The 72,089-nt window shown below is 35.7% G+C and overlaps 1 protein-coding gene across 1 annotated transcript; it reads left to right on the top strand.

Moving 5' to 3' along the window:
- Positions 1-20,997: 20,997 nt before the first annotated feature.
- On the top strand, positions 20,998-58,459 carry LOC145692188 (methyl farnesoate epoxidase-like). The gene is made up of 7 exons (XM_081767486.1): positions 20,998-21,310; positions 29,647-30,065; positions 40,544-40,646; positions 43,998-44,181; positions 44,334-44,448; positions 50,018-50,156; positions 58,275-58,459. The coding sequence occupies exons 1-7, from the start codon at positions 20,998-21,000 to the stop codon at positions 58,457-58,459; spliced, it is 1,458 nt and encodes a 485-aa protein (XP_081623612.1).
- Positions 58,460-72,089: the final 13,630 nt, after the last annotated feature.

Genomic DNA, 72,089 nt, shown 5'->3' with positions numbered 1-72,089 from the left:
GAGGAACTCAATCAGCAGCTCCCCCACCCTGTTTCGACAATCACAGTCCGCCGCGAATTACATGACATGAACTTACGGGATCGTGTTGCACGGGTCAAACAGCTCATCAGGGACCATAACGCTTTCGCACGCTGCAAATGGTGCCGCGACCATTTAACTTGGAGCATTGAGGACTGGAAACGTATGATATGGTCAGATGAGTCATCCTTCATCCTATTCCCAACCACGGGCCGTGTTTATGTGTGGAGAACGCCCAAAGAAGCTTATAATTTGCAGTGTCTCCACCCAACTGTGAAACATGGCGGCGGCTCGGTGATACTGTGGGCCGCCATATCATGGTTTTCATTCGGTCCTGTTGTCATACTTAGTGGACGAATCACTGCCGCAATTTTAGGAGACCACTTACATCCTACGATCCGGATGTTGTTCCTGGACAATGACACCATCTTTCAGGATGATAATGCACCCATTCGCACAGCTGGTGTTGTTGCAACATGGTTTAAGGAACATCGGGATGAAGTTCAACACCTCCCCTGGCCCGCCCAATCCCCAGATCTCAACATAATTGAACATCTGTGGTCCGTCTTGGAAACACGACTCCGGCGACGATTTCCACCTCCATCCTCTGTCACAGAACTGGCCGATGCCCTGCACGAGGAATGATGTAAAATTCCACTTGCTACCATTCACGACCTCTATGCCTCCATCCCAGGTCGCATCAAGGCTGTTCTGAAGGCGAAAGGTGACCCGACACCATATTAATCTGGTAAGTTGCAATTTCGTTCAGATGTTTCCATTTTTCTGATCGCTATCTGTATCTTTCTTTGTATTCTCTTGACACCATGTGTGGAGATAAATGTTGTGATCCATCGGCTACAGTGGCGAAAGAAGATATACGCTGTCAATGATAAATATTATGTATATATAGGGAATAAAACGAGAAACTCTATAGTCTCCTCTCGCCCCGTTGGAAAAAATCCTGCGGGCGTTAGTGATTATGATGTTTCTTAGTTACTGTATTATATTATTCTATACACGAAATAAATACTTCTGTGTTTTATATAATAAGAAAAAGCTTATTACATTTATTACGACCCTTGCTTTACGACAGCGAAACATATTCACGTTCAGCGCAATCAGTTTCCATTCTCAAATAATTACAGTGAGGCGAATGAAATAATTCACCCACATATTTAGGACTTAGAAAAATGTCCTGCGAACATGTAATAAATTCATGAGCAGTTAAAAGTTTTAGTAGCAGTAATTAGCTCAGTCGGTCCCTATAGTCCCTTAGTGAATTACACAAATCTTACATATGCTGTATCTCTTTCTTTCTCTTCTCTCTATATCGTGTCTGGAGATTAATGTTTGAACAAATAGGCTACAGAGGCAATTTTAAGAAGTAAGATAATCTACGCTATCAGTGACAGATCATGTGGTGTTTCCTATGACACATATAAGATTTAACATATAAGACAATAAATTGAATATAACTTAACATATAAGACAATAAATTGAAAAACGAAGAATAGGAATCTTTCAGACATGACAGTGCACTGATGGTTCAAGTCTCTGCCTTTGCTCCTATACTTCCCTAGTCAATATAAAAGCTATACTTATTTCCCTAGTCAATATAAAAGCTCTTCAATATCAATCACAAATTGTTAGGAAACCATCCCTTCCTTAGAGTGCTGCGCGGTCAAATACACGTCACGTTAATGTAAATGTACTTTTGGCGACGAGGATACAATTGGTAATTTTGTGTCCCTAGCATTTATTTGAGAATCCTCGTTAGAATATTGTACAACACGTAACTATCATAGTTGTTGTGTATTTCAGCACGGAAATTTAAACTTTAATTGCTGGGAAACGGATCTTGAACTATTCTGACCTTTCTACCTTTTCTTTCTAAATAAATGTTGGTATTCCCCAGTAGATCAACAGAACATTTTTATGAACACCTGTGTTTACAATTACACTCTGGTAAGATCTTTTTTATTATATATTTACATTTCTATATTTTAAACTTTCTGGTATTATCTAAACGAAATACATTACCTTTAATTCGTAACCCCATCTAGCAATGCAGCATTAAGATCTAATTTATCTTCCTTTATGATGTTATTATTTGGGATTGAGATTTCTGAGCTTTGGATATCTATGAACATTTAGCCCGTCACGTATCAGAGGTGCCGTCCCTCACCGAACGAACTATCCGGGGAAAGGAAAAGAAAAAAACGATTGCGGAAGGTAGGACGCGGCCGGGGACTTACAAGTTAGGTACCGCCACGGCATTTGCCTGGTGTGAATAAGGAAAACTTCATTCAGGATGTCTGGCCTGAAAAAGCATTTTACACTTTTTCGAACGAGTGTCCCCACCGGAATCGAACCTGGGATTGCTCGCACCGAAGGCAAGACCATTAGGAAATTCGCCACCTGTTCTTCCACTAGAGCTACTTCCTATTCTATTAGTTTTACTGAGAAATTCTAAATATTGACTAAATGATGGAGTTTGTCTTAATATTCGGAAAGCTTTTACAGTGGTTTCACCATACTTGGGTAGTTTGGTACTTTGTTCAAGTAGTAACCACGTTTTCTTTTCGTCTTTGCTCCGCTGATATCCAATGTAGTAACTTATCTTATAAAACGATTGACCTTTTTCTTCTAGTGACAATAATTAGATACAACACAGTTAGCAATCTCCTTTCACATGTAAAGTATATATCGAAGTAAATCAACGCACAGAGGGGAATCGTTTTTGATCAGATTGGAGTGTAGTGTACCTTTTTGCACCGCGACTATATGTGATTTGGACATTTTAGTTTAAGATTGGTTTTGATCCACAGCATTGCGTTCAACGTTTTCACGACTCCGTCCTGGAAATTGAAACTGAAGCTCTGAACACCCAATAATGTGTATAATTAATATATAAGAATAGTTTTAATGGAAAATTGTTATGCTTTTTATAAACCTTACATTATTTATTGATTTATTTATCAACGGAAAGACAATACCTTCAAAAAAAAAAAAAAAAAAAAAAAAAGAACTACAATATTTTGAAGAATATGAAATTTCCTTTACAGTAAATAGTTCAGTGTAGTTATTAGCCACATGGTTTTCGTATTACTTTTTTTCACGTACAATAAAGGAATCTACAAGAGTTTGAATTTTACTTCCTGCAAAGGATTCTACAAGAAGTAGCACTTAGGGTTCCTTTTAAAATGTTCTTCTCTTGTTCCTCGATGCAGGACTCGTAGCAATTATGAAATGAAAATAAAATTAAATCTTTAAGTTTTACGTCAACGATTATGAAGCTTAAGCTAATGATGACAGTGATGATGAGAAATGAATGAAATGATGGAAACGGGAGAACAACTAGAAAATCCACGCATACGATGTCTGTTCACCACTAAGTTCACTTGGTGTGATCGTGGTTCAGTCAGCCCACACATCATAGGTGAACGCTCTACCACTGAGCCACCATGGCCCCCTAGCACAAATTAAAATTGATCTGATATTAAGAATTAATCGTTAGGTACTTCTCGGTTGACAAAAATTCTAGCTTTTTATGCCGAAATAGGAGGAAGTGTTATTTCAATGAATGACCTATGGTAAGTACGTATTATACTATAACAGTTGAATTTAGTATCAATGCTTTGAATATTATCTGTGTTTTGATACTATGAATACTATTGCACACAAAGCACTGCAATTTTGCTTACATATTCTGGAAATTGTTTCTGGTGAGATTTGTATTTACACATTATGGTTTTTGAGAATTACTTCACAAAGGAACACTAAGTTTATACTATTTTTTTTATTTCAACTGGAAGAAAGGATTTCCATAGATATCAATATAACTTAAAGGCTTTTTTTGGAGAAGAATCGACTATTCGGGAAGCAAAAGATAACTTTCTTTCCGTATCCCCCAATCTCACTTAAGATATCAGTTTACTCAGAATTTAAGAATAGAACAGTCTCGACTAAAGCATATTTGCTTAAATAAACTACGTTTACAATAACAACGTAAGAATTTTACATATTTTGCATATGATTAATTTTTTTTATTAGCAATTACGTCCGCCGAATTTTCCGCAAAACAAATTGGCACGGTCAATTACAATTTGACGATAGTTGGGTTAAAGTTTGTAGAAATGAAATGCTTTTATGCTAGGTAAATCAGTTAAAGTGATACAAAACTCCGAAAAACAATAGGATTAAAACCAAAATCATTCAAAAATGTTTGAGTTGTGCTTATTAGGATCTAGAAATACTCATTTACACCTCATGGTTATTTCCATGTTTTCATATCCATTTAGTCCTAAGACGGCCAAGTGGGGGATTTTTTATGTAAAGAATAGTTGTTTTCTCTTTTTTTTATTTTAACGTACGCGAGGAAAACCATTTTCTTAATTTCTCTGTTTTGTCTTCCTTTTACATAATTGCAAACTTAAGACCCCATGCCTATTGTTTACAGTGTTACAAGTTGGTAAGATTAAAAGTTCTTCGCGTGACAGGGAGAGTTTGTTTTTAGTTTAAAATGGGACTTATTTTTCTACGTAGGCCAATTTCAGGTGAATGTACTTTGTCAAAATTTTTCCAGTATGTAGACCTTCTACCCACTACTTTTATTGCTGTTTGTGTGTGTGTGTGTGTGTGTGTGTGTGTGTAGTAGTGGAGTTATGTCTCATACACAGTACGAAATGGGCACTAATATTTGTCGTATTCGTTCCAAGATAGTCCCAATATTGCTGAAAAATTAGTTTTCAGTTAGCAGTCAACAAATGCAACACATTTATATAAAAGTTTTTTTTTTTTGTATTTAACTTTTCATGTTAACTATAACGTACACTTTCTTTTGATACGCCTATACCATAAGCTATTTTATAGATCTTTGAACACCATATTCTGCACTTTCTGGAATTATTCTTCTGTAGCGCGATTTCGAAATTCTCCACGTTTATCAATTTGCAGTTATTGTTATAATGTGGACGTCATGATGTGGGATACGTCATTATTCTCTCTGTTTCCGATTCTAAATTAGGTTTCTACTTAACTGTTTCATTTTCGAGATATAGATGAAACGAACCTCAAATATACGTAGGGATCGGTAATGACACGAGCTAATTGATAATGGGCTAAACCACGTACAAAAATGTAACTTATATCAATTAGTTTGAATTTTCAAATACTTTTTTCTTGAGATACATTTCGTTTTAATACAAAATGAGAACGTCATCACATCGTATAAGAAGGTATTTTAAATAAATGATTACATTTTTTTTAATAGAGAAAGTGTTAGAAATGTAATCTCCAGGTGGATGTACAAAATCAGTATACCAAAATATATGCTAATCATTTAATTGGTTGATTATTCGGTTGAAGTTTAGCGCCCTGTATGTAATGAGGCCAAATAAGAAGTGGAAGTGGAAATTAACGTGAAATCTATTCCCCATTAGCTCCATCTGATGATCTCCCGCGCCAAAGAGTGTGCAGCTACAAGAGGCTCTAAATATTAATTTGTTTTATTTAATTTACTATTAATTAACATTTGACATACTTGCTTCTAGTAGGTAGCTGAAATGGCATTACTTGTTTATAAGGGCTAACGTCAAGTATAAACGTAACGATAACCCAAATAAGATAAAATTGGCTGTCATTTTATTATTCAGTACTTTATAAAAATAAAACATCAATTTACACCCTCATAAGACTGCAATATACGTATTACCATCCAATATACTGATATTCCGAAATACTTGGAACTCAAGGAGAAAGCGGGAATAGGATGCAGTATTTCATCAAAAATAAGAGTGAAAAATGAAATATTGTATATATATTCTTCGAAATACGTAGAAAAAAATATAAATATAGATTGAGTTGTAAACCAAGCAGAAATAGAGGGCAAAATAATACAACTGAAGAATCGTGAAAATACCAGTTGAATATAACAATAAAGTCGACGTTCCTTATTTACCGTTCGTTTTTCTCTTCAACGTTATAATAAGGCCTTAACAAAATACAAATAGAAACGATAAATACGAGTTTCAACAAATACTTTCGTACTGTAATATCTCACTTTGCCTTTTTATTCATGTTTTTTTCACTATCAGTGCTGTAATAAATATTTCTTTGGAATTGAATATAACACCAAAATTTATCTAAATAATGTAATGCTTTTCATTTCAGATTATACAGACAGAAAGAGAAATGTGGCTGTTGTCCATTGCTTTATTTCTCTTCATTATTTACATGTGTGTGGAAATGTCGAAAACGGAGCATCTACCACCAGGTGAGTATCAACATAACAACACGTATTGGTTTTTCTTGCTCAAAAATAGCAATACGTTAAGCAAGATTCAGAATATTTATTTAATATTTGTTTATTTTTTATCAGACTTCAAGTCTTATTAGGAGGCCCTGCACCATATGAACACTCCATTAATTAGAATTGGTTTCGGACAAGGAACATCAACTTAGAAATCTAAGCAATTTCGTTAAAATTTGAGAGGTCCTTAAATCCTTAAGTCATTTTACTATCCACGGTTATGTCGGCAAGGCTAAAGGAGACGGTGATGATGAGGAATTAATAAAATGGTGGAATGAAAAAGTGGGATGAAACCAGAAAATCCCGAGGAAACCAAATCTAAAACCCATGCACTAGACGTGAAAGGTAGTGGTTATCCAGGTAATTGGTAACGCAGGTAATAAATGAACCAAACAAAAACTCATATAAGAAAGCCATGGGGAAATCGAATGATGTCGTGGTGCCCCGAAGGGCCGCTTTTCATGGGGGCCCAGACCCATCTTAGAAATTTTAAACGAAATTATGGGTCAGGTGATACCTCGTTCGATAGATCTTCATACACTAAACAGCGCAGGAAAAAAGGTTGTTCATATGGGTCTTCGTTTTCAAAATGGCCGCCAAGACATGGTGCTTGTATCAGATAGAAAGTCAATGATCTCTAATATGAAAACGGTTGAAGTTAATAATAGATGAACAGAATGAAACTCCTATAGGAAATCAGAGATCGTATTTATCATTCCACGGCTCGAAAATGTTGAACAGAGATAAAGATAATTAGAGTAAAAGTGCCATAATGCAAAGAAGTGAATCTATTCCTAGAGAATTATCGTTGCAACGTAAGTGAGTGAAGCGGGACGGGAAGGAACGGTGACATTGCAAATGAGAACATTAGTTTTTGCAAATTGTATATACAAAACAAAATTACCTTAAATGTGTTTTTATGAGATAGATGTTGGTAATGGAAAGATGTAGAAAATATTCTTTTTAAATGGTACCTTCCATTTTGATTGCAGGCAGTGATTTGTGCAAAAATGAATCAACTGAAATGCAAAACAAATTTCTTGAACAATGCAATTTAAGAACAATGTGTACAAACATTGTTTTTTCTCAAAAGTCGTTTGCACAATATTGGTTCATTACAGTATCAATCACTTGCACAGTAGGCCACAGAAATTCTTGATGTACAAAATTCGCGAGATAGGCAACCCAACTAACGCCTGCGCCAAGATTAATTCATGTTAGTGTAGCTAGAACAGCAGTATTAAGTTGGCACACCTGTTAAAAGAACACATCGTAAAGTGTGATTTGTGCAGGAGTGAGGAGAAACGCTGGCTGACGAAATGACAGAAGGGAGTTTTTGGATACTTGTACTCGCAGTACTCGCAGTACAACACCAGAAAAAATATACGGACACCAGAGGCACCGATGTCAAGATAACAGTCGGGGAAATTAAATATTCTTATAATTCACTCAAATGAGGGATTATAAACTTATTTCAAATGACTATGCATATATACGTATTAATGAACAGATAGATTATGTGTTATGTAGTACCTTCTTTTTTAAGTAAACACAAAGCCTTGCGCTGAGTTTTGAAATTGTTAGCAATAGCCCTACCTGCAAATCAACTAAAATATGGGTCGACCATTCTGGGGAAGAGCCCAGCCTCCAATGAAAATTTTGGGTGTCTAACAGGGCATGAGTTCCTAGGTTCCGGCGCCACTGATTAATACGTAATATTACTTTGAAAGAAGAATTCGTCTGATTTCGTTATTCGTTAAATGATTTTTGAAACTGCTAAATTTTGGAATGCAGTAATTTATTTGTAAAAATTAAAAATGTAAAATGCGATAACACTTAAACGAGTTGCAGAACCTATCCGTACTATGCGTATTTCCCTTTAGGTTGTAAATAAAACTGAAAGTTCCTGATTTGAATAATACTTGTGAAAATTTACACATCGAGACACAAGGAGGAAAAGGATAATATAGTGTCAATAAACAACAATTTAAAAATGCACGAAATTAACGGTTAATTTCAAATATAGAACCATTAAGAGAAGTAACTCTGTAACTCGTTTTCTTCATTCATTTTTCTTTCTCTATTTTAAGGATTGCATCATCACTGAATTTCTCCACTGGAGATTATCTTTCATTTAGCAGCATCCAACTGGAGCTCAGCCCTGTAAATGAAACAGTTTATAAAGTTGCGAACGCTGAGGATGAAACTCGAACTTGGATCACCGGTTTAGGTAACCACTCACCTAAAGCGTTAGTTATTTCGGCGCGATTAAATAAAGACCCTTTTCTGGTCGCACAAAAGAGTAGCTTCTTAATAGTCAAATTCAAAAATCAAGTCTGGATGTATTATGTGATACAGGCACCATGTCTTGGGTCTTGGTGACCCATATGAACATTATTTTGCCACAATGCTGTTTAGTGTATGAAGATCAATCGAATGGGGTATCATTTGATCCATATTTTCGTTTACAATTTCCAAGTTGGGCCTGGGGCCCATGAAAGGCGGCCCTCGGGGGCACCGCGGCATCATTCGATTTGCCCCATGGCTTTAGTATTTGAGTTTTTGTTTGGTTCATTTATGTTCAATCGATTTCATATTAGTGATGCCAGACGTTTAAATAATACAGGCAAAATATCTTGACTGCCATGTTGAATACGGTGTCCCATATGAACAATCTTTTGTCACATAGCTTTTTAATTTTTAAGATCTATAGAACGAAGTATCACTCACCTCATGTTTCCATTTAAATTTTAAAGTTGGTCCCCGGGTCCCATTGAAAAGCGGCCATGGGGTGCAGCGCTACATCACTATTCAATTTACCCCATAGTATTTCCTATTTTAGCTTTTTGTTCAGTCAATTTATCTTTAACCGGGTTCGAGGTTTTTTCGTGGAAAGATTAAAATGTGCCACCCTGTATGTATGTATAAAGAGCCGAAATTCAGAATTCCAACTAGTTTTCCGACTCTTTATTTTCAAGATAAAAGATTGAAATTTTCCACACGTATTATGTAAATAGCAAGTATTTTTAGAAAAAAAATCAGATTTCTACGTCAACCCAGGCCTAGAACAGAGGGGCCTAATGTTTTGGTTGAATTTTCAAAAATACTCCTAGGTTTTTGCCTAATTTTCCGGTTCATCTTTATGAAACGGACATTTGAGTGATACCGTTGGAAAGGGTTTATTATAATGGAGAAATTGGAGTTTGAACCATGACTCTAGGTCAAATAGGAGTGACGCAGTATATTTGATTTATACTGTATATGTGTGTACGAATACATGTATGAAAAAATAAGTAACTTTCAGACTTTAAAAAAATTCTTCCGACCTCAATTTTCAAGATAGAAGAACGAAATTTGGCGCAAGTATTACGTACACAACAATGTATGTTTCTAAAAGAACCAGACCCCCACGTGGATCTATGCCCAGGCCAGAGGGCACAGAACTTTCGAAAAAACTCCTGTTTTTTTTCTTTCAATTTTCTTCTATCCGGTGTACAATACGGAGAAGAGAGTGATACCGTTGGATAACATTTTCTATCGTGAACAAATACAAGGAATGAAGGAATGAACCATGAAACTAATCTAAAGAGTAAGGAAGCAGTGGCTGTTTGAGCGAAAGTGTAAAATTTACCTCAAAAGTTGGAAATCCTAAAAGGGTTAAATTTGATATTTGACCATTGTAGTGTATTTGGTTCGGGACCTAATGAACCAACATTACTAATTTTGATCACTAGATCTAGAAGAAAACTTAAATAGAGAAGGAACAGGAGAATTGGTGACTCTAACCATGTGCTGTTTACATTTTAGAGTTCCTTTTTTTAAGGTATGCTCAAGTTTCTACCTTTTTGCATCAACCTGCCTGTTCAAAACGTAACATTAATTTTAAAGGATTTACTTTATTCAAGGTAGAATTCTGCAGAGGCTAGAAGTTTTAGCCAGGGCCTGGCCCGGCCCGGCCCGTGAGTTTATAATGTGACACCCGAGGCGAGTTCGAAATATGTTTTAGCACTTAGGTCCCAACTTGGGCCCAGCTCGTGTGAAAAGCAAATGAGCCTAAAACGAAAAATTATATTTATATTAACAGCACTTATCGCTTTAATTTTACAGTTGTGCTTTAGAAGTTCTCTTAAAGAAAGGCCCAGAAAGAACGCTTGTGTAACGTTGTTCAGCATATTTACAAAGATAAGTCCGAAAAGGCCCGAGAAATATGGTTCTATATTTAAAAATTTACGGCCCGAGCCCGGACTGCAGTAATATATGCTTTGTAGGCTCAATCCCGGCCAGCGGGCCGGGGAGGCTTAAGCATGCACGTTCGGCCCGGGCCCGTGGAGACCTCTAATTGAAGGTCTATTTATGGAAAACTAGAAGAGTTTATCAAGTGTACACTTTACGGAGCTGCCTTCCAAGTTAATTTCTCGATTTCTTCTTTCACTCTTTTAATAAATAAAATTATCCTTTCGGAACTATTTTCTGAGTTTTGCCTTGTTAAATGGTAAAATGTTAAATTAAAATTTATAGTAGACTAGCTGAGTTACCAAGTCTTGGAATAGGTGCTGTATTTGGATGTCAACGCCTGTGGGTATGTCACTATTCATCTCAACGACCTCCAAAACTATGGATTTGACTCTAATATCGGTCATTTTGGATTATTTTTTCATATCTCGGTACTCCCCCAAGGAGGTGAATCCCGACCCGCATATAATGGCCGCTGAATTTAAAGGTCGTCATTAATGGAAATATCACCATTGGTCTCAGCGACAGCAGAAACTATTGATTTGACACTAATATCAGTCATTTTGGATTAATTTTACATGTCTCGTTATCCCGCCCCGGTGACTCCAGCCCGCAGCGGAATGGGGTGAATTTGAAAGTTAGTGCGATAGGAGTTTCTCATTGATCTCACCAACCGCAAAAACTATAAATTCGACACTAATATCAGTAATTTTCTGCTACTCTTACATGTCGTGGTAAATGCCCCCGAGAACAAGTGGGTTAAAATTTGAAACAAAAATACTTCGTCTTGCCTGGGACCTGGAGCATGTTACCCGTGACACAAATTTTGTAACTCCCAGTCCATCCGTCTCGTCTCCAGGCTCCACACAGACAGACAGATGGACGGACAGACAGACACACAAACAAACTCTTTATGTTATATTAGATTAGACACACGGTTATTATATAGACTGTTATCATGATTGCTTTATAAAATAACGAAGTTAACAAATATGCTACTCAGAAATTATTATTATTGAATTTAATTTGTGGCTATTTTATGGCTTACGAAAGTCGAGAAAAGAGTCACTAATTCCAAGGAAAGAAAGAAGAATGCTGGTTGTGCGTATCGATGGCAATTCTCTTAGTTAAAGTTCCTGAGTTCATAACCAGATATTTATTTATTACCTTCTAACTTCTGGGCTTTTCTAAAATTCCGTTTCGTACTGTTTCTTTTGGGTACATTCTCTTGTCTGGCCAATATTTGTTACTTAAATGCCTACAAATTAATATGTCTTTAGCTAAACTAATTACAATACATTTCACTGGATAAGCATACGTATATATACGGTAACTTCGTGTATATACGCCAATGCAGCTACATACGCCAAGTATTCAGTGCCGGCAAGTTTCCGACGAAATCCTCTAGACGCCACCTCCAATATATACCACGGTCTTGAACAAGTTCGATTTGACGAATACTCCTGGAGGCAGCGCTGAGACCGCCACGCCGTGCAATATTGTTTGCTTCGAGAATGTTCCGTAGAAGGACGTTATTATTTTAACAGAGGTAAAAACCCGTTATTACTACCGTGCTAACTCAGAACATTGCCGAATGTTTACAGCCATGCACATCTTATTTCGTATTCGTCTAGGAACACTTTGTTTTGGGCGTGTAATTTCAGTATTTGTGATTCTATGGCTACTAAATCAATACCAAACATGGTCCAGCGAAATGCACCATGATTTGTGCAGAACTCTCGCAGAAGCCAAACTATGTTTTCGTTTCCACCACATGTTACATGTAATATCGGTGTATATTTTTTTAAGGTCCCAGTACAGTGACACTGTTTGCTTACTATCTTATAGACTAAACATTTTCAGTTTGGTACTATATTTCAACTTTGGGTATTAGCATTTCTACATTTTATCTTTTTATCTGCATCTTGCACCTTTGATATTCTATATTTTTTCTTACTTAAGCCATGTTGTTTAGTAATATTTGAATTCGTATAATACAGACGATGGAAGCAGTTGGAAGATTTATTACAGGTTACTAATAGTATCCTACGCTTGTCGTAATTACCTGTACGTGTTGGTAAATACGCCACATTGAACACTTTTTTCTTTCACCTTGGGTATAAAATAAAAGTGAGCGGAATCATTGTCATTTTTTTCTACACGCGGAAAAAGCTACTCTGCAACGCACATGTCTTGTTCTTTGTGTTTCATGAAAATTAAATCCATGAAAAAACCCTTAAGAGGGCGTATCCCTTAACAATATATATACAAGAATATAAAGTATTGCTTTATTTCTACTTATCTACTTTGGCAGTAGTAAAATTATGCAGGACAAGATTTATTGTATAAGGTCTTCATACACATAGGCATATACAGGGTGATTAAAGAAAGCGCGAAATTTTGAAATTAAACAATTGATGAAAACATCTTTTACAGAAAAATATCTAATTTAATAGTAAAAATAATTGAATTTTAGATTACACAAAAGGAAACCACAAACTGACAAATCAGGGGATCTGAGGGGTCATTGAATGTCGCCATTTTTCGAAATTACACGTTTCACAAACAATTGGCGTACAACAGACATCGTCATTTGTACTGTGTGGGACATTGATCTATCTTGCTGTAACCAGGCTGCATCAATAATGTGTGGAAATCTCTGTAGTTGTTGCACAACAAAGGTTTCAAGCTTGGCGATTTAACGATTCGATGTGACTGTAATCGCATAGCCATTCTCCCCCTAAAAATAATAAGGGCTGTCACACCGAATGATGACATAGCATTCCATATAGTAAATTTGTTGTTGTGCAGTGGATGCTGGTGTTGTTCCATAGGATGTCTTGCGCCCGTAGGATCCTAAATTAGAATAACGGCGGAATTCTCTACGTGCCCCCTCTACACAGTCATTGTTCTTGTAAAACGTTTGATCGCGGAAGCAGGTTTAGCATTCATGATAACTAAATGCAGGGTGTAGTTGACAGACTGGGCTACGTTATTCAGTGTTACCAAACTCTCACTGTTACCAATAATCTTTCAAACGTTTCTGTCTCTTTTAATCACCCTGTACTTTATCCACTAGGTTAGCAAACTGTCAAATATGCATCCAATGGTGGGAAACCAATTTTTGAAGTTTCTTTTTCTAATCCGTTATAGATTTCAGAGTTATTTATTTTATTTATCTTTGTATGTGAAATTATCTTCCTCGAATGCAAACTACTTAATTACGTGAAATTGTTTCAAATGTATAATAACAATATGTCTTTTTCTTTTTGGCCAAAAAGCACCAATGTCCATCCCGTTAATTGGGAATACCTGGTATCATGTTTACCTTTGGATGAAGTTTCGTTCCTGGGGTAAATTAACTACGTACATAAGTAGAAAATATGGACCAATTTATACTTTCAACCAATCTGGTTATATTCAAATTGTTGTTAGCAACAAAGAAGGAGCTGTTCAAGTACTTACAAAAAGAGAAACAGAAGGACGTGACATGTTTCCAGTTGCTGCTTATTTGTATGATAAGGAAGGAGGTGAGTTATTCTTGAAATATTACACATTGTTTTCTTTAAAAAAAAAGCTAAAATTTAAAAGACGATTCAGCGTTAAACTTACATTTGACGAAACTAGAAGACTGCCAAGCACGCAATTGAATCTTTGATACCAATGTATCAGTATGAAATAATACTGCAGTACCAATCCCTATCCAATTTTACTGAAGTGTCACGGCAAATCAATTAAAAGTGTGTCGCTTCATACAGTTGGGAAGTATGTTAAATTATGCGTTAAGTTAAAAATATAAGATATATACGTCGGAAACATAGCGTTTGTGAAATACGATATATCGGTATTCTATTAGTACAGCCTCAAGTTCACAGGTTGAAGAATTACCGAAATAGTTTTATGTTTCTCTTCCCGGGTCCAAACAAAAAGTATTATGTTTTACTAACTTCATTATTCTCTTTTCTTCTCTCCAAATTCGAGTCAACGACAGAACGTCCGATTATCAAAGCGCCCAACGTATAAATAGGATAAATCAGCTACAAAACGATCAAAACGGCCAATTATAAATGCTGAATGGGCAGGAATTACCACTTGCTCTAACGTTGAGAATACCCAACGGACAGATAGCTCACAATATCATCCAGAATGCCGATTTGCTAAAACGTTCAGAATACCCAACTGAGAACTCGCACACAAAATAAGTCCGAACGTCCATTTTCTAAAACATTCAGAATATCCAACATCAAACAATATCGTAAGAATGTCAATTTGTTAAAATGTTCGGATTGTCCAACATAAAGATTACCCGCAATATTGGTTCGAATACCAAACTGTAGAAATTATCAGTTGGGGTATTCAATAAGGCTGAGAATCTATCAAAATTCTAGTTTATCAATTGCAGTCGGTTTTTCTAAACCGTGCGAATATTTGAAATTATCGAAGATTCTGCTGTTATAGAATTTTCGAATTTTATCGAAGTTTCAAGTATTAGCGAAACTTTGAATATTATTTAAGTTTCGGGTATTATCGAAAGTTCCAATATTATCGAAGTTTCAAGTATTATCGAAGTTTCGAATAAAATCAAAATTATAGGTATTTTAAAATTCTAATTTATTAAAATTTCGGGTATACTCGAAACTATGCTATTAACAAAATTTCTGGTATTCTTGAAATTTCTGATGCTATTGAAATTCCGACCATTATCCAAACTTTGAATATTACTGATATTTCGGTAATTGTCGTACCATTACAAAACTCCGTTCGTCTCATTTTCAAATGTTTTTGAATGTATTCAAATTTTGTCAACCATAATTTCTATCAGAATATAAAAACAGCCTTTTAGATTAAAAGTTCTAATAACAGAATTATTTTTTATAACGAAGGTTAATTTATATATAGTTTTCTTTCGATTCCCTTCGTGTCTCCCTGAGCTTTGTATCGTCTGCTTGTTTGTAAGTGTTACAACTTGCCGTTCATAAACATGTGCTCATGTTGTGATGTGGGGACCCTTACACCCGCACACAGCAAACAAAAATAATTTGCAAGATTATTTTTTTAAAAAAACAAATTTGTCATGAATGGTAGTTAAGTTTCAAAAAGCACTGATACACCTGAAAACTCTTTATACTGTAAACTCTATTAAAGACATTGGAAAACACTATAAAATCACTAAAATCGCATCTTTTGAAAAGTATACGAAAAATGGTAGTAGCAATATATTTCTGTTTCGGTTAACCAGGATCAAATTGTCATTATCATTACCCTCAGAGCGGGGAAAAAATGCCATAACTGTATTTAATAAATGTTCATTAGTTCGCAAATTATGAGTATTAGTCGGGTTATTTTTTAACTCTTCTCGATATCAATGTTAATATCAGATTCTGTATTTCAGTCTGAACTGTATGTTTATTAATTTAAAGAGCAGGCGCCGATGATTTCATTCTCTTCAAAGGTAATGAAGTGTCTAGACGATTTGTTAAGGTTTTGTCTATATAACGGGACTTATTATAGTGCAGTCAAAATAAGGTTTGAGGTAGACATTTAGAATAAAAAGATGGAACGTTCTGCAATTTGTTCGTGATCTCTTCTTCATTAGTATCCAGAAAATAAAAAAGTCCAGATGCGTTTTCCCTCCATTTTGAATAAAGAGTCTGCCATATTCGTTTTCTCATATGCACTTAGTTTATGCCACATAACATTTAAACTAATTAACATAGAAGGATCATTCTTTCTTTATTATACTTCTAATGTCATAGGCAATACAACAAGTTATTATCAGTTTTCGTAGAGTAATGGCTTTTGCATAACATTAAGATAAATTTTTAAAAATGTGATCTGTATTTTTTTAGGGACAGATTCTTTTGATTGCCCATACAACTTAACAGATTAGAAATATTAAAAAAACTGCTCGAATAAAAGTTATTGGAAATTTCATAAGCTTTAAAACGGTGTATATATTGCCACTATATACAATATTAGAGATGCACAACGAAGCTTCAAACGTGATCGAACTGCGCAAAATTTCTGTTGAAACTATGAATGAATCATTTAACATGAAAAAAAGAAAGACCGATTAGTGATTTGAGACGGGTTTTCATTGCAATTTCCGGTAAGTATTAACGGGTCTGGAAGTCCGGCTAGCTTAATAAATAATACGTAAGCAGTAGCGTCGGGAAAGGATGCACAAGAACTCTGAAACTAGACTTTCTTACTATCTTTCTGTATGTAGGGAAATGTGTTCATTGAAATTAGTGTTTGAGTTAAACCTTTCAAAAAGAAAATGAACTCTACTGAAATATGCTTTACTGATGTTACCCGGCACACAAATCCAGTGCGCGTTTTCCGTCTTTTTGAATAAATAGCCCTAGTCTAGTGCAATTACGAAAAAAATCTATCAAACTTAAAAATTTTTTTAAAAAGGATTAAACCTGTTAGAATATGTTATATGTATTGATATTATACTACCACAGTCCCAAAACTCTACTTGGTGGTTTCCCGCCATTATAAATAAGCAGGACTCCATCTTGAAATTTTCCCAGTACTTAGTTTTTGTCTTCTTGCTTCTAAGGCAATAAACGTAAATGTATCATTCTTTCTTTATTATACTTCCAATATATAGGTTATATAATAGATGATCACTTTCTCCGCGTTGGCGTTACCAAACGTTCAGTGTACCTAAAAGTTTTATCTATTAATGCTTGAAAATATAAATTAGGAAAAATAAAAATGGTGATTTAAACAAGGGATTAATTATTAAAAATGAAGCAAAATATACCTACTGGAATTATTTGAGTCGCGTTTTGTATCCTATTTGCAGCAAATACCATCATATTCTGTTTCATGATTTTCACTATTTCACTATACGTACTAGCTTTTATAATTTTGCTGAGATATCTGTGTGCATCCAATTAACTGCTAAACTTAAAAGTATTGTAGTTATAAAAAGGAAGACAATATATACTGATCAGCAATTGAAATATAGACACCTATCTAATAGCGTGTAACATCACCTTTCGCTTTGATAACGGAGGCTACTTGCTGCGGTATGGAATCCACGAGGCATCTGAACGGTTGTTGTGGAATTTCAATCCATATCAGCTGCAAAGTCTCCCACATAGCTTGTAGGTTATTTGAAGAGGGTCCACAGCCGAAGGCGTCGTTCCATGGCATCCCAGATGTGTTAGATCTTATTGAGGTCCGATGACCATGTTGCCAGATCAGATGAGTGCTCATCAAATCAGTTTGATGCAGTCCTAGATGAGCCGGCGCATTGTCCTGCTGGAAGATGAGGTCACCACAAGGATGTAGCATCCGAGCAAATGATACGACATGGTCCTCTAGAATGTCGCGGTAGCGAGTACTTGTTAGGGACTGTATTACAGGTATTAGGGAACCCATTTCACATAAATAAAAGGTATTAGGGAACCCACATAAATATGCCCCAAATGAGAATACCACCACCCCCGGCCTACTGTCACGATTGATCCATTTCCTTTTCCGGTTTGTGACGCACCCTTACCGGTTCATCTGTATGTACCAATGTGAAACTGTCGAGGAAACCTGTTTCCACTTTCCGCCGTCCAGAGGCAGTGTTCCTTTACCCATCCTAGATGTAGTTTCCTGTGTTTTGCTGTCAGAAGGGATACTTGTGTAGGTTGATAGCTTCTGTACTCCATGGCGAGTAGGTGGTAGGTAATTATGTGGCTGCGGACACAGCTTTGTTGTCTTGCATTGAGCCTCTCGGCAATTTGATGCACTCTGGCCTGTCTATCGGCTGCTACGATGCAGGCCACTCAGCGTCTACTCCTGTCGTCGACACGCCAATGACCGCGTCGTTTGCCCGTGTGGGGGCTGTTTTACCGGAAACCAGGTACTCACGATATACTGTTGACACAGTTCCCTTTCCATATCCGAGTGCGCAGCCACTTTCGAAATCGAGCCACCCAGGTGACTGGCCCTTAAGATTTGACTACGGTGAAGCGCACTTAGGTCCTTTGTCTTGCCCATCGCACACTGCACTGACACGGTTGTAGAGAGAGGAAGTACAGCAGTACCCTCCCAAGGTATTCCATTCACATTCAAAGCAAAAAGCCTTGCGACGATAAATGAACTTAAACAAAAGTTCTAAGTATACTAGTGTACTTTGAGACTTAGTTTTCTCGATGGCGTTTTGCAATTGAATATTCACACTTTTCGTTAACTTCCTTCTCAAATAAGTTGGTTTTGGTGACAGCTTCATCATCATTCCTTCATCTGCATCTTCAATTAAAATAGTCCTATTACCACATCCGTGTCCACTACTCTAATCACAAACTGATGAACAATCTAGCTCTCTTCTTTTACACCTACAATTGGCTCCGTAGTTTGCCTGGCAGTACATAATATAAACTTTAACAAATTTGAAACTGGTTGTTCAAATGTTACAGAAAGAATTTCCAATTTAATTCTCCCGCCCAATTCAATTGGAATTATCTCTTGATTTTCCACTGCTGAACTTAACAGAATACATAGAGATGGTGCTGATTTGCAGCAGCTGTTGTTGCAGATAGTATTGCTAAGTTGAAAGTGTCATTAATACGTTGTTGGATAAAATCTTTGTGCACATGCAGAATCTTGTATAATCCAGAGTTTCGTTCTCTGCATATGTATATAACCCTAGGAATATTTTTTATCCAGCAGCTGCCACATTATAGCAGATGAAGTTGGGTTGTTGAAAACATCCATTTCTCGACGCAGTTCTACATTTTCCCCAGTATTTCGTACGCAATCTTTATTCCTTTACTGTGTGGAGTAGAAGTTGTATCACAACCAGTGAAGGCATGCAGAAATAAAATGCAGTTCACCATAAAGTCCAATGCTCTCTAAAGCTTGATATTGCTGTATATCTTATGTGGTGGCTTCGAGCCAGGAATAAACATGTAAGTTTCAGCTGTTGAGAGTGCTACCACCAGAACCACAACATCTGAATCTTCTTCAAATATTACTGACGAAAAAGATTTTGTAAGATTTGTTGCGATTAACACAACTAATATGTGTGTATCTCCAGGTGATTGATGCACAATTCAACCAGATTTCTCGAGATATTTCGTCAGAAGTGACATCAATTCGGATTTGTTCTTTGTATTAGAATGGAATTTCTGTTGAGATAAACGAACAACATGGATTCTATATTGAACAATTACGCGTATTCTTGGTTTCATTAATCATGTCCACTCTTTTATATCCTTTGCTCTAAGTCCATCATCATAACCATCAAATACAGTAATTATTTACCATTGTGTTTTGTGATAAATCAGACATATTGCTCATATAATTGGCCGCAAAAGAAATGAAAATCAAGAACTAGTGCTTTGGGACCGTCTTAGTATAGTATCAATACATACGACACATTCTAACAGGTTTAATCATTTAAAAAAACCATTTAAAAGAAGTTTGATCGATTTTTGTCGTAATTGCACTAGACTAAGGCTATTTATTCAAAAAGTCGGAAAACGCGCACTGGATATTTTTGCAGGATAACATCAGTAAAACATATTTCAATAGAGTTCATCTTCTTTTTGAAACGTTTATCTTAAACAGTAATTTCATTGAACACATAGACCTACATACAGAAAAATAGTAAGAAAGTCTACTTTCAGAGTTCTTGTGCATCCCCTCCCGATGCTACTGTTTACCTACTGTCTATTAAACTATCCGGATTCCCAGACCTATTGATACTTACCGGAAATTGCAATGAAAACCCGTCTCATATTACTAAATGATTTCTCTTTTTCTTCATGTTAAATGATTCATTCATAGTTTCAACAGAGATTGTGCGCAGTACGATGAAGTTTGAAGCTTCGTTGTGCATCTCTAATATTGTATATAGTAACAATATATATATCGTTTTAAAGCTTATGAAATTTCCAACAACCTTTATTCGAGCACTTTTTCACATTTCTAATCTGTTAAGTTGTATGGGGCAATGAAAAAATATGTCCCCTAATACAGATCACAATTTTTCACTTTATTCTAAAGTTATGCCAGAGTCGTTATTCGGAGAAACCTGACAATAACTTGTTGCATTGCCTATAATATTGCAAGTATAATAAAGAAAGAATGATCCTTCTATGTTAGTAAAGCTTAGAAGTAATGTGGCATAACCTAAGGGCATATGAAAAATCCAAAATGGCAGACTCTTTATTCAAAATGGCGGAAAACCCGCAACTGAATTTTTAAAGAATTTTCTGGAGACTAATGAGGAAGAGATCATGAACAAATTCCAGAAGGTCGCATATTTATATTCTAAATGTCTAGGTTTGGCCCGTTTTTTTTATGTAATTTGACTGGAAAGAAGAATAATTGGAATTAGAATTCTGAAAATTTTCTTTAATAAAGAAAGCAATAGTGAACATAATTTTTTCCACTCTGAATAATATTGCAAGACGCCTGAGTTCATGAATACTGTGTATGAGAAAAAGAAATATAACGTAATAGGAGATCCTTTAATTTCCATTGAAGAAGTGATGTTGGAAACTAGTAATTGTATTTTGACCTTGAATGGATTAATGACTTTTGGAACTAAAAAGGAAAGAAAAATGCTGAATTTGCAGATTGCTGATTTAACGGAAATATTGATGCAGCGCAGTTATATACAGAGTGAGATTAATTGGATATATGAAATGAAGAAATGCTTTTTTTTATCCGTGATAGTGCAGCTTTTCTGTTGTTGGCCTTTTTCTTCTGCTTCTGCTCTATCTCCTGCTGCAGGTAAGTACTTGTAATTTTATTCTATTCCTGTTCTACTTGTGCCCATGTAGAAGTCCGTGCTGATAATGATGTTCATTCTTAATAGGGATCTAGATCGGATTTAGATGATCTATAAAAATTTCCTGTACTCTCTTCCTGAATTTGGAAGGTAACTCGACTCTGTACAAATTTTGGTTAAGTTTCTGTTTTATTTCTGCCTGCCCCTCGTTGTGATTGCTGAAATGTTTGAGGTGACAATTAGAGTGCATCGAAATTCAACTTTTTTAAAACAATCAGGTTGCCCTTATTGATATTATTTGCGAAATGGGATCCATTTAACGTGCAAAAAATTGCAAGTCGATTGGTACATATCTTTAGGTGCCACAACGACCGAAAGTTTTAAAATTTTGTTAAAAAATAATTGTTATTTTTTAAAAATGTAAAATATGTACTTTTATGAAATATGGCTATCCTATGTGGTTTTGTGTTAAAGTTATATATTTTACTTGAAATAAATTCAGCTTGATGAGTCAAGTCATTCAGGTGCCACCAGTGACTTAAAATACGGACAAATGTGTCCCTACTTTTTTCATTTCTTAAAATTAAGTTGCATTGTTTGTGATTCATCAGGATCGTTAATTAGATAAGAAAGATGTTTTACATCTGCAATTCTTTCTTATTTCCAAACATAAATTATGGAAATAACCCAAAACTCACAATGAAGAAGTGGCTTCAGTTCGAGTTTCGCCCGCCCTTATGTATTAATTTTGCATATGGTAGTTCAAGTTCATATCGTTAGTCTTTTACCTCAAATTGTTTTTTGTATTAAATTCTGATATGTTTTCTGGATTGTAGTGTTGCTAGGACTAATCTATGTCATGCTTCTTGCCCACATACCGATGATGCCGCTTGTCACCAACTTCACGATTCTGTCTACAGCGTGAGTTTGACAGGGTAAGGATGTATTAGATTCATCATCCATTGAAGCCGTCTTTACATTTTCTCTTAGATTCTGCAGGCTCAAGTGTTTTGTCAGTGGTGGCTCCATCAGCGTGCATGTTGACTATTAACCATATTAACATAGTTTGTTGCTCCTAAGTTGATTTCAGGGACGACGAATTCTCGTAACGGTAGGCGATCACTAGGTTGGGTCATTTATCTTGCTTTTAGGAGTCGCTTCTAGGAAAGCTCTCGTACTTTAGCATCTTGGTGAGTCAACATTGATAGATGTAGGTTCTCAGGATGGTCGTACTACACATTTCGACGGATCACTGGATGAATTTTCCTGTATTTCGCTACCATGTGGCGAGAAATCGTAATAAGTGGCAACAAATGACGAGCTCCTTCTGCATACGACGGATTACGGATCACAGCAAACCAGAGTGGCGCGTAGACCATCATGATGTACTGGATTATGGTTGTTAGTTCAAGAGTGTTTTCTTTTGTTACTACGTACAGACGTAAGACTCTATTTGCTGCAGTTAGCCATCTGGCTTGATAAATTTTACCAGGCTTCATGTGAGCTAATTCAACTGGGAATTCTCCTGGAGAAACCGCTTGGAAGATATTCAGCAAATATTTTTGATCCGTGCTTAATGAATCCTCAGTGGAGTTGAGTTCCCAGTCTACTGGGACAGGCTGAAAACTTTGGATTGGCAACTCTTCGCAGGTTGGAAGTGCTGATCCTATTGGTTCTCTAAATGTATTTGGTCCAGTAGATTGCCGTCAATGAATTCAATCAAACGGGAGCTCCTTTGTGTGTATCATAGAGACGATTCTCTGAAAGAGTTTCTTCAGGAAGACTTCAATATGTGCCATCACACCATTCTTCCGTCCAGTGTTGGTAGCAGTATTGTGGCAATCCAAAACAACCAGATCTGAAATGGGGATATTTTGATGAACAAAGAACTTTGTAATGACTACCCTTATGCTCTCTCCTCTTCCACATGAAGGAGGACGGTGGCCAAGATAGTTCGATCCTGGCTTCTGTAGCAGTACGTAGTGACCTTTTTTCATTATTCAATGGTTGATGCCGTCTTTAGTCTCAAGGGTGGGAGTCTGATTCTTTTTTTTTTCCGTCGAAGTATAACGCTTTTACTTTGGTTGGTGCATTCGCCTCTTTAACGGATGGCGTTTCCTAAGGATTTCTTCTTTCTCCAAATCTTGCTTTCGTCAATCACCTTATCCTTGAGAACTGGGGTAACCAGTCCGTTATCTGCCAAAAGCGACGAAGCGATAATTGCGGCCTTGCGGTCTGATATATTACATCTATATACTGCATTGGAGAATGTCGGCAACCTAATTCTCATTTGTTTAGAAGGGCTAGTCCTCTTCCTTTCAAGCGCAGGAAGAAACTCGAAAGTGGAATTTGTTTCTTCTCCCGATTCATTTTGTAAACTGACACTATCGTTTTTCTTCCGGAACTATTAATTTCATTGGACTTTGGTTGATTTTTCTGGCCTGGTTTTTTTTCGCAATAAATGTTTGACACGTTTATGTGTCTCCTTTCTATCAAGTCCTGCCACACCCATATGTCGAGTGGTTCTCTGGTCAATTAAAAATTAAACCTCCAATTTAGGCACTTTCTTCTTTCTTGCACAAGTGCAAGCAACCGGATCGATGCATTTACAAGAAGCGATATCAAACAAAGTTTTGCTGGCGAACGCCTGGAATACTGCAAATTCGGAAACAAAGGAAAGGCTTGAACGTTTGCAGCTGACGGACCTTTCTGTGATGTGTAAAATCAACGCTAAAACCCGTTGCTCGCTCAAAATAGCTGCACCGCTGATTGATGCATTTTCCCAAATTTGAATTACCAGAAGGACTTGACCGATCAAGCTGAATTTTTTTCACGTAAAATATATACATTTCTCCCAAAAAATAAATACTGAGCGTAAAATGTTTTCGTAAAAGTAAATATGTATAATTTGCTTTTAAAAAATGTATTCTTTAACAAATTTTTGAAACCTTCGGCAGTTAGTGGCACCTAATGAAATTAACTAATAGTCGTGCGATATTCTATATGACATAAAGAGACCATTCGGGAAATAATTCGCTAAGGATAAGCTGATTAAAAAAGTGTTAATTCGATGCATCCTAGTGACCATGTTTTCTTGTAGGGAAATAATCTACAAGCAAGATCTCCTGGCTGGGAGGATGTTTGTCACGTTTATCATGAAAACTCTTTTGTTTAATATATGGCTGTTCCGAATTGGTTTGCAACTTGTTTCTAATTGCTGTTAATTCTTCTTTATCAATTTGTGTGTTTTGTTTAGACCGAAACGTGCATTCCGTTGAAATTCTAGGCTGATATCCAAATAATAAAAAACTAGATGGGTATATCGTCCTACATTGTATTAATGGGACTACGCTTTTCTTATCGTAGTTTGCACTTTACGGGCCTGCGAGGACCACGACTCTGTATGAACATGTGAACATAATTTAGTGGAGACCGTTCTGAACGTGTAACAAATTGACATTTTGTTCGTATAACATGTTCAGTTGTAGGTACAGCAATATAATTCGTAAATTATATAAAGAGCACAAAACAAACTATAAACTAAAATTGATATATCTAACATGAAAAGATGCAAATTTTTAAGTTACACGTACGCTTTAAAATTTATATACGACGTGCATATTTAACGTGATAAATTTTATTGTTCACAATACACATAATATTTTATGTGTCTCACTGGTACCTGGAAATACCTCACATTGCTCACACACAACAAACGTATGGTCACTACACACACTATTCTGACCTTTGCAGCATACCACTTTGGTTCTCCAGTCTCTAGAACTAGGGTACTAGTGTTTCCTTTCCTTCTGTTCAGGTCTTCCTGGCGTATCGCTTTCAACCTTGATACCACATCTTAACAAATTGTCTCTTATAGACTTTTCAAAATAGACGACTTAGCTTTTCTAAACATTAGGTTGTAATCAAATCACAAGCAAGCTCATTGATAAAACTCATTCGCTTATGATCCTTTTGGATATTTCAATTCGGATTATGATATTTGATAGCAAGACAAGAGTTTGATACAGCTACTTGTAACATATTCATGAAAAAAGCAAAAGGCCATCTTGAAATCTGTCTTTTGCAAGAATATTCTCGCAATTCTTGATCCATCAATTCGACGCCTCCTTTACTTTATTGTAGTAGTTGTAGATGTCCTGCTTCCTCTTTACGCGATTACCGCCGATTATCAAATCATGATGCCTGTTGCTGATGAGAATAATTTTTGTTGTATTAGGAACATAATTGACCATTGATACATCTTTACTAAAAACAAATTAGGAAGAGTAAATATTTCTCTTATTATTAGGTCTGCTGATGGGGAGATGCACCTGTTATTATTTCTAACTGTTCCAACCATTGATATGTTTCTTGCGAGAAGGTATTCTGCTAAAGGAATGCTTGTGAAATAATTGTCTGTTATGATACGTCCTGGGAGGGTATGGTGGCGGGAAAGAGAGGGAGGGGACGAAGGAGACTACGATTAATGGATGATATAAAAAGAGAAAGATCATATGCGAAGACGAAGAAGCTAGCGGAGAACCGTGGAGCATGGAAGCTTCTCAGCTGCGGCAAGTCACCTGCCAATAAAGGCAGAATACCTATGATGATGAAGATACGTCCTTGATATTGAATCAGGCTAGACACCAAAAGCTTGGCAACTTCTGCTGCAAGACCTCTTCGAACTGGTCTACCAATATTCTACCACAATAGAAATACACGTCAAAAGCGTAGCTAAATATAGCATCGAAAATCCAAAATACTTTCATTCAATATTTTGCGGGATTTTAGGCATGTATTGAATGAAAAGACATCCACCTCTAAATGGAATCAACTGTTCGTCAGTTGTTAACGATTTGAGGCTAGGCTGATTTAAATTGAATACATTTGAATCTGTTGTCAGACATTGTAGTGCTGTAATGCGTGTGTGAGTTGCAATTTTGAAACATACGACGGATACATTCCAACTGTTCTCGACGCCAGCCAAAAGTAGAAGTCTTAAAAACGCTAATATTTTTTGCTTGTCGACTTCTTTCCATTTCTTTGGAACCTCAGTTACTGCTCGTCTTCCTTGGAAATTAGAGATCAACACAATTTCTTCCAAAATGTCATGTGTAATGAACAGATCAAACGCAGCGCGAGGTGAATCAGTAAATGTTCTCTGCCGTGGTCCAGGAGCTGATCGTATAGGCTACTATTGTGAGATCTAGTCTGAGATTGTTTCCCCGGAGTATTTGACCAAGAACGTCCGTCCTTAGAACACAATTCTGCACTTGCAATATTCGATATTCGGCTACTTCCATATGCATCAATCATTTTCATTGGCACTTTCATTTGTATCATTTCCACTGGCTATTTTCTATATGACAATCCATATCATTACGAATATTCGAATCCTCACCATCACTAACTTCATCATTGCTCAACCAGAAGCACGTATCGTTTTCGTCCTCTTCTTCTAACATCTGGCACCTTCCGCTAGACTACTCATATTTACAAGTCGCAGTAATGAATAAGACGTGTTCAATAGACCTACACCAAACTTATGCAGTAAAATTAAATTTCGAAAGAGGGACAGAATGGAATCGAAGAATGTTTTAAAAATCTTTGCGGGACCTATTTTCAAACATGCTAAAGGTGTAATTAAAAATAATATATTTACTTCTCGAATATTAGAGTATTTTAATACAAAAAATAATTTTCAGTATATACAAATTATGAAAGAAATGTAACAGAATCTAGTTGTATCAAGCAAAATTATAATTTATAATACTTATTTCAATACTTTGAGGGAAATGAATGTCAAAGACAGAGTATGTATATGGCATAATGAATTATATAAATTTGGGCCTACATGTCCCGGATTGTGCATAATCAGGGTATAGAAAGAAAACACATTGAAGTTTCAAAAATTAAAATTGCAAAATGGAAATATAATCGTAACAATTTTGAATCTTCAACTAATGATGTCAAAAAGACTTAGCCTGAGACATATATTTATGAAGCTTTGAGTAGGAAATAATATCTTCCGGGCCTCCCAGGCCCGGATTGTACCAATAAGGGTTAATACCGAAAATAACATGCGGTGTGATGCTAGTCAGTGTGATGCTCTTGTATGAAAAATTTAAGACAATTTTGTATAATCTTATTCATTTGTTCTACCAATCTAATCGAACGTGATTGTATGCTGGTGAGTATTTCTAAGTGAAATAATATTTTTGTGTGGGCTACTGTAAACGAACAGCTCCGTGTACTGGATGATGGTCTATAAATAATGTCGTAAAGGCTCCAAATTTTAAAATGTTGTCATGTCCTAAAAAATGTCTATGTTTTCGGTAATTGTTGAGTACACTGTCTTTGCGACTAGGTAACGCGTTGCTAATTCCGTTGCTACTAATATATACTTATATCGCCTTTCATCACTTGGAAATAATCCAAGATACCCATAGACCCATGCTCTTGCAATGTTTCCTACACAATGGTGCGATAGCTCAGTCTCTATTTTCTCTCGTGACCTTTATAATTTTTTATAGTCTAGGCACGTGCGTATCTTATAAGCAAGATAACTCTTAAGATGTGGCGGATCGGTTTTCTTATAGCAGTTTTATAAGACTTTGTGAATCCGTAGTGTGGACCGGTAGCTTGCCTGTGAAAAGTTGTAAACCAAAAGTTGGCTAAACACTTTGGTATACATAAAATATATAATAGTCCGTAATCGAGAAGATTTTTTTTGCATAAAGTATGCCGTCTTTAAGACAAAAAAATCTTGTCGATGTAACTGCAGAAACTCTATTCGTTTCTTTTCCCTCTAAGACAGATAATATCTGCATAATTATCATCTTTACTCTGTTCCTTTACTACATTAGGTAAAAGATGTTTGTTCAAGTCGTCAGTTGCCGCGGTGTCTCAGTGGTAGAGCGTTTCCTTCTGGTGCTTGGGGTCCCGGGTGCAACCCCAGTCCCAACCAAGTGAACTTTGTGGTGGACAAACAACGTGTGCGTGGGTTTCCTCGGGGTTCTCCCGTTTCTTCATTCCACCATTTCATTCATTACTCATCATCACCGTCTCCTTTAACCTAACCGGCATAATCGTGGGACGTAACACTCAAAGATTTCATTATTATATTTTTTACTAATGATGTCGGGTGGGTGTTTAGAACCTAGCAAATAGTGTTTGTTGAAGTCATAGTCGCTTAAGGATAACATATCTCGTATATTTGCCAACCTTATCGGGTTGTCTATTTAGTGTAGCTAAGCACTCACCGTCCACACAAAGGTTAAATTTTCTTTTGAATAGAAAGTAACGAAATTACGTAAGGTATGTATAAGAGCATATTATTCTTTCTACAAATACTAGCCTTCTGTCCGGATTTCGTTAATCTTCTACTGTAGTAAGCGACTAATATTTCTGTGCCTGTTTCTGGGTTATCAGAAGCGAGTATGCCCTCCGCCTGTATAACAAGCGAGTATGCCAGCGTTTCCAAGCACTGCACAATATTTCGCTTCGTATTTAGATTAGTAATACCTTTGTAAAAGAAAAATCTTGGAGGATAAAAATGCTAACTTATTTTCCCAATTCAATTACTTCGTAATTATAGTATTCATAAAATTTTTCAAGTGAGTTTCGTTCCCTAGAATGTTATTATCGTAAGTATAGTCACACCAAATTAGTATCAAAGAAACAAGTACGATTTAGTGTATACGTTTATTTGTTAGTGTTTACAGAATCAATTCCCATAAACATTTAGGATTGGCAACCTTTCTATTTTGATTCTGGTACAGGTACATGTTTAGTGGCATAGGTTCAATTCATATTGTGACAATAATCATAAGTAATGAAATGAGAATTATAAAACACGAATGATATGTATGAGTTTATATATGAGGCAATATTAGGGTAAAGTAGTCATGTATATCTAGATATGTGTCGAAACCTTGAAGGGCTATCAACATAATTTAGATTTGATATGAATCCTTACATTGTGGTACAGAGAATAATAATTTAGTATTTTAGAAATTATTTTCGTAAATACCTACGCACAATCTTCTTGAAAATATGAAATTAATTTTATTGCAAATTTTAAAATTACATATCTGTTGTCAATTTTTTTTATTACAAATTTTTCCCTTGCCTTTCTAAAATGACTATATTCTATCTATGTATCTATATCAATCAATCAATCAACTTATCTCCCTATCTTTATATCTATCTATCTAGCTATTTATTTATCTATCTATGTGTGTGTGTGTGTGTGTGTGTGTGTGTGTGTTTGTGTGTGTCTGTGCAACAATTCTTTTCTGACTTTTTTACATAATTTATAAGTGTATATTAATTTCAGGAATAATATTTGGAAATATGTCCTCTGTCTTAGAAAGGAGAAGATTGTGTTTAAGATCACTAAGCTATTTGGGATTCGGAAGAAATATCATGCACTCAACGATTTCAGATGAGAGTTTACGTTTTATAACAATGTTACAGAAGAACATTCGTGAATGTGGATCCAAAATTGTGTCGATAGATCACATATTTCATGCTCCAGCTATCAATTGCCTTTGGAATATTGTTGCAGGACATACATTCAGTTACGATGATCCATTGTTGCTAGAGATGATAAATCTGATTGAAGAATTAGAAACAGCAATAACGAAGTCAGGACTGATTCTGAATGCATTTCCATCTCTTCGTTATGTTGCACCAGAATTTACATCATACAATCAACAAATAAAAGTAAAAGAGTGTATTAATGGGTATATCAAGGTAACTCATTCAATAATATCTAGTTATAATTTTTCGTTTAATTGTTTGATTTTCATTGCTGAAATTTTGAACATATTCCTTAATAGCTATATTCGCATTACATTTTCGGACAAAATACAACATTCAGTTATCAGTAATGCTACACTACCAGCGACTACTTCATATATCGGTAACTAATATGAAAATATCACAGTGTATGTAAGTAAAGAATAGTGAAGTTACTTTGATTTGAACAAAAGACAGGATACCAAAGTGAGTATGGTACCGCAATTTCATTTAAGTTAATTTTCTTTATACCAAGTACAAGAAATAATCAGAATAGATGTTAATCAATACCAGTAGCTAATATTCCATATAATAACAAATTTATTTTCTACTTCCATTGTGTTCCTCTATATTGAGACATGGAAGAGTATATCACGTTAGCTGCCAGGGGTGAATTTTGTTGTTTACCGGTAGGTTGCCAAACGTACGTACTTACATTATATTTGTTTTGTTCATATTTTTAAAAATAATGGTAATGCTGAAACATAACCTAATGCAATGTATTGAATTGCGTGAAACTTGGGGGCCCGATCGGACCTACTTGTGTATTTTTTATCAGCTAGGGCATAAATTACAGTTGAACTGGCAACTCTGTTTAATAGTCCTTTGTTCATTATTATATAAGAAGTTGTTAAGTTCCTGCTGCTTTTAGTGCTAATAAGTAGTTTCTTTGTGCAATGAAAAACGAAGAAATATGTGCAGAACTTAATGTCATTTGAAGTAAGAATATAGTGATCTAGACCTTTCTGAAAATTCAACAAATTGACGGGGACATCACAATACTGGCATCTTGTTAAAATAAATTAGAAGAAGTCATTCAAAAAGCAACAGGTAGGTCCGATCGGCCTTACAGAAACAGAAAATGCTGGTTAATTGATATTCAGCGCCTCTAGCGGCGTTAATCAGCAACATCTAACAAAACAATTACAGCATAAATATATCCTATATTGTATATATCTAACAAAACAATTAGAACATAAATATATCCTATATTGTATGTGATAGTAACACTACAGATCATTAACACTAGAGGCAGCACTTTAGAATACAAGTACTGTAAGGACAACTCGACAAATTAAAAATCGTGGTTCCGATCGGACCTACGAGGACATCTTTTTAGACCACTCCAGTAGGTCCGATCGGACCCACATGGCAGCTAACGTGATATAGAAGAGTAAAACCTGCCTGAATATGTATGTGTTACTTGACAGGAGCATACGCGACGCCTCTGAAAAAAAAAAGTATATTGCCAAGTGTATTCATAAATACTTCACTTATGTTATACTTTAAGAAATTACTTTTGACACAAAAGAATAAACCTTAAAACTGTATCTTCAATGTATTTTCAAGCTGTTTGAAACAGCACAGTTAATATTAACACACTTGTATCAGAAGCACACTTGAATCGATATTTGTTAGAATAGAATAGTGTTTATGTTTTAAAGAGGCCTGGCTTGTGAAATATATTATCTCTTGCTTTCTTACAGTGGAATATTCCAGTGTTTACTAGTTTAGTTTTACCTGTTGGGACATGCAGAAAACATTCTGAGATTAGTTCTGGAAAGTCATTTTTGCGGTTAAATAATTTACCTAAAATCAATGCATCAAATATTTATATTTCTTTCTCTCATCTTTCAAATTTAATGTTAGCAAAACTTCAAAAGGAAAGTGTAGAAACCAGTTTCCATATATGAAAGCAATTTCCAGAATTTCTACTAGATCTTTTCTTTTCTATTGCTTCATCGTACTTAGTGAAATTTGGTGTCCAAACAGTACAACAATATTCTAATTGTGATCTAACATATGACAAAAATAGTTTAATGAATGTTGCCCCTTTGTAGCAAAACTGTCCTGTCGTATAAATAAATCCTAGGTTTCTGTGTGCACTACTTGTTACTGATTCAATGAGATGAGTAAAATTAGCCTGCTGTCGAAGAAAACTTCTTTTTTCCTTTGTTTAGACAAACAACTTTCATTTATTGTGTAGACAACGTTAATTGGAGTGTCTTGCATAAGTTCTAAGTCTAAAGTAAGACCAGTTATAGTTTTAATAGTATTATCAGACATTAAATCATGTAAAGACATAACTTTATTTAAGTTTTTACACTTAATTTTTGTAAGTAAAAGATCAGAATTAGAACACATTATTTGGTTAATATTAAGATCCCCTATGCAAAGAACGGTACTTTCTAGTGGAACATTACTCTCTATAAATTGATAAAGTAGTTCATATACCAATAAATACGTCGCAATGTTTGTATGTTGTTAGGCCTTGCAATTACACATAATACGTACTGTCAAAGAGTACCTTCACTTATATCACTATCGACGAGTTTGAATACTTTATTCGCACATGTAAAATTAAGTTTTAAGTCAATATGTGATTTCCACACGTAAGAAGGCTAGCCTAGAAACAACTGGAGGATTCGAACCAAATATCAAGATCTATAACTTTTTGAAATACGATTACATATCCTTTATTCCATTTACATATGAAAGAGAAAACAAGGAGGGCATACCCTTGAAAGTTGCCCAAGTAGAAAAACACAAGTAAAATTCAATTTCGTTTGTAACCTGAGAAGAATATATGCATTTTTGTCTTATCCTTTAAATATTTGTATGAGTAAATATAACATTTTCATTCTAATGTTTCTTTTCTTTCTTTCTTCTTTGGTTTTTGCTTTTAGTCGTAAGCGAAAACGTTGTGACCCTTCAATACCTCTTATTACATTCTAGGGTAAATTAAAGAGCGGAACAATACATTTAAGGGGGATATGATCTCTCTCCTTCTTTCAAATACTTCATTTGGGGATGATGGGAAAAAAGTAAAAATTACTTCATTTTGCAAGGTGTCAGGGAGAGTTTATTTTGCAATCTTTGATACATTCAGATAACGATTATGAAGTGTGTAACAATGTAGGAATTGACAACATAAAACAGGAGATTAGAGCATGGTAATAATGCACTGTGGTTTGTCCTGGCATAGCATTGAATTAAATGGATAGTTGGTTTCTGCGGCAGTGAACCCTCGATGAATATAAAAAATAGCATTTTTTCTTGCACTTTCCAGTTCTTGTCTTTATGTTTGTTTCAACTTTACAGATGTAGCATACTTAACATTTACTGTTGAGTTGAGTTGATCTTGAGTTTTACGTCGCGTTCAGGAGCGAAGCTATCTGAAACATGGACCTCTTGATTAACGTGGAATCCTTGCCACATGAGCTCCGGTCGGGAATCGGAAACGGGTCTCCATGCCACAGGTAACATTAACCTTTGTTTAGCATTCCTATGAACTTATCATTGACTTTCTAATACTTAGTTAATTTTCGTTTTAGAGTCCCTTGCACCAATCACATCACCAGCACAACGACGTCCTCTTAACATTCCGTCTTCACTACGTAATCTCTCATTTGTTGTTTCTAGAAATGGAATAAGTTAAAGAAGATCAACTCGCTTGTCAAACTTTCATTACAATTGTATTGTATTTTTTTCTATTCCCTTATCCCGTTCCGTACCCAATTTTCTTTAGCGAATCATATAAATATCGAATTACATTCTAAACGTTGTTCCTATCCAATATGAAAAGTTAATCCGTTTCTAAGAATCAGGTGCATTCCCGGTTGTCCAGTGTTTCGGGAATTGCAACGATTCTTCCCATCATCGTGTTACAATAGCAAAAGATCAACAACGACAACAGGAAAGTTTCAGTTCTGTATGCTGTTTCTATCTTACGCAAATATTTTGCTGCTGTTTGCTAGTAAAAGTGCTATCTTAATTGTAGAACTTCCTTACAATGCTTGACTATGTAACGTTTAAATCGGCAGCATTTTAAATACAAGACTATACGTAATTATATTAGCATAATTAATTGAAAGTCGTCCTACCTAGTAAACAATTTATCAACGTTTATTGGGTTGGAAATTCCGAGTTCAGATCTAGAGGCAAGCAGTGATTATTAAAATATATAAAGCATTTTCCTTATTATATTAGACAAGTTACATTGACCAAATACCACAATATATAAAACGTCTTCTTCACTCCAAGTGCGTATTCCAATCTAGCAAAGTATCTCCAATATAACATTTGTTGTTTGTTGCGTGGAGATTGATAAAACTAACTTTAGCAACAATACATTTTTGTTACTAAAACGTAGAATGTATTAGCGCACTGGAATCTATTGAAAATGAATCATATGATTATTAATATCGGAAATTGATATGTCCTAACTAAAAAATACAATAAGTATGCACCAGCTATCACGAAACGTTTATTTGTTGACAAAACCCTTTCTCATGTTTTCCTAAGTGTTATCCCGTTTCCTCGCAATTCATTGACTCTACTATCCCATTTCTCTAATCATGACCGTCTTCTTTAGCTTCAGTTCATAACTGTGGCATATAAACTTAAAGTTATGTAGCAGCATTTCAGTAGCAAACAACAAAGTCAGATGAAAAAATGTGGAAATGAACAATTTGATCTCTATGAAACTGTAAGATAGAATATAGTAGGCAGCATAATTACAACTCACAGCAAAGAAATTTTAAAATAAGCACATTTTTGTAGCAGGATTATGCAAACAGTTAATATTTCGCTTTGTTTACTGGAAGATAGATAAATTACAAAGGAAATGAGCTAGTCACGGCTAAAGTATCCTCTATACGAAACTTACCAACTTTGGGCACAAATTTCAGGAATGAATCATTCATGTTAAAACTGATTTAATGCAAAACCCTTTGCTCGAGATTGAGAACAATTAAACCTCCATTGGAATTCACAGGCAAAATATGTTTTTAAAAAATAGAAAAGACAATGTTTAATTAAGTTCTTTTTTATATTAATTTTTGACAAATGTATCTGGTTGTGCACTTAATTTTACCCCTTCTAAGTTGGATATCAGTAAGCACGATCAAAAAATAAAGTGTAAAATACAATAGCGTACTTTTTTCATTAAGAAGTGTTAGATTCATCATCCTATAAATGCGTTACCATTTTCGTAATATATAATGTCGTATATCAACCCTCATACCTTTCATAAGATCAATTATTTGAAATATATATACGACGAACTTTAACATTTATATTAGGTATAACCAGATGATATCTTTGGTATTTGCAGAGTCTTCCGAATTGTGTTGATACATGGAAACAAACTAGATAATTAATATGTATGTTACATGCTGCTACAATTAAGCATTACATATTACTCAAAACTTACACGGCGCGTTATCTATTTTAAAGCTCTGAAATCTTGTTAACCATGTTAAGTTTCAGTGCTACAATAAATGTCGTGCATATGCACAGAGAAATAGTCAACATCTTATAGGTATATTGAAGAATTCACACTTTGATTTATTGTTAAATATTATCTTGGTATAATCACACTACATAAATCAACTTACTTACTAGTATCCTTTATGATTTATCTAAGGATACAAAAGTCATATACTGATTGCAAACTATAGTAAATGGAGTTTTCCGAACGAACCCCAGAAAACCAAATAACGGTATCTCTCAGAGATTAAGAAAACTAGGTACATCTTGAATATTGCTTTCAGTGTATGTCAGTCATGTTCCGTACATTAATTGATTCCACTGGCAAGACAGCACACTCCTAAATGTGCCATACATCTGCTGAAATACATTGGAATACTTCAGTTTCTGAACAAATGTTTAAGCAGTAACCAAAGTAAAAAAAAAACTTGATTCTATATAGTTGTTACATAATGTACATCCCATATTAATTTCCATTTTCCGATCAACGTCATGTAAGCCCCAGAAAAATGTTTCCAATGTATTTTATGTTGCTTCTGTTGCTTTGTTTTCTTGCTCGATTAACAGCTTCTTTTATTGATTTCGTTAAATCTTTGGAACATTTTCAAAGAAAACTCCAATGTATGTATCTAATAACGTTAAATTTATGAAGTATTTTATAAGAAGAAAAACAAACTTTTATTAACATTGTTTTAAGTATAGGAAAAAACATTTTAAGTTTTAAACTTGATTAATGTATTAGTTTAGTTTATTGAAATAATATTTACGCATTTATGAAAAGTTATTAACATGCTACATAAAGTTAATTACACTATTTGTATCACTTTGGAATAGACTTTGATTGTAACTTTATCATAACGAATATCTACGTTTCGTATTTTTTAGGTACACCTTATTGAGAAACTTAGTTGGCATTCCAATGTAATACTCCAGCATAAATAATGGTTCGATTCGTATTCAATTAGGATGTGCATTACAAATTAAATATTATGGCTTTTATTAGCTGAATAGGGCTTCTGGCTAATATAGCGATATACATCTTTTGTGGGTTGAGGGCAAATATTTAGTCAATCTTTCATCCTAATTATATATTCCTACTTCTGTCAAAGTTAGACTGGTAATAATAATTATTATTCTCCAAATCTAAGATTTTCTTTGCTTTTTGGAAATTTCTATATGGATGTTATATGCGTCAAGTAAGTTTCTCAGAAATGAAATTCAAATTAGGAGCTGAGCCAGTGACTTTTAAATAGAGTCACATTGAGTAGCGTCCAGTCAGGCACGTAGCCAGGATTTCGCAATAGAGGGGTCCGGACGAAATACTGTGGTTATCACACCAGGGGCTCGATCATTTTAAACTATTTTACTGGCAACATATATTCGTTCGTTTAGCAGGATTTCGTAATGGGGGGCGGGGCTGACATGAAATATTGTGGTTACACACCAGGAGATCAATCAATCTAAACTATTTTACTGGCAACATATCCATATTGGTTTGTTAGGATAATAAAAGGAGGATATGTTAGTAATTATTTTAATAAATAAACTATGAAGAAATCTTGAGTAGGATAATACAAGAAAATATTGAAAAAGATATAATTACAGAGGACATTCGAACTCGGTTCTACCTGTCTTCTTTCTTCTTCTTTTTCTTAACTTTCTTTATCCTCTCAAGGATAGGAACGAAATCTCCTTCGGGATTAAAGACATCCTATAAAGTGGATTAGTGTTGCCGAGAAATTCAAAATGGCTCATATTATTGGTGATTCTGGGCATTTCTTAAGTTCTACCTGAGAGTTTATCTTATCCAACCGGTTTGTCGATCGTCATTTGTAGCTCATAGGATTAGCATGGAGATGAAGGAATTTGGAATGTTCCATTACAATAATATTCATTTTTAACTTGACTCCTCCGTTTTTTCCACACAAAGCTCCTCATACGAAAGAGTAACCAAACGCTTGGTGTAGCTTTATATTTTTGACGATGATTCATCTTTTACTCGTTTCTTTTTGTATCATTCTTTCTTAAAATTTTTAATTTCTGGATCCGAAGGGGGGGGGGTCCGGACCGCCCTCTTGGCTACGTGCCTGGTCCAGTAAGTGACGATTACACACCGTCAGGCTGCTCAATGCCCGTGACACTATAACTATACATGTCCCGACATGAGGTAATATGATTTGTCTTTAGTTGTCCACCCACAAGAAATCCACACCTGAAATTCTGCTGTATCTTTTTCTCAGACCATATATATATATATATATATATATTGATAGATATAGACAGATACAGGTAGATATGTTTGACGTAGATATGGTTCTGACCTGGGAGTATCATTAGCTAATCACTTTGACGATAGAACTTAGGGGAGGTGAAGGAGGGGGAATTATAAATAATAAATAAAAGTTAGTAACTCCTGAACCAAACTTCCGATCAAACTTTCAAAATAGATAAGGTTCGGGTCTAGTATGTTTTTATCATTTCACTCCGACGGAGTAACGTAGGGGAGGGGGAGATATAATAACTTCAATATTTATAAAAATAGAAGTGACTATGACTATAAAAATAAAAGTGAGTTAAAAACTCCTGAACTACCCAATCGATCACAATCAAATTTTCAACAAAGATAGGGTTCAAATCGGCGAAATTTTTATCATTTCACTTTGACGATAGGTCTTAGGGCAGAAGAGAGGAGGAAAATAGATGAAGATGAATAAAACTTAATAACTCTTGATCAACCCAGCCGATCAGGATCAAATTTTCAACATAAATAAGGTTCGGGGCTTTGATGTTTTCGTCATTTCACTTTTACGTGCAAAGTAGGGCAGTGAGAGGGGGAGATGTGTTAAAAAATAAAAATAAAAAAATCTCTGCCTTTGTGACTTCATTACGCTTAAACCATTCGACAAACGATCTAACCACATTTTCAAAATAGATGAGGTTCGGACCTGGGATGATTTTTATCATTTCAATTTTACAAGAGAACTTCGGGAAGGAGGAAAGGATTTACAAAAAATTAAATAAAGTTACTCTTGAACCATCCGACCGAATTCAATCAAACTCTCAACATAGATAAAGTTTGGTCCTGGGATATTTTTTATCATTTCACTCTCACGGTGTAGCGTAGGGGAGGAGAAGGAGAAAGATATACTAAAATTAATCAATCAATGAATGTATATATATATATATATATATATATATATATATATATATATATATATATATATATATATATATATATATATATATATATATATATATATATATAACGTGAATATGCTATTGAGTTAACAACTTGAACTAGCGGACTGATCCCGATCAAATTTTCAACACAGTTGAGGCTCGGTCTTGGGATTGTATTTGTCTATTAAAGTTAACGATAGGGTAGGGAGAGGGAGGGAGGGGAGAGAGAGGGAGGAATAAAAATATGTAAAACCAAACCATCAATCTCGATTATTTTTTTTACATAGATGAGATTCGAGCCTGGGGTGCTTTTTATCATTTCATTTTGACGGTAGAGCTTAGGGGAGGGAATAGGATTTAGAGATATATAAAACTTAATAACTCTTGAACCACCGACCGATCTCGATCATATTTACAACCTAAGTGAAGTTTAACCTGAGATGGTTTTTGTCATATCACTTTGATGGTGTAACTCAAAGTTGGGAGAGGGGAGAGGTTTTTAAAAATTATCGAAACTGACCGATATTACCCAGACAGCATGTTTGCTTACCGCAAGCTTGCCTGTCGCTTTTATTTGATTTTATTTCGCTTTGGCTTATACACAAAAGCTTATTTCTGCTTAGCGCAAGCTGTAGTGGGGGCAACCCATGCTTCACTTGCGAGACGCTTTTCTTTAGATTGAAGTAAAAAGCCAGCGCGCGTTCGATTTTCAGTTGTTCTCAAAAACCACGTGACGCTGACCTCTTAACTTTCGGCGACAAGGTAGTGTTAGTGTTCGCGTTGTTAGCGTCTTGTTAGCATTCAGCTTGAATAAAGGACAAACTTAATTATTTTTTTAATTGTGCCGTCTAGTACTCTAGTCCCACGTACCTATAATATGGCTCTTTATTTCCTCATATTTCGGTAACCATGAGGCATAACGAATTATAGTATTTATGTATAAAGCATAAATGTGAACATAGATGGCAGCTGATTTGAGCCTACTTATTTCGCGAAAGAATACAGAACTGTTGCAGATATTTTAATACAAACTTCAAGTTTAACTTACACTATAAACTTTATCTGAACGCTGTGTTTAAAGTGTAAACATTTTTCTGTGTTTTTATATAAAAAGGTAGAAATTTCAAATACTCGCGGCTAATATAGCAACGTATTAGATATTTGCTTGTCAGAACTAAAACGTAACAATTATGCTTATTTTGATGTTTTGCAGAAGCGGATCTGAGACTTGGGTGTTTTCATGGTTGTGCATTTGCTTCAATAATTGGAAAGGCGAGGAGAAAACATATTGTAGCATAGATTTAGTCAGACAGTTAAATTATACTGATATCATACTGTTTTATCTAAATTCGCTTACTGCAAGTTTCCATATAACTTGTTTGGCATGTTTTCGCTTGCAATAAACTTAATAAAGCTTGCCATTGATGAGAATACGCTTATACTTGGTTTGCGTTTGAGATAATTTGACTTGTGTTTAACTTGTGAAGACAAGCTTGTGCAAGCCTTGCCCAGATGTAACTAACTAGCTTGCCACAAGCTTGCAGCAAGCTAATTGGCTTGCATAGTATAGCTTGCGGCAAGCTAATTGACCTTGCCACAGCAAGTTTGTGGCAACTTGCAGCAAGCTTAAATTGCTGTCTGGGTATTGTCAAATTCATAGTTATCGTGGTCACTAAGATGGACAGTGACACATCTGATGCCGTCTAAATCCAAATTCAGCCCGAAATGATCGAAATGACCATTATCAGTGTCAAATTCAAAGTTTTCATGATCGCTAAGATGCACAATTAAACTTCCGATGCAATGCCCCGCACCATGGGGAGGGAAGAGGGATATATAAATATCATTGAAAATGGTCAATACTGAAGAGCGCTTTAGTAATAGTAAAAAGTGAGTGACTGACGGAACATATAGTACCTTTTCTTAATTTAACCCAGCGACGCTATTATATATATAAGCCAATGTGTTGTTTCTCATTACAGACTTTATTGGAAAGGAATGGCAAGGATTACAGTAGCAATAACTTACGACATCTAATTGACTTTCTGCTACAGGAAGTGCATAAAGAAGATTCAAGTATAACTTGTGAGTCTCTGAAATTATTATTTTTGTGAATACTAATATGTTTGTCGGAATCTTTAATTAAAATAATAGATGGTCTTGCTTAGTAAATTCTTGGCGAATGTGAGCTTCTGATTATAGTCTGTTGAATTTGTGCATTTGTACGGCAGTGCAGTGTTGCCACACTTGGTACAATTGTACCAAATTCAGCCCTTTTTGTCATTCATCGGCCCGTTGGCACCATGCAGGCATTTTCAGCCCCTTTTGTGAAAAAGTTAGTACAATTCTACTCAATTCAACACCATTTAACAAATACTTGTCACATCAAAAATGTCAGTTAGACTTCCTACATCTCACGTTACTCATACTGTGTGTTGATCTCTTAGAAAATGAAGTTGAACATTCATTTTTGTGACGTTGCAACGCTTAACGCTACGAACTTTGTGTAGAAAAGTCGTAATTCGAACTATAGCGGAAAACAAATGACAGTAGATGAGCTCATCCGCGCCGCGCATGAAGGAGACGAGAAAGAAGTAGTGTGATAGAAATTTTAGTCGTCTTATTTAAATGTTTTTTAAAAAATTAATTAAAAAATCACTTTCTTGATTTAAACTCTTGGAAGAGGAGGGGAGTGTTATAGAACTTTACCTATGTTACTTTCACGTTATAGAGCCATGTATTACACTCAGGTTTAAAAGTGGATCTGAAAAAGTAGGGGGATGTATGACGACACGCCGTCCCCCGTGCCTACCTTTGCCGATTGTAATTTTTTAGAAGTGGAGGACCCCACAGATATTTTCTGAAAATGGGTAGACGGCGTTCATTCGCGTTCCCCGACATTTTACGCCTCATGGTATAAAATAATGAATTCAGCCCTTTTAGTTTCAATTTGGTACTATTTTTCAGCCCACTCCAGAGCTAGGACTGTGGCAACACAGCGCCAGTGTCTCTTGACATTGCTTACAGCATAGTATCCACTGCCTAACCAGATTCCAAGATCAATTCTCTTGTGGTGCTTGTGTTTATTCTAAATCCAGAGATTTATGAGAGCTTTTGTCATTATTATTGTTGGTTTGATTCCTGGCAATTTACAACATTGGCTTCTGTTAGCATTTATTATAAATTTAAACCAATATAAAGCCTAAGAACAGAGCAGAGTTTGTGTCTTAGAAGTTTGTATATGGCTACTAGATTCCTCTTAATTTCTTTTGTCCAATTCGAACGTCCTTATGTAGTTTGTCAAATAGTCTCGCAAAAGACGTACAATATTGATATTGCATTCAGTATGCCGTATTCTTATCTTTACATTATTGTTTAGATTCCAAGATTTCGAGATATATCTTAAGATTTCGAGGGAGTATATGTATTAAAATACCATAATCAAACAAATTATATTTTTTTATTGGAGAGGAATGTTGATTGTCATTTGACTGTAAAATTAACGGAAATGCAAACTGGAATAAATGTTGTTGTTGTTGCTTGTTAGGAGCAGAGTAACTTTTGATTTACGTCTTTTATATATAATTTTTTAAATATTTTAAAGTCAGTTTGCACAATTTTAATTATTTTGTTCTCAAGGTATAAGATAGCAACAACTACATTTCGTGTAGTTCTTACAACAGCATACAGTAACTATGCACTCATAAAAATGCTAAAACTGTATATTTGTATCTCATTGTTTAAATGCGATTCAATTTCAGTCAAAAGAATAGTTGATTATTAAATTTCATTCAATGTTAATGTTAATTATGACATTTACACATCTACTAGAGAAAGCATTAGTTCATAGTAACGTAAGTATTACATTCTATATTAAGTCCTAAATACTGTCCAGAATCGAGTCTTGTGGTCTTATATGATGTTGTCTTGGAAAATTCTGGTCCAAAGTGTTGTGGTAAGAAAAAAAGAACACTTTTTTAGGTATAATACCAAAATATGCATATCATTAGAAACAACTTTAAGACTATGCTATTAAAATCAGTGAGCGGCTGGAATATCATCGTTTTGTGCGGTGAATTGTTGTTTTCTAATTAGTTCTTTGTATACAGGAACAGCCGGAAGACTCGAGAAAGAGGTGTGTTAGTATCTGTCGCCCCAAATAAACAAGAAATAGCTGCAGCAGTAGCAACAGGTATAGGGTGCGAGGAAAAGACGCTTTTCTTTAAAGAATCTTGCATTGGCAATAGAGATCTTCACAACAATCATTAGTTCTCCGATACGTTTCTCACGTTAAAGAGCTGAATAGTCCCGGTACCAAGCTGAATGGTTATCTTGAAGTTGAGCCGAAAGGGCTTAGTCGCTGTACAAGGTTCCACACCATTACAAACCTGGGCACTGCTGCAATATTAGTGAAATTGAGTAGTTTTGGTGTTCTATTATCATTTTATCGTTCGCCGTTTCTGTCAAAGAAGTGCCGTTCTGTATTTTTTAAATATCTTTAACCTATCGGGTGTTATATATGTTGACTAGGCAATCGCTTGATAGCAGTCAAGCGAGTTGCTTCAGCATTGACACTATCAGCATATTTATCTTTAATTAAAATATCGGAGGAGTGGCAGATAAAATTACAATATCTATTTACAATTTGAGAGTTTGTCTAGCTCTCGCTTGTTTTGGGGTGAGTTTGGATGTGATTTCAAAGTGTTGTTAGTACGCATAATAAATAGTTATGAATATATATTTATAACATCAATATGTGTGTTAACAATAGAACTGCAGACAGGGGCGCTAGCAAGGGTAATTTATATTTCTCCCCTGGCTAACACATAATTACGCTTTCACTGTAGGATCAGCATGGGATCAACGCGTTCAAGAGAAATGATTGCGAGAAAATTCATTCCCGTAGACAGAAATGCATGGCTTGGAAAAAGAAGAATTGAATTACAAGAAAACCTGCACAACGCACAAGAAAAACTGAAATATAAAAATGATAAAAGACCTAAACTAAACCCCACTGTCCCATAAGAGAACAAACTGTGCTGGTTTTCTTTTGTGATTTTAATTTTTATTACTCATTTATGCTTATTTTGTATTTTGCTTTCCATTTTCAAACATAGATTCCAAATTATAAACACGGGATATACACACAGAACGTCAGGAGAACATTTACCACTCAGCTTTAATAGTTTTTAATCTTCTCTGGTTGAGCGTGTTTGTGGATTGTTTAGACACAGATAACTTGTCGAATAGAGATAAATAAATGTGAAGCATTTGGACTCTTTAGTTCATTATTATCGTGTAAAATGTTTATGTGTGTTTAAAAATTAAATACATGCAAGGAGTGTATCTGTATCAACACAAGGAAAGTAGGTATAACGGTTTGTCACTTTAATACTATAATCATATCCTACTGTGCTTAAATTACCTTCTTTTCAGTTGAAGTGTGCATTGACATACTTAAAGATATGGTGTTTGGTGGATTGGATACTATTACTAATACCTTAAGTTTCATTGTGTTATACCTTGTGCTGTATCCTGACGTTCAGAGGAAGGTCCAGAAAGAAATAACGGATATCGTAGGAATGAACGATACACCTTGCTTTTCTCTTCATGCCAAGAGGTAAGTTATATATTTCTTGTTTTAGTTGCCTCTCAAACTACTGCAGTAAATGAGTATATTTTGTATTATGTTTTATATAGATAGAAACACGTGATATATAATATCATATATATGTGTTATACTTATATCAAACTGTATTCTATTCGAATTAGGATGACTTATACAGCCGCAACTATCCTCGAAGTACAGAGAATAATGCCTGTAATACCATTAATTCCAAGAAAAGCACTGAAGGACATCAATCTACTGGGCTATAAAATAACTAAGGTAAATAAACTAAAATTATTTAAATTACATTTTTTCAGAAAGATATGAATTAATTAATCCGCGAGTGTTAAAAAATTAAAAACAATACTAGTAGTAATAAAAGTATCGTAAAGACGGGCTACTTGACCCCAGCAGGTTAACTTGAGCCCAAAACCGAAAAATATTGTTTAGTTATCTGTGGACTGTCAACATCAATAGAAATATGTAGTTCAGTGCTTGGCTGGTAGATAACAGTACTAGGCAGACCCGTGTGGGGGTCTAGCAAGGTTTAACAGTCACAGCTAGTGGCAGGACTGGTTATTCAATGTACACCAATGTTTGTTGTGGATTTCACGCTGCATACTTCCGTCTTGATATATATTAGGAATAGCCTAAGACCGTAGATAAGTGCATAAATTTCATATTTTGTTTAGTATCAAAACGAATTGAGAACTATTCATGTCCTAAATAGCTCATTAGGCGAATAATGTGTGGTTAAGTACAACTGATGCACATTATCCGGAAACGTGGGATACTTGAGCCCAACAGTAATCACCAGAAAGAAGTCCAAGAAAGGAAAGCGTCTTCCAAAACAACCAAGATCGCCATTCGAAAAAGAAGCAAACGTTGAAAGACATCACATCAGAAGAAGATGACACATTCAGTTTGAAATCAGGAGGTGACAGCGACATCAGCATCAACAATTCTGATGAGGAACCTACCCCGGCATCTATATGGAAAATGACGTCGTAATAGGCAATTTTGTTCTGATAAAATGGAACGGGAGGAAATATCGAGGTGTCGTCCTCGCTATAAAAGCAGAAGGTGTTCGAGTCGACTGTATAGAGCCTACACGAAAGGCTTGGAGGTGGCCCAAAGAGAAGGATGTCTTGGTGTATAAATGTGAAGATGTGGTAATAAAAATAGGAGCCCAAAATTAATCAAGACAGGTTTGTTTACTTTAAGTGGACTGCAAACTCTGTTATATACCTACTAATGTTTCTACAATGTCTCACAAATTGTGATCAACATTACTTTTTAAAATTCATATTTGTAATTGAAATTAATGTTTTGATATATGTGGGTGTGCTGAAATTATGTTAATCTAATAACCATCAACCTATTTCCTCCCAAACTGCCTTCAAATGGTAGCATAAATTGGACTTATAGTTTGCGTTCAAGAACCCAATCGTAAGATTAACATGAGCCCAGATAAAAGACACAAATATAAAATATTTACTACATCACAAATATTGCGAATTGTACGCTTACCTATCCATAATAAACTGTAGTTCCTCAATATAAGGTCATTATGTCAAAGAAAAAATTGTTGTACACAATTTACACAAATTTATGTTAGAAGTTTCAAAATCTAGGCTCAATTACTCCGCGTTTACGTTAGATTATAGAATTTACACATAACGTTAGTTTTTTCCACATTGTCACAGTTAAACTAACTCATTTTTCGTTTCTAGTACAGACATTTGTAGGTCTTGGTAGTAAAACTACTTCACTTGTATATTTTAATTCATTGACTCTAATGTTTCCAACACTATACTTTAGTTATACAAACCTAGAAATTCTACAAACCTTCTTTTTACGTTAACTACACACACACTGGAATTATACTCCAATACTGCAAGAAGACAAATGACTCTAATGTTTCCAACACTATACTTTAGTTATACAAGACTAGAAATTCTACAAACCTTGTTTTTGCGCTAACTACACACACACTGGAATTACACTCCAATAACCTACAAGAAAACCAAAGTTCGTAAGCTCCTGTTACGCCTAGTTTGTACTTCTGTTCTAAAACGTGTGCAGAAGAAATGATCGTTAAGCATGAGAAAGTTGGACCTATATTACAATGTCTGAAGCTTAACACGTCACTGATGACGTAAGAATCTGTGGATAAAAATATAAGTGTCTAATTCTCATATCACACGGAAACTAACATGTGTTACTAATAAGTCATTTATTTACTTTAGAAAAAAATGTGATGTTTTGAAATCATTCAACCTACAATTGAAGACTATGGGGCAAAAACCAGTTATGTCCAAAAAGTGAAAATGTAAAGGAGATAGATTCACAAGGGTTTCTCTTCATCCGAATTTCTTCAAACTTGGCACTTATATACTAGACCAAAAAGAAATCGACGTGTATTTTTTGTTTCTTCCGGAAAATAAGTTAAGGGGAGCAAAGGGACTCTTTTCAAAAAAATTGTCCCCTTGTTTAAAGGCCCACTTTAAAGAAACAAAACTCTGGCAATGCAAAAATGATTTCAAAGTAGGAAATAGGGGTTTTGTCGTTTTTGCAAGAAAGGCTTGCAGGAGCAATGTTCCCTTCGAAATGACAAATGATCCGGTACAATCCTTACGGAAATTGGATTTCGGTGGGATTGCTTAAAACCGTGATATGTTGTAGATATGGTGTTCCTAAGAACATGTTTCAATGGGCACAACGACACATCACTAACCGTTTGACTACTACTGTGACACTTTTTTGAAAACAGTTGAAGATAGTGATATTTTGAATTTCGGTAAAAAAAATGACTGAAACCGAGATATGTTATAGATATTGTGATCCTGGGAAAATTCTTAATGGGCATAACCACCAGTCACTGACCGTATGGCCACTACAGTCCACTTTAAAAAGTGCTGAATGTAACGGTATTCTGGATTTCGGTAGAATTACTTGAAACCGTGATATGTTGCTGATATTGTAATACTGAAAAAAGCTTCAATATACGCAGCCGCCAATCAATGATCATTTGGCAAACTACTGGGCCACATATCTTGAAACAACACACGGTAAGAATACTCTGGAATTTTATTAGAATTGTATGAAACCCTGAAAAGTCCTATCCCACAACCCGAAAAAGTAGTGGGGAGAGTAGCGGCCAACGTCATTTAAGCATTGGCAACATTCAGATGTTCATCTTGAGGAACCAGTGAAAACCCTGGAAAGCCTTAGACAATATTTCTCAAGTTCAGGACATCTACAATATATATATATATATATATATATATATATATATATATATATATATATATATATATATATATATAAAACACTTTCTTTCATCTACACCGAAATCCAGAATACCGTTAACTTCAGCTCTTATTTTTAAATGGTCCTGCAGTTGCCAAAACATCAGTGATGCTATGGTCGTGAAAATTGAGACTTTTTCTCAGGATCACAATATCTACAACAAATCACGGTTTCAAACAATTGCACCGAAATTCAATACAACGTTAGCTTCTTTTATTTTTACAAAAAATGTGGCCCTGTTATGGCCAAACAGCTATTAATTGCTGGCTGCGCCTGTTGTGAATTTTGAAGGATTGCAATTTCTCCAACATATAACGGTTTCAAGCAATACAGAAAACCGTTACATTCAGTTTTTTTTAAGTGGCGGTAGTTGCAAAACTGTAACTGATGGATGGTTGTGTAAATTCAGACTTTCTTCAGGATCAAAATATCTACAATATATCACGGTTTCAGACATCTTTTATTTCTTTTCTTTTACCGAAATTCAGAATAGTACTATTTTCGGCTCTGGCCAAACGGTCAGAGGTTGGTGGTTACATACAGTAAGACTTTTTCTCAGGATCACAATATCAACAACATATCACAGTTTCAGTCCTTTTTACCGAAATTCAGAATATCACTATCTTCGGCTGTTTTCAGAAATTTAGCCCTGTGGTAGCCAAACGATAACTGATCGGTGGTTATGCCCATTGAGACTTTTTCTCAGGATCATAATATGTACAAATTATCACAATCTCAGTCATTTGTTTTTTTTTTTTTTTTTTTTACCGAAATTTAGAATATCACTATCTTCGCTTGTTTTCAAGAAAGCGGATCTGTATTGGCCAAACGGTCACGGATTTGTAGTTGTACCCATCGAGACCTTTTCCCAGGAACAACATATCACGGTTTTAAGCATTTCCACCAAAATCCAATTTCCGTAAGAATTGTGTGCGGTTCTTTTTCATTTCGAAGGGGGCATTGCCCCTGCAGCCCTTTTCTCGCAAAAACTACAGATCCCTTGTTTCCTACTTTAAGTCATCTTTGCATTACCAGAGTTTCCTTTCTTTAAAGTGGTCCTTTAAACAAGGGGTCCATCTTTTAAAAAGAGGCCCTTTTTCCCCTTAACTGATATTCCGGAAGAAATAAAAAAACGCGTCGATTTATATTTGGTCTAGTATATGGGTGCCAAGTTTGAAGAAAATTTGACGAAGAGAAATCATTGTGAAGCTACCTCCTTTACACTTTCCCTTTTTAAACTTAACGGGTTTTTACCCCAAAGTCTTCAAATGCATATAGACACAAAACACTGGCTAAGATATACTGGAAAAGGAGATCTAACTATGACTAGGAAGGCCATCGTAATACCACTGTTCTTGTTAAAATTGAACAGGATGACATTCCACCAAACATATTCTATATATAGCACGATCAAATACGCCATCAAACACAACAACAAGCTTCCTGACTTTCGGTTTTCTTCATATCTTTATTCATAACTAAGTTCGAGTATGTCTAGACTTTTCAATTCTAGAAATAAGATTGGTTTACTTATATCATTTAGGATGTGAGAGACAATTGTAACTTTATAAATTGTTTTTATTCATATTTAGGTTTGAGCTTTTCCTAATTTTTCAATATATTTAATAATATAATCGTGACAAAGTAGCTGCTACTAAGGCTAAACAACGATTTTATGGCCGTATAGATCGTTGGCTCTGGAATCCAGTTGAGTTGAAGTAAAAAAAAAAATTGTTTCTTTTGTAACATGAACATCTTTTAATAACTTTAGTGTTTAAAATCTCCTGAATGCCTGTATGTTTTGATAGTATAATGTGATTATATGCAGTTATATAAAAAAAACGGTATCTGATACTCCTATTGTTATCGTTCAATTGTTCTGCTTAAGTCCATCACTATGGATCAACATCATACTTGTACGCTACTGACCCTGTTGGATACAAAATATTTTAATAAAATATTTAAGAAACTGCAATATTAAATAACATTAGCCATGCTTAATACATTTATCTACATGTATGTGTGTGGATATACTAAAAGTATCTCGATAGCATTTTAAGAGATGTGGCAAAGTCATATCTATCTTGGTCTCTAAATCGCCTAAATTCTATGTAGGCCATTGCTATTTCAAAATAATACATACAGGTCTGTTTTCGAGGTCCATTGTTTATGGTCGCTTCTCATTTTACGTCACTACACTAAGTTCTTCCTCAATAATTAGTTCTACTCTGAAAGTTTTTGAACAGTTGTGGTATACTTAATTTTATAAGGTGTTCTGTGATATTAACGACTAATGTTGTGTTGTAGTGAAACATAATAAATCATTATAAAATTCAAGATACATCGTTCGAAATTTTGGTTCCGACTTTTCTTCTATTGTTGTGGGTACTTCATATGTCAACTCGACACACTCTATGTGATAGTATCAGTAACTAATGATGCACAATGTCTAAACTCATTTTCAAATAAGCTAGGGATGTTAATTATAACGTTGTATTATACCATTCTTTACATGAATAATCGCCGAAAATTTCAGGGTACAATTATATGGGTGAATACATTTGCAGTAAACAACTCCCAAAAGGAATGGATCAATCCAGATGAGTTTAGACCAGAACGATTTCTACAAAATGGAGAACTTGTACATTCTGAAGATGTTTTGACGTTTGGTGGAGGTAAGAGCTTCATTTTGAATATACGAACAAAATATTTTACAAAATTGTATACTAACTTCGCAATTCTATTATTTTCATAAAAAATAAAATAAATTAACAGTATAAAATTAATAGGGAATTCTTTGAATGCCGTTCATCTAGCTTTGGAACTCCCTTTTCTTAATTAGAAGTAAAATCTGACCAAAACAAGAAACTTTAATCTATAATAGTATAACAGCTTTCACAAGGTATCATGAGGACTTATTTGAAGTCTTGTTTACATTATTGTTCAGAAAGTCATCAGAACATCTGTTTGTCGGTGATTGTTGAAGTAAGTTTTCTGATTGTTGAAGTAAGTTTGTGATATAGTACACATGATGTCAGTTCATTCACTGATTCGATTACAGAGGTTGGTTTCTCACCTGAATCTTAGTGGAGTCATATTGTTTTGTTTCTAATCGATTTTGTTTAAAAGTACCTTCAGAAATATTAAAAGCAGAACTGTTCTATTAATTATAATGAGCTGAAAGAGAATTCTATGAGCTCCTGAGTTTGGACCTTCAATTTCGATTATCAAAGCGTTACCATTTGACTGACATCACTTGCTACTAATTTGATTTCTCGTTTCGGACAGTAATTAACATAATAATCTCACCTTAAACCAATATATCATAACGCTTAAAATCTCTTCCATTTTCCAGTGTTGTAGATGATTATATACATCTTATATTCGTGGATTTACATATTATATTCAACACCTGCAATATTTTTACCTTTTCCAAATAGATTCAGATTATACCTCCAATGATCTTTAGACTCACTTAGGAAGTTTTATCTTTAATACAGTAGGTTTTTAATTATATGTATATGTACACAAGGTGACCGCTGAAAAAGTGCAGGTATTTAGGAAAGTGCTAAAGAAGACCACAATGACACAATTGAAAATATATGAACATATAATCTGTTCTTTCTGGTTTCCGAGATAGAAATCGTACCTTTTTTGAGGTCCTCAAACCTGCTAGGTTTCAGTTAATTTTCTATGGTCGAACTTGTGGTTGGTGTAAAGGCAAAAATGATACAGCTTTCCTGTACTATACAGGTTATTGCAAGTATATTTGAAGGAGAGAAGTAACAGAGGGAATTTTAAAAAATCATACCAAAATTATCGTTTTTACAATTGAAGACTTTTGGGAAAAAACAGGTAAAGTTCAAAACAGAAAATGCGAAGGAGGTGTAGCTTCACAATGGTTTCCACTCATCCGATTTTCTTCAAACTTGGCACATAGATAATAAACCGAGAATAAATCAGAAATAGGTTAAGGGGGTTTTTGCCCTCTTTTTAAGAATGAGCCCTCTTGATTAAAAGGGCCACATTAAAGCAACGAAACTCTGCAGATGTAAAGATGGCTTCAAAATATGAAATACGGGTTTTGTCGTTTATGCGAGAAAATAGTTTAAGGGGCAATGGCTTTCTTCGAAATGCCAAAGGACCCGTACAATCTTTACGGAAATTAGATTTCGGTGGAATTGCTTAAAATTGTGATATGTTGTAGATATTGTGTATCTGAGAAAAAGTCTCAACGGGAACAACTACACCTCACTGACTGTTTGGCTACTATAGGGCCACTTTTTTGTAAACAGCAGAGGATGTCGATATTCTGAATTTCCGATGACTGAAAACGTGATATATTGTAGATATTTTGATCCTCTGCTGTAGAAAAAATTCTTAACGAACACAACTACTAATCACTGACCGTTTGTCAACTACAGGGTCAATTTTTGAAAGCAGCGGAAGGTAACGGTATCCTGGATTTCGGTAAAAATGAATGAAACCGTGATGTGTTTGTAGATATTGTGATCCTGAGGAAACGTCTCAATTTGTACAACCATCCATCACTAACCGTTTGGCCAATATAGTGCCACTTTCTTACAGGACGGATAGGGATTTGAGGAAAATTGTAGACCTTTACGTTGACGGCCCTTGTACCGCTTCTAGTTTTCTCGAGGATATTTACTATACCTCGTTTTAAAGGCTATGGAAGCATCTTCCAACTTGTTAACCTTTGTGCCCCTCATGCCAAACTTGTAGCAGAAGAAGAAGATGAAAGTTTTGAAGAAAATGAGATATTTTGTTTTATGAAATTTGTATAAAGCTGGCAACACTGTTACTTATCGTACGCAGGAAAAATATGTTCATGGGTACGCCAGTCATCGGGTACAATCATGCAAAAGTGAAGGGCGAAAGTTCAATACGAAGTGAGAAAAAAATCCGTATATGTTTTCTACGAGAATCACCCTGTTCATATTTTTCGAAATATTTTAGTCTACCCTGACGTCCCTAATTGGCAGAGAGATACAAGCCATACCTCATTTTAAAGCTTGTGAGGCACAGATTTCAACGAGGTAACTTTCTTGCCCCTCGTGCCTAACCCGTAAAAGATGTTGAAAAAGGAATTCAAAGAATGAAATAAAAAATACATTTTCTCGAAGTTGGCAACAGTGTTTTGTCGTCGCAAGAATGGTCAAACAGAGGGTATCATTAGTTATTATGTTTAGTTTTCTTTCTTGATATTATCTTTATGATAGTGGCTCCTTTGGAGGGAGAATCTCCCTCCCCCAATGCTGACACGGAGGGAAAACTTGTACATCCAACTACTCTCCCTACCCTTCCGCTGCTCGACTCCCGATGTAGACGAAATGCACACTGTTGGGAAATACTATCCTTCCTAAAGAGATAGATACCTAAATCATCTCTTTAGGTTAATTAGGAGCGAAATGATGGAGGATTAAACTGCTGGCTCAAATCTTGAGTCGATCGTTCTGTAAAGGTTAAATGAGCAGAAGGTAACGGTATTCTGCATTTCGGTGTAATTGATTGAAACTCTTATATGTTGCTGACCGTTTGGCCACGACGAGACCACTTTTTTTTGGAAACAGTAGAACGTAACTGTATTCTGAATTTCGGTGGAATTGCTTCAAGCCATAAAATGTTGTTAATATACGATCCTGAGAAAAGTTTCAACGGGCACAACCACCCCTCCCTGACCGTTTGACCACTTAAGGACCACGTTTTTTGACAACAGCAGAAGGTAGGTCTCGATTTCGGTGGAATTGGTTGAAACCGTGATATCTTGTAGATATTGTTATCCTGAGAAAACATCTCAATGGACACAATCACAAATCAATGACCATTTGGCAACTACAGGACAACATTTCTCAAAACAGCAGAAATTAAGGATATTCTGGAATTTTGGTGGAATTGTATGAAGCCACGAAAAGTCCTATCCAAAAACCCATAAAAGGGATGGGGAGAGTAGCGTGTAACATCATTTAAGCATAGACAACATTCCGATGTTCATCTTGAGGGACAAAGGAAAACCCTCGAAAGCACTAGACAATATTTCTCACGATCATGACATCTACAGCGTATCACACTTTCATTTATTTTCCCAGTAATCAAAGATATCGCTATACCCGGCTGTTTTAAAAAATCTGGACCTGTAGTGGCCATACGGACAACAACTGATGGTTGTGTCCAATACGACTTCCTCTTACGATGAGAAGATCTACAACATATCACAAATGTACTCATTCTTAGAGAAATAAAAAACATCGTTACACTTGGCTGTTTTCAAGAAACCAACCCTGTTGTGACCAAACGATTAGTGTCTTCTGATTGTACTCACTAAGTCTTTTTCTCAGGATGTCAATATCTACAAAATATCACTGTTTCTGTCATTTTGACCGAAATCCAGCATATCACTATCTTTGGCTCGGCTGCATTCAAAAAAGTGGCGTCGTACTGGCCAAACGGTCAGTAATTGGTGGTTTTGCCCATTCATACATTTTCTCAGGATCACAACATCTCCAACACATATCGGTTTCACTCATTTTTACCGAAATCCAGAATACAGTTACTTTCTGTATTTTAAAAACTGTGGCCAAACGGTCAGTGATTGATAGCTGTGTCTATTGAGACTTTTTCTCAGGATTATAATGTCTACAACATATCACAGTTTCAGTCATTTTCATCGGAATCCAGAAATCTGAATCTTCGGGTTCTTTCAAAAAAGTATCCCTGTAGTGACCAAACGGTCAGTGATGCGTGGTTATGTCCGTTAAGATTTTTTTCAAGATCAAATATCTACAATATATATCATGGTTTCGGTCATTTATACTGAAATCCAGAATATCGTTATGCCCGGCTGTTTTCAAAAAGGTGGCACTGTAGTGACTAAACGGTCAGTGTTTTTTGGTTGTGCCCATTAAGACTTTCTCTCAGATATACAATATCTACAACATATCACGATTTTAAGCAATTCCACCGAATCTAATTTCCATGAAGATTGTTTGGGCCCTTTGTCATTTCAAAGGGAGCCATTGCTTCCTAAAACTCTTTTCTCGTAAAAACTACAAAACCCGTATTTCCTACTTTGAAGTCATCTTTACATCGGCATAGTTTCATTTCTATAATGTGTCCCTTTTAACCAAGAAGGTCCATTTTTAAAAAAAGGGGTCTTTGACCCCTTAACTTATTCTCCGAAAGAAATAAAAAATATGTGTCGATTTATTTTCGGTTTGCTATATATTTGCCAAGTTTTAAGAAAATCTTATGAGTGGAAACCGTTGTGAAACTAACTCCTTTACATTTTCATTTTTTGAACTTCGCCTGTTTTTGCTCCAAAGTCTTCAATTATTTCCTGTTATTGAGTAAAAACACTCTCCCAGGGCGACAGAAAATAATGGCATTTCGGTATAAGGTAGAATGATTAGATGCATAAGATTTGCAGACGATATGGCGCTTCTTGCAGAATCTGAAAAGAAAATCAAAAAATGTTAGAAAAAATTAGAAAGGGCTTTGAGGAATATGGGATGAAAATAAATGTTAGAAAGACAAAAGCCATGGTGATTAGAACGAAGGGGTCTGTGTCAAATATAAAAGTAGGAGGGGAGAAAATAGAACAAGTGAATAGTTTTCGATACGTGGGTAGTATTCTTAGTAATGATATGAAGTGCGAACGTGAAATAAAAGCAAGGATAGGAATGGCGAAAGAAGCCTTTAGGAGGAAGAAAAGTCTGTTTTGTGGGACCTTGACTAAAGAGTTGAGAAAAAGACTCATAAAATGCTTCGTGTGGAGTGTTGTACAGTATGGGGCGGAAACGTGGACATTACGTAAAGGTGACGAAAATCGACTGGAAGCCTTCGAAATGTGGGTGTGGAGAAGAATGAAAAGGATTAGTTGGGTAGAGCGGAAAACGAATGAGAGAGTGTTAGAAATGGTGGGTGAGAAAAGAACACTTTTAGATATTATTAGGAAGAGGAAGGTAAGCTGGTTGGGACATTGCCTAAGAAGAGATTGTATCATGAGGGACGTCCTAGAGGGTCTTAGAGGCGGGAAAGAGAGGGAGGGGGCGAAGGAGACTACAATTAATGGATGATATTAAAACAGAAACATCATACGCGAAGACGAAAAGGTTAGCGGAGGACCGTGGAGCATGGAAGCTTCTCAGCTGCGCCAAGTGACCTGCCAATAAAAGCAGAATACCTATGATGATGATGATACTTTATGCCGAAGATGTTAATAAAGATTCATATCGCTGAGATGAACAATAGCCGAGAAAAAATATAATGTAGCTCTACGTCGGTAAAAGCAATGCTGCCTGAAGTGTTCGACTATCAAGAATAGGGAACAATTTATACTGGTAAGAGGAATGTTATCTTCCATATTAAATAAATGTATTCGGCCGTAACTTTCGTAAAAAAATATATTTTAGGAAATATTTCATTAAAATAACATGCATCTCTCATTGTATTTCCGTATAGAAAAGAGCCTGCTACAGCCACTACATTTCCTACACAGATAGTTCTTAACCAATTTTATTGCATACGAAGCCTTTCTGGTTTTCGGTTTTGGCTGATTGACAAGGAACCAAAAGGAGAGCATAGAAAGATATAATAATACAAAGTATTACATATATTACAGATGACTACTTTAAACCCCGATAGTGTTCATGTTGAATGATATCTTTGAGCTTTACATCCCATGATTATGACTGTTAGGCTAAGGGAGACGAATCTAAGTGAATGATAGTAGAAGACTAGATGGAATGGGAAAGTGGGCGGAAACAGGAGTACACCGATAAAAACCTACTTGAAAGATGTTGTCTACATACTTGGCCGGAGATCGAACCAGAGAGAACGCATCAGTGATAAGTGCTCTACATCTGACCCAACGTGCCTCTGTTCAAATTCAAGTTGAGCCAAAATCATCATTCGGGGTGAGAAATAAAATGTCCAAAATGACTGAGTAGTCAGATAAGATCTATACGCATGTAAAAGTAATCGCTGTTGTTGTGGAATGTTAATGTCGAATCCTTAGATTTCGGGATCAGTAAGGTGATTATTGTCAATCAGAATGGTATAGGTTTGAGCATGAAGAAACATGTCGGCTGGCCTGGGAAGTGATAGAGTCAACGTACGCGTTGTTCTTCCTTATTTATTTATGTACTCATGTACTAATTTCATTTCTAAAAAGATATATTCTTTAAATGTATACTTCCTGTGTGAAGAAAGGGAATTTCAGCTAGCATAATTTACTAATTCTAAAAGTTGGAAATCATCATTGATGTTGTGTTGCAAGTCAATCAAGAGTAAAGAAGTTAAAAATTCATCCCCTTCTTAAATTTAAATTAAAATATAGCAAGTGGTGCCTTTTGAGGGAACTTACATCAGCATATATTTACATTTTATCAAAACCAGCTAACATAACCTTTCTTATCTTAATTTTTTGTTATAAAGTATAAACTTAACCGAAGTGACTTCCACCAAGTCAATATCACTGATTACCATGTTGGTATCGTAAACATAATTTTATTTTGATACACAATTATGTATTAGTTTTTCAAGTATTCACCACAACCCTTACTCCTTGCAGTGAAAGACAATCAAAAAGAGAGTACAATGAACTCGACTAGAAAATAAAAGACACTAGGGTTCGTAAACCAAAGAAAAAATTCGATTCTAGTGGAATAATGTAGTTTTATCAGTTCCGTTAATCATCTTCTTTGTTTAGTTGAAATGATTAATAACGTTTTAGTGAATTTACCACTCCCTTCCGTTTTGAGACTAGTTTTGGGATTTTAAGAAAAAATCTGATCTGTACAAACATAAGTATGTTTCTTGAAATTACAGTTAATTACCATTATTTGCGGTTAAAACTAATACTTCTACTACTACTACTACTACTAAAACTAATATTCCTACTCTACTCCTACTACGAGTACTAATAATAATAACTTTAATTATTATTAACTTTAATAAAAACTACCTGAGTCAGTATTGCCAGATCCAAAGTTCAAAAAGTAGCAAGGTTATGCTATAAACATAGCAGATTTGTATTATTTGCATCACAAACATAAAAGTGAATTATTTTGCAGCTGTATAGTTTTACTAATTATATATAATCACGCCCTCTCGATTTAATAGAACACCTGGAGTGGGAAATATATGAGATGCCTGAGTGGCAACAGTCAGGCGGCGGCCACAATTTCGGATTGTTGGCAGTAATATATTAGGGCAAACTACGTACTACATCAAGAGCAATAGAACTACAGAGTGGAATGAACTGAGTAGACGGTGATATAATGGACGACCTTTCTAATTTTCAAGGTTCTTAAGTACACTTTAAAACGTTTGCAGTATGATTTTGTACTGATATTTCTCACTTATTTTATTCATTTAATAACATCTTAATCTGCCGGAATTTTTTATGAAATTTGGAAGTTTTTATTGTAACTTCAATTACCCAATATGTTGATGTGGATAAGTCAGTAACAGAATAAATGTTTGATGTTCATGTTTATATAGTTCTCTACAACTATTAGACCTAGGCATTAACCTAGGTAACACGGTCAGTGATACTGCAACATCCCAAAGTCAACAAGACTAGCGTCGTCAGATCAGGTGATTAGAAAGAATTTCTAAACTTGTCTGCTAAAGTAGTTAAACATAACTCAGTTTGCTAAAAAAAAAAGTTAGGTTTTGAAGAAATGTATACCAATTAAAGAAATGGAAATTGGTGTAAAGGAATCTAGGGATGAATGCAAGTTTCTGAATAACGTTTTATATCTCATTTTCAGGACGAAGGCGATGTTTGGGTGAAGGTGTTGCAAAAATGATCCTCTTCCAATTTACAACAGCGATGTTACAGAAATTTACATTCTCTATCCCACCGAATGAAGCTCCACCATCTACAGACACCATGGATGGACTTGTAGTAAAACCAAAGCCTTTTTCTGTGGTTATTGAAGAAAATAATAAATAAAATGTTTCACTAAATTTTAAGTAATAATTATAAAGAATGTCTTAGTTAGCATAGTTACAAAAATATATAATATAAATCCATATTGTAGGCATAATGCCATTTCATGTGTCTATATGTTACTCATTGAGATAATCATAATTCATCACATCAAGTGCAATCTCCTAACTAAAGTAAGTTACGCGAAAAATTTTGTTGAGGAGTGTGTTATACGTACGTTATTGCAAATGACAACACTCGTCTATTTTTATTTCACATAGTTAAAGTATAATGTTAAAATATAAAAATCAGATGCAAACTTCCCTTCAAGTTCTCACAACACAACATGTAAGATCTTACCATTGTACCAATGTTACAAAGTACCGTGCAATGTTATAGTTTATTTGTTTTTCTTACAAGTATTCAGTTTATTTAGTCAGGAAAACCGTACCCAAAAGAAAAATAAAGATTGCATGTATTAAATAAAAGGATTTCATATTGTAGTCATATCATTTCACGTATATATATTTTAATCACGATGTTCACATATTCTCTTTAAAATTCTAGTTTTGTTTAATGTCTTACTTAGAAATGAAGAAACCAATGAGATTTGTGAAACGAAAACGACTACAAGGCATCCCTCAAATTGTTCCTGAGGCCAACTTGAAAATCACGAATGGCAACATGGGTGGAGTAATATATTTTTGATATATCTTGCACAGAAAAACATCGTAGGTAGGAAGTAAGTTTCGATATGGAAAACGGTTTTCAAAATGGCTGCAAAAAATGTCATATTTCAGATAAAATTGCATTATCCCGAGTACAAATAAGGTAGAAGTTAAATCAATAGATCAAAGATTTCAAAAAACAAATAACGTGTTAATGACAGAAAACAAAACGCTACGTTATGTAAGACAAAGTAAGACCATGGCGTACTCTGTCATACAAGATGCGCAGTATGCCTTCTTTTATCTCCGAAACCTCTCCCTAAGCGACGGCATAGGATTCCGAGCACATCATGTGTGGAGTTTAATGGAAGTGCCGTCACGTATGTTCTTCAAATGAGATTAAGCTATTTCCCTGAACTTGAAAACATAACCTATTGGATGGCAAAGTTGGGTATCTGAGAGTGAAAGGTATGCAAAGAGATGGGAGCATTTACGAACGTCATAAATTCGAATTTACGATGATACTACGCGGCAAAGTGGCTTAAAACTCAGTATCTGAAAATACGTCTATTACGTGTCTTTGTATCATCAACAGCAGTCGATACTATGGACATTACTCGCCTTTAGCCAAACCATATAGGAAATAAGTGAAGTAGAATTAAGCCAGATAGTCTTGCAGACCAGTGAAAGCTATCTCTACGCCGAATAATGTATCAAAATCATGTATGCAGCGTGAGTTATATGTGGGAGCACCGTCAGATGGAACCACATACACATATGTTCGCCGAGATTAATGTTTTTGATAACGGTGGAAACATATGAGTGACAAATGTTCCATATATATTATCAGCAATATTTCCACCAAAGAAAAGTGGCCTAATAGCATGATGGCTCAGGATAGTGGACCACATATTGAGAGAAAATAATTGCTCACGTAATAGTGTTCGCTGTTTAGAGGATCATATCTACCCCAATTATGAATATTATGACTTCCGATCGAGTGTTGAATCAATCGATCATTAACAGCTGTGACGTACCAGACGTCAGAACAGCTGCTTTTTGGAATTCCTTCCTGTTCCTCATCCTGGGTGCTTCTCCACGCCATTTCTTCGAGCACTGCAGTCCAGACTGATCTAGCCAAGGGTCTTCAGTGCTACGGATCTGGTAGGAGTCTTACTCTACCTTGAGTACTATCCAAACGGGTACTCTCACCTGCATCATTCATATATTCATTTCTCATTAAAACATCTGACACAGCTTCTTTCTTTATCCCGCGCTCTTGCCCATCGGCTGGTATAACACTATGGCGGACTCTGGCAAGGCAATCGTATCAAAGACTAACGGCAAGCATTCTAATCTCCCGCACGTCCTAGCCGGACCATCTGTTCGTGTCACCAACGCACAACCACGGACGGACTCTAGCGCTACAAATAGACGACAGCGGAAAAGCTCACAAGCATCCACATACTCTGTTATCTCGACCAGCTCAGTTAGATCTAGGTCTCCTCAGGAGAAACAGAGCTATGCCGCCCGCCTCACTACTTCACCTCCACCAAAAAAGCAGCACTTGCATTCTGATTCAGACTCCGATACAGATGAAATGATCATCGCAGATCCAGTAAATGAAGAATCTCACACTGTTCCAACATCGATTTATAGTATGCTCCTAACTAATTTCGATACTAAGTTTTCTAACTCTAAATTTGTTGCGCTTCAATTACGAAAATACCTACCACGTGCAGCTATCTCGGAAATAGTTCATACTCGCAATGGCATTATTCTAAAACTACAGATTCATCTCTATTTTCAACTATCAGAAATAAGGTCCCTATAGACACATTCGGAAAGAATGCTCAATTAACTTCATTACAGGACACCCGTCGTAAACAGGCACCTCCTCCTAGGCGTACGCCCTTGCTCTCAGTGGTCATCCGGGGAGTAGATCCTTCATACACTGATGATGGGGTCCAAGAGGAATTGAAATACGAAGGGCATATGATCACAAAGACCATTAGAATCAAGAACGATCGAGGCCCTACCTATATGGTTCGGGTATTGACTTCACACCAAGAGACGATTGATGACCTGCTTGCTAACGGAGCTGTTATATATCAGCACAAGCACAGGGTGGAACCATCACGTTCCTCACCACCATTGCCAGTACGTTGCGAGAAATGTCAAGAGTATAATACGCATCCTACTGCTGAATGTCGAAACAAACAAAAATGTGGTTATTGCTCTGGCCCGCACTCCACACGTGCTTGTACGAATCTCAGCTCCCCTCCGAAATGCCCCACTTGTCAAGAGCAACATCCTGCATATAGTTGTAAAGGCAAACCTGAACCACAAAAGGATCACCCTGAGCTTGTAGTTCCACTACGTACTCCTGAGCAACCTATCACTAATCACCATCCATCAGACGCACCAATCACTCTCAATCAACTACTGACGTTCTTTACTTTGGCAGTGCAAAACATTCAACCCTTTCAACGACGGCACATACTTCAACAGATCATTCAAGCTGCCAAATCTACATTCAATATCAATTTTACTGCCATCTATTCTGGAAACACAGTCCATTTTCAAACTTCCATACCTGACTTCCAATCATGGCTCTGGTGTTCTTATATCTTAACATCCGTTCTCTTCGAAAAAACAAAGTGCTCTTCGAAACGTTGCTCAGGGAAGAACATGCCAATGCTTTTCTGCTAAACGAAACATTTCTACTACCCGCTATAAAATGTCACATACCAGGATATTCCTTGTTTCGCGATGACTCCAATTTACCAGCTCAATGTGCCCATGGTGGTACTGCCATAGGTTTCCTTCATATGATTCCTCACCGACGCCACATCTACAATGCTCCTCAACTTCCAGAGTACGTTATCATATCACTGTATTTTCGAAACATCACAATCACTGTAGCAACAATATACATCCGACCTGGTCACCCATTACCCACTGCATTTGTTCAATTCATTTCCCACAACTTCAACTATTATATCATTATGGCACACTTTAATATGCATAGTCGAACCGAGCAGGACAGAACTAACTTCAGAAATTTCCTCACTACTCATACCACAGGTATTATTCACGATCATCCCAAACCGACTCGCCCCATATCAAATACAACGCCAGACATAGTCATCACGGCAGCAAATCTTACCACACGCAGCCTCATAGAAGTTTTAGATCCACTTGGCAGGGACCATGTTCCAATTAAACTCTCTATCAACACTCACAGCTCAAATCCAACTCAAACAAAACCTAATCTTTCCACAAGCCTTCGCTTCGATAAAGCTAACTGGGACAGATACAGGAGTCATCTTACCACCTCCATCGCTCATACTACAGCGCCCTCAACAGAAGACGATATGTACGCTGCCATACACACGATCACATCTTCCATCCAGAAAGCCAGTTCTTTGTCTATACCTACCAGTACAACTCGACCATATCAACCTAATTTACCACCTCATTACCTCACAATATATGGGCGAATGTTCGTTGAGTGAAGACGCACGTGCAAGCAGCTCCCGTGTGCACCGAAGCGTGAAATGGGTGTCTCGCTAAGTTTCTGGCGGGCCTCAATTGGTCTGTTCAATAATAGATACTGCGGAAAAGATCCTTCTTATGCAGAACGTACAGATCAAATCAAAACGACCAAAACTTACTATGTCTATGGTGTGGTGATTCTTCTAGTGCTTGTGATTGGTGGTGTTGAAAGAAATCCAGGTCCTGACTCCAGGTCTCAGAAAAACGATATTGCGGAAATTAAAGAAATTTTGCGTGGCTTGCATGATTCTCATAAATCGCTTGAGAAAGAAATACGTGAAGTGAAAGAATCTGTTTCTAAAGTGATTGAAAGGCTTGAAAGGTTCGAGAACAACATTGACAAATTATCGAGTGAAATAAATCAATTGCAGGCCTATTCAAGTCATTTGGAAGAAAGAATCGAAGATTTGGAAAATAGATCTCGAAGAGTGAACTTAGTGTTCTATGGCGTCGAGGAAAGTGCAAGTGAATCGTGGGACGAAACAGAAAACAAAGTGCGGAATGTGATTAAAGATATATTAAAAATCGATTTGGCGGATGATGATATTCAAAGAAGTCACCGTGTAGGAAGAAAAGTCAGTGGTCAAAGTCGTCCTATAGTGTGCAAGTTCTTGCGAGATAAAACGAAGGAAGCAATTCTTAAATCTAGGAATAAATTAAGGGGCACCAAAATTTATATTAGTGAGGATTTCTCTTTTAAAGTTAGACAAGAACGCAAAGCCCTTCAAACGTATGTTAAGGAAGCTAGACAACGAGGGTGTTATGCTTATTTGCAATTCCGGTATGCGTGCATCGATGGGAAGAAGTTTTCACTACAGGAAATGACAAATAGCGATAAAAATCTTTCCAACGTGCCAAACAATCCTTCTGCCGCCGAAGAGCCTGAGGCAGGTCTGGACGAAGATGTCAGTGTACAGAGAAGTTCTCCCCCCTTCACTACCCCAGGGAGTAGCCGTACCAAGCTAATCCCATTGAAGCGGAACTCGAATTTCAATCGGTGAGAAACAGGTTTACAGGAACTGCAACTAGTAAGTACAACACAGTTTTCTGCTAATGAAAATAAAAATAGATTTCTCGTGTCAAACAATGTGAACTTGTCAAGCGCCGTGAAAAGTTCAAGGTCAGACTCAACTATGAAAACTGATGTATTAAATAGTGATATAACAGTACCATATAACCAGCATCGCACTATTAAACTTTCAGTGTATTACCAGAATGTTTGTGGTCTCAGAGGTTCAAAAACTCAAGAGTTCTTTACAAGTATTGTATCGAATACATACGATATAGTAATCATTAGTGAAAGTTCCCTAACTGCTAGTTACTCAGACTCTGAAATATTTGATGATCGATATTGTGCTTTCCGTCAGGACAGAAATTTTGAGCTAGTTAATAAGAGTAAAGGGGGTGGAGTAATAATAGCTATTCTTAAAAAATATAATGTGTACTATGTAAGTTCCTGCGATTCAAATCTAGAGTGTGTTCTAGTTAAATTAGTATTACATTCTTTAGATGTATTTGTCTGTGCCATTTATATTCCACCGGATTCAAATTTAAAAATTTACGAAGAGTTTTATCAATTTATCGAGAGTAACTGTCCACCAGGAAGCACAATTCTCTGCATCGGAGATTTTAATATTGCAGAAATTACAAATTCTTGTTTTGATCTTATGTCCTCAACAACCAAATGTAAAGATGTGTATAACTTTATGTCCTTATACAATTTATCATCATTCAACGACATACAAAACACAAATGGCCGCACATTAGACCTAGTACTTTCTAATATCAAAGATGTAGTTGTTTCCAAAGAGTATCCACTTGTTCGAGAGGATACACATCACCCAGCAATTCTAGTGTCTTTAACGCTTAATCATATTACTAAATTAAAGCAAGTTCCTAAAGTAACTGGTTTCAACTTTAAAAGGGCTGATTTCACAAAATGATATATAGAATTATCAAACTTATCTTGGGATTGCCTTTCTCAAAACGATGATGTTAATTGTGCTGTTTCAAAATTCTACGAAATGATTTATAACGTATTCAGCCGATGCGTCCCTGCTAAAAAGCACGTCAATGCCAGTTATCCGTGCTGGTTTACCTATGATATAATCAAAAAAAATAATATCGCATACCATCGGGAACAGTTCCTGGAACTACGAAAAGAAATTAAATCAGAAATTTCGAGAGCGTACAAGGCATTTATTTCACATTCTGAATTTACTGTAGAAAAAGACCCACGGCAGTTCTGGTATTTTATTAAAAGTAAAACCAAGCATCTTTCGTCAGATTCTCTAACATATAATGGTAACGAGTTAAAACATAACAAAGAAATTTCTCAGGCATTCGCGCATTATTTTCAGTCAGTATATAGTAGTGTACCCGCTAAATACGACACATATTATCTAATAACAAATAATTCTGAATGTAGTATATTAGACACCTTTCATATAAAGGAAATAGAATTAGAAGAAACTGAGCAGGCTATTAAAGCGCTGAAACCCAAAACATCTTGTAGTATAGATGACATTCCACCGTATGTGGTGAAGGGCTGTTTAGATATATTCAAGCACCCACTCCACATTATCTTTAATATGTCCATTAAAACCAATATATTTCCGAATAAATGGAAAGAAGGTCTCATTTGCCCTATTCCTAAATCTGGAAACAGGAATGAGATAGAGAACTTCAGACCCGTAGCCATCCTATCTCCCTTTGCAAAAGTTCTTGAAACCATATTATACAACAGAATTTTAAACCATGTAAAGCCTGTCATATCTAAACATCAACACGGATTTTTAAGGAATAAATCCACAACAACCAATCTAGCAATAATAACGGATTGCATAGCAAGAGAGTTAGACAAAGGCGGTCAAGTGGACGTCATTTATACGGATTTCAGTAAGGCTTTCGACAGAGTTGACCATGATGTGCTACTACAGAAATTGGTATCTTTCAATTTTTCTAAACGAGCAATAGAGTACTTCGCTTCCTACTTGTGCAATCGAGAGCAAGCTGTCTCTTACAAGGGATATATTACCACGAAATTTACCACATTATCAGGTGTTCCTCAAGGATCCCATTTAGGTCCGCTATTATTTCTTCTTGTAATTAATGATATTTCAACCTATGTTAAAAACTCTCACTTTCTGTTGTTTGCCGATGATCTCAAATTATATTCTAAAATAAGCACAATAGATGACTGCACACAACTCGAGCAGGATTTACAGGGTGTTGGGCAATGGTGTGCCAAAAACAAACTTTCATTGAATATCTCTAAATGCAAGTCTTTATCGTTCTCAAGGAAAGAAAATCCCATCAATCATCTGTATATAATTAATGGCATATCTCTGTGTAAACCAAATTCAGTTAAAGATTTAGGAGTAATTTTTGATTCAAAATTGACCTTCTCTCATCACATTGATGCAATCTCCAACGCTGCATTCAGAAACCTCGGTTTTATCTATAGAATGGGTAAAGAGTTTAGAAACGAGTCAACATTCATTAAACTTTATAATTTGTACGTAAGGTCCCGATTAGAATATGCGTGCGTTATTTGGACACCGAATGTAAATAAATACTTACAAGCGATAGAAAACATACAATTTAAATTTCTAAAAATGCTTACGTACAAGAAAACAGCTTTCTATCCCAAACAGATTCCCTACGTGGACTTAGTAAGGAGTTTGAATTTCCTAACGTTGACGAATCGACGAAAGATGTTTGATTTACTATTTTTATATAAAGTATTAAATAATAAACTTGACTGTCCAGAGCTACTCACGAAAATATATCTGAGCGTTCCAACAGGCAGAACAAGACCAGGGAATACTGGTATATTTTTCTGTGAAAGGGCACGAACAAATATTCTCAGTAAATCTCCGCTGTGGAGAATGTGTGACTCCTACAATGAATTAAGTCATAAAACTGATGTATTAGATATATTCAGTATGTCAGAGTATGTATTTAGAAACAAGATTACCCAGTACCTGACACTCGAAGTGCATTGATTAATTGTACGGGTAAAAGTATATATGTATATGTTTGTATTATACGACACTATAATTAGGCATTAAGCCTGTTGTGTTGTTTTCTAAATAAATAAATAAATAAATAAATAAATAAATAAATAAATAAATAAACAATGATCACACGATCACGTCAGTTTTATCGTGAGTATACTCTCACCCCAATCCGGAATCATTGCGTCATCACAAACAGTTACAGCGCACAGTACGTAACTACATACGTGCTTATAAACTTCGATGTTGGGTAAAAGCTTGCAAAAAACTCTCAGACACTAATCATCCTTCCAAGTACTGGAAAAGATTCAATGCGCTGTGTGGCAAATACACTAGGACCCCATATCCTCTGTTAATACAAAACTCACCTGCACAAGAGGATGTAGAAAAAGCAAACGCATTTGCAGACAATCTTCAACGCATATTCACAGCACAACCTCCTGAGCATGCATCTCATCCCGTTGAAAAGTCAATCTCGCTGCTTACCAGTTACAACCCAGCATAATTCATTCTCTTCCACCTCATACACCATTAGCTTCTCCTATTACTGTTGACGATATGAGAACTGTAGTCACCCGGAAACGTAATTCGGCACCTGGCTTTGATAACATCACTTATCGACATATCAAGGAAAGTCCTCTCTCTTTATTAACCCTTCTAGCAACGATTTACACTTTTATTCTTCGCACTGGGTATTACCCAACCACCTGGAAAATGTCGAAAACCCTGATGTTTCCAAAGCCAAACAAGCCATTGGACGATGTTTCTTCATATCGTTCCATTTAGATTACATCCACATTCAGTAAAATCCTGGAACGAATCTTGGTCAAACGCCTTCATCAATATCTCGCAGAACACCACATACTTCGTAATTATCAAGCAGGATTTCGACCTGCTTTCTCCATCAATGATCAACTGCTTCGTCTTTCTAGTCTGATCACTAACCATTATAATTCTGTCAAACCCTCTTGTCTCGTTTTGTTCGATTTAGAAAAAGCATTTGACAAGGTCTGGCATTTGGGTCTCATTTACAAACTGATTTGCCTTACTATTCCTATCCAATATATTCGAATCATTTACAATTTTCTGACTGGCCGACTTGCATATGTTTCTATCAACAATAAGTTATCTCATCCCATTTATCTCCTCTCTGGTGTTCCACAAGGATCGGCATTGTCTCCACTTCTATACCTTCTGTTTGTCACCGATATGCCTCCACTACCGGACAAAGTGCGCATATTTCAATACGCTGACGATACTGCCTTCCTTGCACTGGGTAATACCATGCAACAAATTAATACGCTTTTGCAGACAGCTATAGATAATTTCTTTCTCTGGTGCACGAAGTGGCATCTTCACATTAATGCTTTAAAAACACATGCTGTCGTATTCCTACCACCCAAAAAGTCAACTAGAATTCGCCGCAACCCGAATAGATTATCCATTCAAGTCGACCAGGTTCCCATACAAGCCAGTAAGACAGCAACATATCTAGCTGTAACATTTGATCGACATCTAACCTGGAAGCAGCAACCGGCATCAATCACTTGTAAAGCATACAATCGTTTAAATTTACTGAAACGTTTAACTGGCACTACTTGGGGTTTAAAACCAGCCACTGTTCTCACTACTTATAAGGCATTTCTTCGCCCAACTCTCACACACGGCCACATAGCCTGGGTATCTGCCCCAACCAGCTTTTACCACAAACTTACCACAATACTTGAACGTCATGCCTTCCGAATTGCACATAGAATCAAATTATCCAGCCCTACCCAACATCTTTACAGTCTTATCACATTCCCTACATTACAGTACCATATCGAAAAACTCAGACTTACTTATCTTACTAACCGTTATCACGATCATCATCCTCTTCCTATGGATACCATGCACCATTTAGCAGTTCATCCCACGCCCTCTCGATATATGCACACGCCCTTGTCATTATTATTTACCCTGTATTGTTACACACTGCCACCGAATCATCCAGACTTACATCTCCTCGATGATTTTCATACTCATTTTCATCATCCGTTCATTACTCTATCTACTGCACAGTGATTCTCCTCATCACTAACATGGGCTCCCCCCTGTCCCCATCATAGCCTAGAGTTGCCCCTAGGCAAGAAGATACTTTCATGTGTCCAATTAACATTTCCTATCTGTTGTGGTGTGTTTTGCACCTCATCTCATCTCTCACAACCATCATCATACAAATCGATACTACTTTGGCCTAGTGTTTAAATTATTTCCATCTGCATCTGATTAAACTTTCATTATATTTTTAACCATCGCTTCTTGATTTATCATCCTTCTTTATATGAGTCTTATATTTTCTCCTCATACTATGTATATTATGGGTTATATATATTATATGATATCCTTATATTATTTTGTATGTCTCCCAACCCAAATGTTAAGGCTGCAAAAGCCTTAAGTCCTGTGTTTATTTATAGATTTTATTAAATAAAGATAAATTGATATCTACCTTCCCATAGACCATCCTTTATACATCCAGTATCCCATTCTCCATAAAATTCCATTCCGTAAAAGAGGGCGTAACCCTCTAACAGGGTGCTAGCCATCGGCTAGCTTGTAAAAAAATGAATATTATGTCGGTTTACGTATCATGTATTTGTAAATGTATATTCATTGCTAAACAATATGGTTGATCCAAGGTTCATTTCTCTGCAAGCCATACCTTCCAAACATATACAAAATTGCACTCTAACATGGAAATCATTTATGAGAGTTCTTGGTGTAGTATAAAGTAGTATCTATACAACTTGTACTGGTGTTAAGTACGTACTAAAAGTCTTTGACTAAGTCTACTGCAATAAGCCAGATTTTCCATACTTACATTTACTTCTGCCAAAATTGTTGTTGCATGTTATGCATTGATTGCACATTCTCCACGTAACGACACAAAACTAGACTTTGGACGATAATGCCATGTTGCCTTAAACGTCTCTTCAATTGCGGACTATTTTACAAATGTGTTGCAGGCGTTGTTCGTAATATGTTTTACTCATATGTGCTGTTTCTCGAGCTTTTCGTCAACACTCGCATAACACTATGAAAACATCGACTAAAGATCAAAACCAGCTCTTGTTCTGTTAGTATGTTCCTCACACTTATACTGATAGTACACACGTGACTGCTTTGCAGTATCGAAGTCATTGTATTTCTTGTTTATTACGTACAAATGTCTTGACTCCAGTACGCATTTAAATCCCGTGGTTCTCGCAATGGCGTTTAGTTCTACCACATGCAGTGTATTCAACAATGTACATATATCACTTCACTTGGTACATCCTCACAGTAATCTGTACTTCATGTTCGTACAACTCTCACAAGAAGCTGGGCAACATGACAGTCGAAATGACATTGTCGTTCAAAATCATCCCACGACGGCAAAGCTCTCATAGCAGTGCTGCATTTACTACATCTTAGTATGAAAATCACGACTTTTCACAACTATTCAACTTAAATTTTATCCATCATGGCGAAATTAAATGGCGATAAAGACTAATCACAGGCTATGACTACCAATATACCGAAAAATTTTATTAGAAGTCTTTCCTTATCACATTTTAGAGTAAAAGTAGAATTTAAAATTTCCTGCTCTGTATGGTGGAGTCTTTTTTGAAGAAGGTAACCAATATTGCATTTGAGACTATGATTGTGATTGTTGAATCAATATTGAACCATCCTTAAACCTGTCATATATCCCTTGAACTCCAAAGCTGCCGTTCTCTTGCTATAAATCAAGCATGCGTATCCGAAAGAATACGGAGGTTCGGCGTCCATTTTGGAAATGGTTCTCAATATATCATGTTGCTATTTTACATTTTCAAGTTGACCACAAAGACCACTTGAAAATGCTCCAAGAATAGCTTTACTTTTACAGATTTCTTTAAAAAGTTAATCTCTTCGCTCTTGGAAAATTACTTCTTGTCACTTTATGTACTTAAATCATATTTGACGTGAAATTAGCTTCTAACATTCAATTTGAATCATCCTGTAAGTGTATCGACGTTTTAATAATGATAAAAATCTATGAACATTAATTGTTAGTGATTACGTATAATTACTATTCTAAAATATATAAAATTTAATCACTTTGCTAATCGTCTTTCCATCAAACAAATTTCCACTAAAGATTATTCAGTAAATGTGTATGCGATACGGTACGATAAATTTAACATTATTATTAGCTTTAGCAAAAGTACCCAAGGATAACACATATACCAACTGAGATTAAAAAGTGTTACGTCTGAATCATCGTATGTAACTTTCGAGGAAAACGAAAAATATTATGTTTGTTTAAAACCAAAACTAGATATTGTACGATTACCGTGCAGTAAATGAAGATTGGACCAATACTGAACTATTCACCATGAAGCTACTACAAGTGGAATTGATATGGTTTTCAGTGGAATCAGTAGATGGGACCTAACAACAGAGCAGATGACCTAGTTCCTGTTTTAATATGGATTGATAATATTACTAAAGAGACACACAACAAAATAAGGTTAACTAAATATACTTCCATATTAAGATGAACTCCTAAATTTCTAGTTTTTGTTTACCTGCCTATATTATTTTGTCCATTGATCGAGAGAACAGAGCAAGTTGGAAAATATGAGACAAATTCCACTGCTGAGAGTGAAATGTGGGTTTTATCCCAGGTATGATATATCCACTGATGATTGAATCTGGAACATGCACATGGAAAGCATTAGCGCAAGAAAATTAGCTATGAAAAGGTACACCATACGATAATTCTAACTCAAAAATGCAGGCAAAGAATAAAAAGCGGAAACGACAGACGATACGATAATAATACTTTCACAATTTCAATTTCTCACTATTTGCTTCTAGACTTTCGAGACGAGACTGAGATTTGGTTCTTGAGACCAAGACCGAGATCGAGACATGCATCTGTTGACCGAGACGGGGCCGAGACCGGGACTGAGATTTTTCACTAGAGACGAGACCAAGACCTCTCTTTATCAATCGAGATGAATCCGAGACTGTACAAAGTATCGTCTCGTCTTGTCTCGTCTCGGTACAATCCCTATTTTTATCCTTTTGGTTAGAGCACTTGTCATCCAACCGATTCAATTTTAAGTAAGAGTTTCTTATTCATGACAATGGAAGAATCGTGAGTCTAATTCTGACATTCAGTACAAGTACCTCAGACATTTCCACTGTTGGCGGTAGAACATTGATTGTATGATAAAAAATATTTAGTCTCGAATCCAAAAAAACTATTTTGATATACAGCGGAATACTCTATCGTGTCTTAAGCGAACACTTCTTCGAAACAAAATCCATTTAGTTTAAAATAACCAAAATAACAACGTTTGTCTCTATTGCATTTCTACTGTATTATTATACCTA

Source organism: Thermobia domestica, chromosome 8 (genome assembly GCF_964235325.1).
Source record: "Thermobia domestica chromosome 8, izTheDome1.hap1.1, whole genome shotgun sequence".
In the NCBI taxonomy this organism is placed as follows: Eukaryota; Metazoa; Arthropoda; class Insecta; order Zygentoma; family Lepismatidae; genus Thermobia; species Thermobia domestica.
Note: the sequence above shows the minus strand (reverse complement) of the source record. Positions and strands in the feature narration are given on the sequence as shown.

Coding starts and splice junctions, on each gene's coding strand:
- LOC145692188 (XM_081767486.1), top strand. CDS start 20,998: ATGAATACTGTGTATGAGAAAAAGAAATATAACGTAATAGGAGATCCT. Junction 21,311..29,646: donor TGCTCTATCTCCTGCTGCAG/GTAAGTACTTGT, acceptor TATTAATTTCAG/GAATAATATTTGGAAATATG. Junction 40,647..43,997: donor AGAAGATTCAAGTATAACTT/GTGAGTCTCTGA, acceptor CCTTCTTTTCAG/TTGAAGTGTGCATTGACATA.